This window comes from Gordionus sp. m RMFG-2023, chromosome 1 (genome assembly GCF_954871325.1).
Source record: "Gordionus sp. m RMFG-2023 chromosome 1, tfGorSpeb1-WG-v2, whole genome shotgun sequence".
NCBI classification, from domain to species: domain Eukaryota; kingdom Metazoa; phylum Nematomorpha; class Gordioida; order Chordodea; family Parachordodidae; genus Gordionus; species Gordionus sp. m RMFG-2023.
In genome coordinates this window covers 11,263,936-11,336,024 of record NC_088775.1, presented here as the reverse complement: position 1 = coordinate 11,336,024, position 72,089 = coordinate 11,263,936, and the positions used below count along the sequence as shown (strand labels likewise).

Below are 72,089 nucleotides of genomic sequence, written 5' to 3'. Positions count from 1 at the left end.
ATATTAGTTACAAATATTTTGGTTTTTTGATAAAACCCACTTTTTAAAAATTCTAAATTCAAATGTATTACCTTTTATTTTTAGATTATTTACTAAATTGATTTAAATAATTAATTAAAAGTTAAGAATAAAGTTTTAAAAAAATACTCTAATAGTTATGAAAACTTTAACAATGATTCAATATATATCAATAATAATCATATAAAATAACCAAAGAAATTTAAAAATTATAATTTGTTCCTTTAAATGATGATCAATTTTTCAAAATGTTTTAGATGTAAAAACTATGTGCAAGGGTATTTCCTATCATGCGAAATTAAAATATTTCCTTTATTATCAGAAAGTTATGAAGTATTTGAATTTCGAAACTAGAAGATATTTAAATATTAACACTTTTTAAATCTATTGGGTTCTAAAATTGTAATAAAATTTCTCCTTGATAACATTATTTTGGATTCACATAAAACAACACATTCCTCTTAATTTTATTTATCATATAAAATAATTTTTTTCCCTTTTTCTGATGATTTTCATTTGTTTTCTAAAAAGTTTCCATCTCCATCTATTAGTAAGTTATGGAGACAAAGTATGAAATTTGAAAAAAAATAAAAAATACATTTTATTACAATTTCACAACTACATTTCAATATGTCTTAAAATAATACGAGCAATAGTTTGTGAAAAATTTATTTTACTATTTACTACTGCTCAACACTGACTATATATATTAAGTATTGGATTACTTTTTATTTTGACTACATTTTTTATTACGAAAATTAATTAGATGGGAAGCGAAGAAAGAATAACAAAAAAATGTGATTATATTAATAAGTTAAAAGCTATAATATATCATTATTCCAAATTCATTTATTTTAAATGGAAGACTCCAAATGTGTGGACCTATTGGTCTCTTGTTATGAAGAACAGCATTAATGAATGTTTTAAAAAAAAGGAAAGAAAAACCTTGAGGACCTTCCTAGCAAACTTTGGTTGAGAAAAATCAACCTTTTTGAGAGGTAAGCCGGCTTATTATACCAAAAGGAAATAATCATATGTGAAAAGTATTTCACAGGCAATATCTAAGTACAAATTATCAAGTGCGAGTGAAAAATTTTAAAAACCCTGTAAATCTTTCAAAAGAAAAACTGTGATTTTTTTATATTTAAAATAAAATGATTAAATTATTCTTTTTTTTCGAACCTTTAAATTTACCTATTCTTTTTTTAAAAAAGAAACATTTAATATTTTTTACTTTAGTTTTAATCGCCTTTAGAACATTTAGAACTTTAGCGGAAATTATGGCAGATGAATTTAAGGGCTGTGGCTAGTTCAAGTTAGAAAGGAATAAATATTTAATTTTTTATAGAGAAAACTTTCCAATTATATAAAATTTGAAAGCAATAATTTTTTATGAATATTTCTTTCTTTCTATTGCAAAACTCGTTTAGAACAAATAGAAATAAATATTTACTCGGTTGAGTGTCTAGACAAAATGGAAATTATATATTTGTAAAAGTATAGTATATATATATATATATAATATTCATAATTTTTTTTAAATATAATATAAATTAATATTCATCTTCCATCTATTAATTATCATTATTAACATTTAATCAATTACAAGACCCAAAATATGATCAAAGATGATAGGATTTAGGGCCTAGTATTTAAAAATAATGTTAAACGCCTTTAAATAAAATGTATAGTTAACATTTGACATTAACGCGAGAAATTTAACAATTCTTGAAATATCAAAATTTGAAACGATAATTTTTTCATGAATAATTCGTGCTAAACCTTTTAAAACGAAAAATAAAGTATTTTAAATATTTATTATTGGTAATAAGTAGTGTTGTAAACGAACGCGTTCAAAATGAACGCGTTCGTGAACGAAGTTCGTTTTTTTGAAAAAAGGTGATGAACGGCGTTCCTTTTTTTTGACGAACTTTGAACGTGAACGCGTTCCTTTTCTTTGATGAACGCGTTCAATTTTACGTTCGTTCAATTTTAAAAACACTTTTTATTTTTATTTATTTGAAAAATTAATATTAATCCGCATTTTTTAACAAAAAAGTCTTATATTTTTATTTATTTGAAAAATTAATATTTAATCCAATTTTTTAACAAAAAAGTCTTATATTTTTTAATCAGCTGTTTTTACTTTTTCCTCTTTCATATTGCAATTAACGTACCATAGTGCTACTGCTAGAGAAGATTTATTAATTTGAATATTTTATATTTCAATTTAATAGATTAGCATTTGCATGGATATAAATATTTCATCATCAGATTCTGAAAATCAAAATTCAATATTAGATGAATTAGAATTACCATGGCCCAAATATCAAAAATATTTCACTGTTTTAAAATCAATTCCGAGATATCCTTTTTTTTGACGAGGAAGAAGAGGGCAGATTGAAGGATGATAACATAGCTCAATTTTTTGAAACAATGGATAAAACATTAAATGTTTTTAATAAATTCCCCCTTTTAAAAAAATTGTTTATCAAGTATAACACCGCAATCCCTTCATCTGCCCCTGTTGAGCGAGTTTTTAGTATAGCTAACGCTGTATTAACTGCCAAGCGTTCATGCCTATCAGATGAAAATTTTGAAAAGCAATTATTATTAAAAATTAATAATAAAATTTTTTTATAAATTTATTTTTTTATCGCTTTATTATATTGTATTTATAATTATATTATCAAAATAAAACTATTATTTTTTATCATGGCTAATATATTGTGTTGAAAAATATAAGGCATTTATTTATATTAAATTAAATTTTTAAAAAAATTTATCATAAAATTTTGTTGAATTTGAACGTGAACGCGTTCGATTTTTGTCAATGAACGTTGAACACGAACGCGTTCGATTTTTTTAAAAATGTTTACAGCACTAGTAATAAGTAATTTATAATTCCAATTAAAAGACCTGTAAAAAAGCGTAAAGGTTAAAGGAATAGTATTTAAAATTAATACTTTAAATAAAAAATCAGGTTAATAAATAATATCAAAATATTTAACACTATCTATACTTATTTTAGATATTAAATATTTTATTAAAAATTAATCGTAAAAAATATTATTTATAAATATAAATAACACATATAGAAATATTAATATTAAAACCTATGATAAAAAATAAAATTTAATAGGAAAACCTCTAAAAAAATTCAAAAATATGACAATTTAAGATAATTTTATTATTTATTAATATTAATGCACTTCTTTTTAAAAGTTATAAAATATAGATGGCGTTAAATATCTTCATGGTAATTTTCCACAGATATTATTTAGCATTTATTGGTTTATATAAATTTTAAAATTATTTTATTCTATACCACCTAGACATGTTTGTAAATTGTTAGTTTTATATAATATTTTGAATCCAATTCTATAATGTAATTTCAGACTTCAATAATTTATTTAATTCAAAATTCTATATTTGATGAATGTATTTTAGAACTGCCATTTAATTTAAATAGTTCCCATAGTTTTTATTTTTACTGCCCATTTCTATCAATAAATGAATTCGTTTTAAATAATTCATCTGCCATCTGAGCAAAATCTCAAGGCTTTCTTATAACTAAAATATGAGTTAATCTGTTTTAAAAATCAAGCCATTTAATAACACTATGAACTTAAAAAGAAATAGAATATTTATTCGTTCTTATTAAATAAAAAAAATATCATTGTCTTTTGCTCCTCATTAATTATGAAATAAAGATAGTTTTAATTAAAAATTCTAAAAGAAATAATTCTTGACTAAATGTTTTTAAATAGTTTACATTGAAATGAATTTAATTTCTTAAAATATTTCTACTTTATATCATTCAGACAGGCACTTTTATACAATCCTAAGAAAATGACCAAATTCCCTCTTAACTCACTTCTACCTCTCTCCATTTTCTATGTCCTCCTTGCTCCCACTTCTATCCCCATACCTAAACAAAAATAAGGAAACCCAAATTTAAATTTCTTATAATTTTGAAATTTTAACAATGACTTCGATATCAATATTCATTCTTTATAAATTTTTGCATATTTTCAATTTGCAATATTAAACAATTCTTAATATATTAATAATATAGAATTTAAAAAGACATATTATTAGTAAACAGAACAAAGTGTTGGAACATTGTTTGATTGATTCTTCAAAATCCTTTTAATCTTCTTTTTATATCTTATTTCAAAAAGAAAAAATTAAAATGGATAACAACCGGTTCTTAAGGGTAAATTTAAATCCAAAATATGAGGGGAGTATTTATCGAGGTATATTCATCTTGTTTTAGGAGTTCCACTGCTTGAATTTTAGTGAACAGCTCTAGTGCTCATTTTCCGATTACCGACAGAAATAACACTGGACAATACTTTATTTGTAAAATTTAATTATAAATTTTTGAATGAATTAAAATTATTTTGTGAAGAATAAATTAATTAATCTATAATTTAAATTCATTCATCAAATATTTATAAATGATTTGATTTAAATCCTAAAAATAGATCGAATAAATAGATTTTAATATTTTTTTTATCGTAAAATTATTATTAAAAATTTTTAAACTAACAATGTAATATATAGTATAACAAATTAATAATAGTTTTAAAAATAGTTTACTTTTGAAATTCCAGAAAGTGAGGGTAAAAATAAGAAATATTTTAATATATTTATCCATTTTTAAAAATTTAAATATATATTTTTTTAAAATTATTATATTAACAATTGAGATAAATTTCAATTTGAAAGTAAAATATTTTAAATTAAAAAAGAAAATATAATTTTAATACTCTTTAATTATTCATATTTATTTTATAATATTATTTAAAATTATTGTTTACTAGTAATGATAAAATTTCTTAGAAATTTATTAATTAAAAAATATTTGTATAAAAAATATCAAAGTTTGTTTTATATTATTTTTTTGAAATATTTTTTATATTTAATATAGTTTTTATATGTTATGCTTTATTTAAGGGACAACACTATTAAATTGTTTACATGATTATTATATTTTTTTCTTTATAGTTTTGTAAATATTTTTTTAACATTTTATTTCTAAACAAGGAAAATGATAATGAAATGAAAATGATAAAATTTAGTCATTAATCTATTAGAATAATTTTCAATATAAACATAAATTCTAATATAAAAGTGCATTATAGTCCAAATCCCATTCCATAATGTTCTTGAAATACTATTTATATATGAATATAAATAAAAAAAATTTACAAAAAATATATTCTTTAATAGAATATTATAATATTTAAAATTGCTTTTCATTCATATTAGAAAAAAATAAAATAATAATACATATAATTAAAAAAACAAATTCATGTATTGAAAATAATCATCTTGTGCGATGAAGACCAAATCTCGAAAACCGCACCAAAGCTATATAATTGGATATTGTTAAATGAACTGAACTGAAACTTTTTTAAAAAAAATTAGATGAGCAAACTGAACTTTTAAAAACATGAACTTTATAAATCGGTTTACTGCAAATATAAATTAATGTAATTTAAAAATTTACATAATTTATTTTAATTATCTTATCTCTCTTTCGTCTTTGGTATATTTTCTCTAGCTAGGCATTACCCATTACTGGTTAATGGTGCATATATACACCACCTCCTATATATCATTTTTAAACATAGTAGTTTTTATTTTAAAAGAACGTGAAATATCTTAACTTTATTTTATTGTAGGAAAATTATTATCATAAAGTTCGTTAGGGTTATACGATTTCTTTAAAAAATAACACTCTGCAAAAAATATAGTTATATTTTGAGGTTCAAAGTATAAAGAAAATAAAAATCTTAATTTTCTTAGTACTTTTTAATTTTTGAACTATATAAAAAAAACATGTTTATTAGTAGCGCGTGTTTTTAATTGAGAGATAGATAGTAGGGTGAGATTATGTAAAAAACAAAAAATAATTTTACCTATAATTTGTTTTTTGTAATTTTAAGATTTTAAAAGTAAAACCATTAGGCTACAAAAAAATATATAACAATTTTGCATAACAACTAATAAAGAATGGAATAGAAAAAGAATAGAAAATAAATTCTTATTTTTAATTTTATGATAAAAATGTTTTATAAAAAATAATTTGGACCCCAATGCCTCGATTCGTATTTAAAATATGCAGATTGATAACAAATCAAAGGACATTTTAATAATTATCTGATACTCTTTAAGAAATATTATCGGAAAATGTTTTTAAATAATTCTGGTTTCTCGATAAATTCCTAGTAATTATATAGAATTATAATTGCTAAAGCACCTAATTGGCGAACTCTAATACGGTTTTAGTAAGTTTTTAGGCCAAATAAAATGAATTAAATCATTGTTTAGCTACTAACTTAAAAAATTGAAACGACATTTTTTAAGAAGATATAAGCTATGACTAGCAATGTTTTCTAAGATCATCTTTCCTTTTCTTGATTCCAAATTAAAAAATTATATCCTAAAGGATTTAATCTTGAACCCCGTATAGATATTATTATAATAAAACATTTATTTTCTAAACCCCCCCCCCCTCTCTTATTAACACAAAACCAAGAACCTGTATTTTGAGTAAAAATGAGTAAATCTTAATAAATTTTGATTGGTTCATGTTAATAAATGTAAGGATATTTTATAAGAACTATTAACCTAGCTTCAGATTTAAGGCCAAATTTGAAGACTTAGCATGAATGATTGATAATTTCATCAATAATCTTTATATATATTTTCTTTATTAATATACTTGACATGAATAGTTTTAAACGAAATGAATCAATATATTGAACTTCTATGAAAATTTATTATAGGTTTTTGATGAACCACCCAAACCTTAACATTTAAAAAATTTAATTTATTAATCTGAACTAAACTTAAATCTTTATGAAAAAAAATTCTTGGAACCTGAACCGACTGAATATATTAAAATGTTAGACACTCTGCACGAAGCTGTTGTAATTAGCCTTGTAAATAGCAATGGCTAATTTATTCCTCAAGAAGAGGCCTTCACAAGATTCATCAGTAAGTTTAAGTTTGAGTTTAAAAGGAGAAAGCTCGATTCTCAAAATTTGTTCAAGTAGTATTAATTATCTGAATAAACGTGCATTCTTGCCAATTTCCGAATGTTTCGCAATTTTTAATTGCTCCTTTTTCTATATTTCTTTTTTTTCTATCAGATCTGTTTTTTTTAGATATTTTTGCACAAATTCGGCAAGTTATTATATCCATAGTGTGAAATATCTTAACTTTATATTAATATAGAAATTTTATTATTGTAAAGTTCGTTTATGGTTATACGATTTTTTGAAGAAAAAAAAACTCTGCAATAACTATAGTTATATTTTGAGGTTTAAAATATAAAAATAATTTAATTTTCTTAATACATTTTTGAAGTAAAAAAGGTGTTTATTAGTAGAAGTGTTTTTAATTGAGAGGTACAGGGGGAAAGAGGTGTGAACCTTATGTACCAAAAAAATAATAATTTTTATTAAAATTTGTTTTTTTGTAATTTTAAGAGTTTAATGTAATACCATTTCGTTTAAAATATATTTTTTACAAAAAAAAAATTTATAACAATTTTTCATAACAACTAATAAAGAATGGAATAGAAAAAGAATAGAAAATGAAATTAATTTCTTTTTTTTAATTTCAATTTAATGTAACAGTGTCATAAAAGTTTTTAAAAAAAATAATTTGGGCCCCAATACTCTTAAATAGATCTTTTTTAAAAAATCAACCCTTAATTAGGGTTTTTGTAAATTTTATTTAAAAAAATGTTTTTTATTTTATTTTGAGTTTTATAGTTTAAAAAATTTTTTCAAATCTGCACAATTCTATCTAACCTGATATATTTTTTTTTATTCATAAATCTTAGATAGCTTTAACTTATTTTTTAAGGGTTTTGATATATTGATACCTCTATAAAGTAAAGGCATTATTTTGATCTTAACCGATTATATCAAAATTTATTATTATATTCTCTCATTCCTGACATGTCAGAATTACTTAAATTCTGTAATCACTTTGAAGATTTTACAGTGCCTGCCCACACTATGTAATAATGGATGTCAACGTCAAGGGAATGTATTCAAAAACGTTAAAAGTCAAAAACTTTAATTGATATAATATAAGTGATTAGATTTCAGAAACTTAAATAAAAGACGAAAATACAGGTACAATGACTTTTTACGGAGTTAAATTATACATATATCACATTATTAAATGCTTATTTAGTTTTATTGAAAAATGAGTCTAATCTATTCCATTTATATTGGAATATGATATGATTAATAAATACGAATCCCAAGATTAAATCAAAAATATTTATATCTAGACATGTGCGCCGCCGGTCAAATGCGCCGCCGCCACTGATTTTTGACCACGCCGACGCCGCCGCCAAAAAATGTTGGCGCTCAACACGCCGCCGCCGATATTAAAACTCGGCGACATGGCGGCATGATACATATTTTTTATTATTATAAATAATATTTATGAATTGTAATTAAAGGAAAAATATTAAATATTTTTTGAATAATTAAAAAATGCGATTTTATTTTTTAAAATTAATAAATATTATTTGCTATAAATTTGATTTGTAACAATCCAGACATTCAAATAGAAAAGGTATTGATATTATTCTAGATTTTATTCTTTTAATTTTTGATGCTTCATATATCTTTAATAAAACCATAATGTAATTTACAACTCATTATATAAAATTTATTTTTTATCATAAAAGGAAATTTTAATTAATGATTTTTATTTTGTTGCCATTATAACATATATAAAAATAACAGGACTAAAACAATTATAATGGATGCAGCATTGCACTGTAACAAAATATAGTATATCCTTCCTAGCAAAGCCTTCTTTTGCATGGAAACATTTTGGATCCTTAATATTAAAAACTGACACAAATAATAAGAGAACCAGTGTTGCTACAGATAAAGTCTTTTATAATATATGCTTGCAAATAGAACTTGATAAAAATGGTGAGGATGGAAATAATTATTCATTTTCAGAGTAAATTTTTTGATTATTTTAAAAATATTTGTGAATTTTTTAATTAGTTATCCAATCAAATCTTTTTCAAAAAATATCAACATAACTTATTCAAACCCATTGTAAAAGATACAACTGACCCTATAAAAGATAAAAAAATGGATTCTGGTAAAAAAAAACTGTTGAATTTTTACCCATCCAAAAAGGAGTTACTATAAATTTATCCTTATTATTTCGTAGTAAAATTAAAAATCATTTAATTGTAAAAAAATATGATAGTCCTCCTCTTCCCATAGAATCCCTTAAACAAAATATGCTTACTAAATTTGATCATAGATTTCCAATAACCGATCTTCAGGTAGTATTTTAAAATACATAAATTATTTTTTATATTATTTCTCTTTGTTTTATTTTTTTACTTAGATGTTAGGAGCACATTTGGATCCTCGTTTTCAATTTATAATAGTAAATGAAAATTTAAAGGAAAAAAATATTACTCCGGTGCTATTTTTATGTCAAGTTAATAAACTACCAAATAAAATTTATTGTATAATTTAGAAACAAAAAATAATCAGAAAATATAAATGGGCAAGAAGTCAAATACATAAAATTAGCAAGGAATATTTTATTCACTCTCTACGGCCTTACACTGACGAATTAAACGAATGTGAAACGACGGAAGTTGCTTCAAAACTCGATTATCTTAAGTCATTAGCTACGAAACATCCATCTATTCATAACAATAACCTGGAACAACAAGACTATTTAACTAGTTTAGAAAAAGAGTTTTGTTCATTATTTTCGCCTTATGATTTAGAGATAAAAGATGTCTTAGATTTTTGGAAGATAGGAGCATTGGATTTTCCTAAACTTTCAATATTAGCTAGAAAGATCTTGTGCGTTCCAGCTACTAGCACACCCAGTGAGTGTGTATTTTCCATAGCTGGACACACTCTGAACTCTAAAAGATCATTGTTATGTCCTATAAATCTAAATAAAATAATATTTATACATGATAATTATAACTTAATAAAATTATTAAATTATAGTTATAACCATAATAAAGCATAAATTTTATTTTAAAAGTGTTTCCAATGAATTTATAATTTTAATTAAAAAAATTTAAGCTAGAAAAATATTTGACGCCGCCACCGATTATTGTGGCGGCGTTTAAATCGATTCGCCGCCGACAGCCGATCATTTTAAAAAAGAAACGCCGCCGCCGAAAATGCTGTCGGCGCACATTATATCTAATAAATAGTATATTCTTCTGATGTTTCTTCAATCTAATATTAATATTTAAAAAGATTATTTATGTATATGTATAATAATTTATATATAAAAATTGTATTCATTACACGGCAATTTGCAGCAATGACATTATATTTTTTTCATGGTAGTCTACATATACATTAATATTATATAAAAAAAATTGTTCGCAAATAACTGTTAAAATCAGAGATTTTCAGGTCCGGTATGTTAGTCACTAAAAGAACATATTAAGATTGAATCTGGCCTAGCACTTTCTTAAATTTAATATATGAAATATTAACTTTCGGATTGTCGAAATTTATTTAACTTGATGTTGAAACGAGTTTCAATAGAATAGACTAATTTAAACTTAACCTTTCAATATATACTTTATTATAATAAAATTTTAAAATGTACGTTCACATATTTCTTGACCATAAAAAATGACAGTAATAAAAAGCTATTCTTGAATCTTAATTAAATATTTGCATACAAATCGAACGATAAATTTTTTTAGTTTATGGTTTAATTGATTTGGGAGTCATGAAGATTTAAGCATAATTAGCCAATTTATGCCTCAATTGATTATGGAGTTAAGAAGGTTGATATTCTAAATGGGAAACAGTTTAAATTTATATGGCCATCAAATGTTCAATTATCTAATATTATCAGAATATCATTCATTCATTCGGATTTCTCTATAAAATTTTAGTATAGTTTAGTTAAGAAATATAGATTTATATATATTTTAAAAAAAGATATATAGCTTATTTAAAAAAATAAAATAGTTACTTTTTCCAACACAGAGCCCTTTATTGTCTTCTCGCTCTCTTATATGTAAAGGAACACTACGTGTTTGAAAAATACATTATATGACTAAAAACGAGACTTATAAATTTATTTTAAAAAGATATTTAATATAAAGCACAAATATAAAACAAGAATTAAATTGATTAATTTAATGAAAACGCGAAGAATGGAATGTATAATAATTCCTAATAAAATTGACTATTTAGCTCATTTACAATAGATATACGAGAATAAAGTGATTAGGCATTTTGTTTCTATTAAATTTTATGATGAATGAATAGTTCTTAAAATGTTGAATGATACCTTTAAAAAGGTTCTATAATTATATGGAAAATCCATGACAGATCAACATGAGTTTTACCCCCGACCCTTTCATATTCTTCTACAGGCGCGTACGCAGCGGGGGGGAGGGCAGGGGGACAAATCCCCCCCAAAGCCAAAAAATGCAGATGCCGGATTATATTTTTCAAAAATATTATTATTAATATTTATTCCTATCTCATATATATATTATTACATTTATTTATCACATTCATCTACTAAGTTATTTTATCAATTAATTTCGATTTCAAGTTTCAAATTTTAGTGGCGTAATATTTATCTAAATTTTTAGTCAAATAATAATTATCTCTGAAACTCCTTGTCCAACATGGAGAAAGAAATTGCAAGCTTGTCCAACGAGATAAAGTCTCCGCCATTAAGCAATTACAGCTTTTATGGAGTTAGAAGAGTCGATTAATGCTATTATTGAAATATCACAATAGTTTGAAAGAAATATTTCCTCAGAAACAAGAAAATGATAGGATTCAATACTTATTCCAAATTTTTTTTCTCATGAGAATGTATTATTTAATTATAAAACTATTTTATTTAATACTTTTCAAAAACATGACATTGACTTGATTAAGAAGATGTGAATAGCGGAGAGCATTTTTTTAAAATTCATGGAAATTAGGGCTAATGTTGATGAAGAATTTCATATTTTATATGTTATTGTTAGTCAAAAGCAGAGCTATACGTGTTTAATATTTGTCCTCCTCGACTTACAGCAAGCAAGCTCGTCGTCAAAACATTAATATAGGATCAGTAGAAGAGTATAATAAAACAAATGTCCCCTCTCTTAGATATATTTATAACCCAAATAAATGAATGGTTTTTAATTCATCATGCAGCACTTACAAATCCGCAGATATTACTTCCACAAAAGCCTCCAACCTTTTTCAAATGGCGATAGAAAAAAAAATAAATATTTTATAGATTTTTATCATGAAGATGTTAAAATATCTTATGATGCCTAATAACGATTAAAAGATTAACTATGGTTGATTCAGTCCCAAAAAATGCTATGGATGCTTTGCCTTATTTCAAACAATTTTAGATTATATTCCCAATGTATTAAAATGGTTATATATATATTAGCAACTCTTCCCATTAGTAAACTAATGAGAGAACATTCTCTTTTTTAAGAAGAATAACAGAGCCCAGCAGAGGTAACATTTGCAGAGCACAGCCCAGATTTTTTTAAAAAAATTTTTTCGGCTTGGTTTTTTTTTTTAAAAAATTTCAGGCCTGGCTCGGCTTTTTTGAAAATAAAATTTTCAGGCCCGGCCCGAATTTTTTAATTTTTGATTTTTATAGCTAATAATGGCGATTTCAAATATTTGGTTTTAAAATATTCAGCTAGGCCCGGATATTTTTTTAAAAAAGATTTTCAGGCCCAGCCAGGGTGTTTTTTAAAAAAATTTCGGGCCCGGCCCGGGTATGTTTAAAAAATTTAAATACGGTCCGGCTCGGGGGCCGGGCCTGAAAGTCTCTGAAAAACATACCTATGAAATACAACTTCTGAAAGTAGATTGAATGGTTTGGATCTTTTAAATATTCATAGGCACTTAACGCCAAGCAAGGATAGATAATTGAAAAATTAGCTCAAAACATGCAAAATACAATTATTCCTAAACTTTTTGTGTATTAATTTATATTTCCAACATTTAAATTTTTTATACTTTATATATTTTAAAGGCTCAAAAAATTCAAATTTCAATTTTAGGTCATTTAAGTGATTCATATCATGGTTATATTCACTTTATATTTTATAATTCACATTTATTTTATATTTTTTCAATGCCGGTTTATATATATATTTTTTGTAATTCACTTTAATTTAAAATTGTTTATTAGAAAAGTTATTAGTCATAATAATTTATACTTAGTAATTAACAATAATATTTCTTAAAAAATTTTATTATTCTTCTTCTTTCTTCTTCTCCTCCAGACCAAATTCCTGCGTACGTGCCTGCCTATTTTTTTAAAATCTTTACTAGAGTTTGCATCTATTATAACAATAAATTTTTTAGTCCCCAACCAGCTCTCTTCTTCTCCTTCTTCTTCTTATTATTATTACTATTATTATTCCTTCTTCTTGTCAAATCTTCAAATTTATATAATATTAAATATTGTTAAAAAATTTTAAATATCAAAAACAGAAAATTGGAAATGATCATAAATTTAAATCGACATTTATTTTTCTTCTCTCAATTTTTATTTATGTATAGCTATAGGATTAGTTAATTAATATGCATGTTTTTCAAGTTGGCCCGAGCACGGGTTTAGGAGATATAGCATTGTGATAATTGTCAAGTGTAAAAATTCTTAATAAATATTTGATAAATAATTAATTTGTAACAATAAAATTTGCACTTCTATTTAAAAAAATTAAATGCTTCAACCTTAACACATTTCCTTCAATATCCAATGTTGACCTTGAACTAGTGATCTGCATCAGACCTTATTTTTCAAGCCCGGCCCGAAATTTTTTTTAAAAAGTTTTGCCGGTCCGGCCTGAACTTGAAATTTTTTTTAAAAACATTTACCAGCCCGCCCAGACCGAATTTATTTAAATATAGAAATTAATTTTTATAATTACTCAAAATAAATGATATATGTTTTATGACGTCTAGTTTCTATAAATAAAATCTAATATTTTTATTTTACATTAAAAATTCAACATAAAATTGATAAATTTAGACATATTAAAAAAAAAATTTCCAAAGCCCGACCTGGCCCGGCCAGAATTTTTTAAAAAAATATTAGGCCCGGTCCAGCCCGCACCCGATTTCTTTTCAAAAAATAGGCGGGCCGGGTTTGGGCCGGGCCTACTTTTGCAGATCTCTACCTTGAACATCTAAATGATTTATTACGAATGGTAAAGACATCAATTAAGATTAAGGAAAAAGGTAGTGCTGTAAACATTTCTTAAAAAATTGAACAAAAATTGAACGCGTTTACGTTCGTTCAAAATTTTATGATAAATTTTTTTTAAAATTTAATTTAATATATTAGTAAATATCTTATATTTTTTAACACAATATATTGGCTTGTTAAAAAATAATATAGTTTTATTTTGATAATATAATTATAAATACAATATGAATAAAAAGAAATTTTTTTTCTTATTAATTTTTAATAATTGTTTTTCAAAATTTTCATCTATTAGACAGGACCTTTGGAAGTTAATACGGTATTAAACGCGCTCTACAGGGGTAGATGAGGGGATTGCGGTATTATACTTAATAAAGACTTTTAACGCGGGGAATTTATTAAAAACATTTATTGATTTGACCATTGCTTCAAAAAGTTTAGGTAAGTTATCTTCCTCCAATCCATCTTCTACTTCCTCGAAGGATATCTGAAAATTAACAGTTCTTCTTGCATCATTTTTAGGGTTTTCAAAGTATTTTTTCAATAAGGCTATAAGTTTATATTTTATAGGTTCGTTCTTTGAAAGTTATATCCATGGCCATTGAAGCTTAAATTCTGGATGTATAATTGCAGAAAGAACGTATTGATATTCATATATATGTTCAAATCTTTAAAAAAAATAAAATATATGTAAATTTGATAGTGATAGGTTTAATACCTTTTATTAATCCTATTTAATACTAAGTCTATGAATGGCTGACTATTTTAGGCCTCTAATTTTTTTAAACATTTTTTCTTCAAATTTAATGATTTTACTTAGTTATATTATATAAAATAATTAATAAATGTCGTTTTAAATTGTAACTTGTAGATTTTGAAACTGATATAATACTTTACATTTTACATTTGGTAAGTATTAAATTAGTTCCTTAAATATAGGATGTTACTTTAAAATATTTATCATATTTGGGCCATGGTAATGTTAATTCATTTGATTTTAAATTTTCAGAATCAGATGATGATGATGAATTAATGATGTCCATTCTTATGCTAATCTATTAAATTAAAATATAAATAATAATATTCAAATAAACTATAATAATGGCATGTTAAAAAAATTGAAATGTGAAAAGGATAAACAGCTAATTAAAAAATTTAAGAATTTTTTTCTTAAAAAATTTGGATTGATATTAAATCTTTCAAATAAATAAAAATAAAGTGTTTTTAAAATTGAACCAAGGTGAAATTCAAACGCGTTTCAAAAAAAAGGGGCGAGTTTACGTTCAAAGTTCATCAAATTAAGAGGAACGCCGTTCATCATTTTTTTCAAAAAAACGAACTTTGTTCATGAAAGCTTTCAAGATTAAGGATTCGTTTACAATACTAGAAAAAGGATACCTTATATTTTAAAAATTGAAAATCCAAGAAAAAATTAAGAAGGATGTTTTTGAAAATTTCTTCAGAATATAATACTAATATCAAAGATTAAATGTTAAATAAATATGCAATTGGGAAATAAATTTAAAAAAATAAGATATTGTCGGTTTTACTAAATTCTTCGGCTCTAAAAACAAGAAACATTTTCTGCGACTGAATTGATGGCAAGGATAGCAAAAAATTGGATAGATAAAAGGATGTTTTATCTGTCCAAATATTATAAAGCTTGAGAGTGTTTTTCAAGATTATATTTTAGATATTAGCGGTAAATTTTATAATTCCGCTAACAATCTTATAATGCCTGATAAAAACCATTTTTTAAAGGAGAGAAGTACCAATTGAAAAGACTCATTTCATGCAATCTTAAGGAATTATATTCTAATTTTAAAGAACTCACATTCATATGAAAGTACGCTTTAATAAATTCGCAGATTTTGGACCAATTTTTTTAATATTTATTTTATGCTTTTAAATGTTTTATTATTTTTATTTCAAAATTTAACAAAAATGTTCATTTTTTCCTGATGGTGCAGTAGCTCAATATAAGAACTTTAAAAAGTTTATAATCTAAACCATCATAAACTTGATTTTTGAATAAATATGAAATGATATTTCTTCATAATAGCCCATGGCAAATAACTCAAAGTTACCAGCACGAGCTACCCTTCAGAATATGAGAATCATTTCAACACCTTAGATTTATTTAAATTTTGTAAGGCATATATCACTGGAACGAATTCGCATATGGTTGATGAATATGAAAAAATATCTTGTTCCAAAGGCCTATCCAATGTTGCTAAAGTTTATAAGCGCTATTTTGCTACTTTCAATTTTATATAATAAATACACATAAAAAGTCTTAAAATATATTTATAATTAATATTAAAATCATAATCTTTTTATATTATTTAATTTTGAAATTTATTTAAAATCTGCATTATAAATCTAGTTTTCAAAATAATTAAAATTTAAAATGTCGAAGATAGAGATTCACCTTGAAGATAATTTTGATACAGATCATATCGACAAAGTAATTTCCCTGGAAAATGATAATAATATGGAATTTTTATTTATTATTTGTAAAGAAAATATTATAAAATAATATTAATTTTTATCATAGAAGATTAAAGAATAAAATTATTTAGAAATTTTAATAACGCAATATAATATTTACTTTTTATATAAATTTGGATTTTATTTGACTTTATTAACAATAAATAAATGATAATTCATGGCAAAAAAAATAATAAAACAAATAAAAATTTGTTACATTAATTAAAAATTGTATTTATTGCTAAGTTTGATAGTTTATATGCTTAAAAAATATATGGATGATAAATATTTTTGTAAAAACACAATTTTTAATAAAAAATTTATTAATTTTTAATTGCATAATTGTGAAAAATCGGATAATTGCAAAATTTTTAAATATATTTAGGTCAGCTTTCACAACGGTCTTGACAGTATTAACTTTTACTTATTTTTCTTTCAAAAAGGAGAAGAAAATTTCCCTGCCTCCTCCTGCTACTTATGTCTATAGGAGTAATACTATTTGGGTAAAAAGTTTAAAAAATAGTTTAAGGGATTGTTAGATAAATTTAAACGGATATCTTGACTGAAGTTATGATCAATTTAAGATTTTTTTCTATAATACAAACCATCTTAATAGAAAACTTGAGATGCCATTCTTTAGTAACAAAATATAATTATATTATTATGAAACATCATTCTTGAAATCAACAGCAACATTTATGAAATTAACTTAAATTATCATTCCTATGTAACAAAGTATCTAATAATATTATTATTATTAAAAACGATTAATGAAATTATTTAAAGATTTCATTCGTAATTATAACAATAAAAACTAATAAACTAACTTAATACATCATTTTACGAAGAAAATATTGTAACAAGTTATTTATTAAATTAATATTACTAAATATAAATAACTTGATCAAATGCTAACTTTCATACATTTATTTTAAATTAAAATGCTTCGATCAGTAAATTATAATAATCAGTTGTCAAAGTTCTATTTCAAGAAAGCAAAAGTTGCTTTTCCCTATAAATATAAGGTTTATTATTTATTATATATGTATATATATTTAAACTATAGAGACCATCTAAAACATTAAATTTACCTTCTGAGATAGCCACGGAATATTTTGATAGCATATATGGTTCATATTTTGGTAAACAATGGCCATCTATTAGGCTTGCTCTCTTTTCTATTCCAAAATATTCATTATTGTATAATAATTATTCTCACAATCAAACTACAATTTTAAATTTGAAGGAAGAAAGTGATGGTTCCTTAAAAAGTATTTGGGATATTTTAGATTTGCCAAATGAATTTTCTGTTAAATTGACTAATCAAAGTGACAAAGATATAGGTATTTAATAATTAATTACTATCTTAAACATTAAATAGAGGAATTAGATATTCAAGATGATAATAAAAATCAAGTTAAGAAATTTAATACCATACAACATAAAAAAATAAAATTGGATGATCATAGTGTAGATACATATGGCTTTAATTCATTAGATGAAGAAAAATTATCAAGATTGGTAGATTTTTCACACATACCTGCACAAGAGTTGGTTGATTTAGAAAAAGAAAGATATGATTACAATGCAGAAATAGATAATAATAGGAGCCTTCTTTCAACAGATATTGAAGAACTGGAAATTTTTCCTGAAAAATCAATTTATATTCCCAAAAATATTCAATTTTATTTTTATGATAAAAATGAGAATATACAAAATAATATATATAAACCTTTTCCACCCTCACCGATGACTAATAAAGGCCTCATAGGTTTAGTTTTTAAAGTATTTTTTTTAATTTATAGTTATTTTTATATTAATTACTTATAATATAATAACAAATTTGATAAAAATAGAATCAATATATAATAGCATTTTAAATTTAAAATAATCTTTTTATAATGCTAACTAGTTTATCTATTTACTACTTATTGCATGCCATATGTTTAATTTTGAAATCTAAAAGATATATTATCCACCTTTACACCTTATTTATAGTAAATGTGATTTGTACAAGTGGTGCAGTATTTAATGATATCAAAACCACAACTGATTCTTCATATCAATGATAATTTTTGAAATAAAAATAGGGATAATTATTTACATATTATTTCAACCTTTTTTATCAAATTTCACAACTATTTTTATAATCACATTACATTTTATCACCATATCACAACATATGTTTCTTAAATTTTATCATAGAGTTTTTATTATTTGCTTCATATTTATCAAATTTTCATTTTATAAATAATGCAAGTACCACTTAAACAATTCGTGTTTATGCCCATAAATAGATATAATTTTTAAATATAGAGCAAAACAATCAAAATTCTATGATTAAATTTAAAAAACATATATTGTGTACAATGATAAAATATTTGGGATATGATTATAAAAATAATTGCGAAATTCGATAAAAGGTTATATAATATTTCTTAAATATTCTATAAAATATTTAATTACTTTAAATAATGTTAACACAATGAAGAATCAGCTGTTAATTTGTTAGTCTTACAGTGAAACGATACACATGTTTAAATATACTATAAAAGGGGGTAAACAAAATAAGATTTTATTTTTAATAGAATAAAGATTGAAATTAAATATGGACAAGCAATTAATTAAGAAGATTAATAGTTGATTAATCATTATAAAAAGAAATGTGTTACATATATCTAATTTGTGATGAAAAATGAATTTTTTTTTTATTTTCTTTGAGAATGCTCAAGTAAGATATTTGATTAAATTTCATTTAAAATTCTAAATCATTTTTTGTAAAAAGTCTTTTTAATATTTGAAAATATTTTAGAATTTCTTAAATGTAATCTATTTTGTATATCCATTTATTTCGATAAAAATATGATAACACTATAAACTTTTATAATAATTTCGATTAAATAATTAATACATAAAAAATATAATTATAATTTATCAAACATTTGTTGTTTTTCCGGCATTGATAACATTTTGGTAACTATATCTAATTTTTCTTTATTCCAATATTTGTATATTCTTTTTGGTCTTTGAATTCTCGACGAAGATTGGGAGTTTTCATTTAAATTGGAAAAATTAGTATTACTATTGGATAATAAAGATTCTATATTAAGCATTTTTTTTTATTATTTAAGAAAAATTAAAAATAATTAATATGTAAGTATTTTAATTTTTTATTTTGAATTAAATTTTAACACATTTTTTTATAATGATTAATCAACTATATTAATCTTCTTAATTAATTGCTTGTCCATATTTAATTTCAATCTTTATTCTATTAAAAATAAAATCTTATTTTGTTTACCCCCTTTTATAGTATATTTAAACATGTGTATCGTTTCACTGTAATAATAGATTTGCAGCCAGTATAAAAATATGGTTGTTCAATTATAGTTTGACGTTTTAATGATAATTAAATCTATAGTAAAGCTAGACTATGTGTCACACCAAATCCTTTCCATTTTATTACCATGTGTAATTTGTCATGCGGGTGTTAGAATTAATACAACCATAAATGTGTTAAAATGTTATACAGTGAAACGATACACATGTTTAAATATACTATAAAAGGGGGTAAACAAAATAAGATTTTATTTTTAATAGAATAAAGATTGAAATTAAATATGGACAAGCAATTAATTAAGAAGATTAATATAGTTGATTAATCATTATAAAAAAAATGTGTTAAAATTTAATTCAAAATAAAAAATTAAAATACTTACATATTAATTATTTTTAATTTTTCTTAAATAATAAAAAAAAATGCTTAATATAGAATCTTTATTATCCAATAGTAATACTAATTTTTCCAATTTAAATGAAAACTCCCAATCTTCGTCGAGAATTCAAAGACCAAAAAGAATATACAAATATTGGAATAAAGAAAAATTAGATATAGTTACCAAAATGTTATCAATGCCGGAAAAACAACAAATGTTTGATAAATTATAATTATATTTTTTATGTATTAATTATTTAATCGAAATTATTATAAAAGTTTATAGTGTTATCATATTTTTATCGAAATAAATGGATATACAAAATAGATTACATTTAAGAAATTCTAAAATATTTTCAAATATTAAAAAGACTTTTTACAAAAAATGATTTAGAATTTTAAATGAAATTTAATCAAATATCTTACTTGAGCATTCTCAAAGAAAATAAAAAAAAAATTCATTTTTCATCACAAATTAGATATATGTAACACATTTCTTTTTATAATGATTAATCAACTATTAATCTTCTTAATTAATTGCTTGTCCATATTTAATTTCAATCTTTATTCTATTAAAAATAAAATCTTATTTTGTTTACCCCCTTTTATAGTATATTTAAACATGTGTATCGTTTCACTGTATATAACACATGCTTGAACTTAACATACTAATTATAATTTTAGTGTAACATTTATAAAATTTTAATTTTATAATCTAAAACTTTTCTTTTACAGTGAAAGAGGGTATTTTGTAAAACTCATGTTATAAAGAAATAAAATTATCCCATTATATTCTTCATTTTGTGATACTTTTAGAAAATTCTATATTTAAGGTTAAATTTTTTAAAAGCCAAATTTTTACTTTACATATTATGTAATTCATAATTTATTATTATATATTTGGTGGATGATATATTTTTAATTAAAGTATAAAAGATATTGTAATAGATTTCATGTTAGCAAATCAATTTACCATTTACCCTTCACTACAAAGGTGGAAAAACTCCTTACAAAAGTTGGGTCTATTTTACCCCAAATTTTGATTAGCTATATTTCAGAACATATTAAAATTTGAGATTTTAAATTTTTAATGTATATTAAAAAAAAATATTGATAATAAATACAAAATTTTATTAATATTTACTTCCAAAAAGTAATGCAAATTTTCCTAAAGCTGCTGAAATAAAATTTTTTGGGAGGACCTTCCTTATAGTATTATCACCAAAAAAATTTAAAAAATGAAAATTTTATTAAATCAATGTTGAATAATGATAATTACATAAATTTTATAAAAAAAATATTAATCATCAAATATCATGTAAATTTTTTTGTAACACTCATGACAAAATATGTGCATATGATCTTTACAAATTAATTTTGAACAATTTAAACAAATAAATGTTGTTTTTTATCCTTCACCCTTGGACACTCATAACATCTTCCCTTTTTATTTGATGGAATATGTTTTTCATCATTCATATAGATAACATCCCCATTGTTGTTACATAATAATTTACATATACGAGGTTCTCATATCTGCTGATCATATATGGAGTTATGAGTTCCATTGCTAAAATTTTATAAATTTGGATCTTTTTTATTCAATAAATTATTAACTTTATAAACTATCAGTGGGGTCAATGACCACCTATTAGAAAGAAAGAAAAACTTTTTCTTTCTGGATATAGAATATATTGAGCAAAGTTGATCAACATCAATTCCAGTTTTTGTTAAATGATAAAACATTATAATTTCTGGTTTTTTCAACTTACCAGTTGATGCATCAATTTTGTTATCATAATATAGCGTAGAAAACAACACTACATTCTACTTTTTTGGTATGTATGAAAGTTCAGTTTTATTTTCTCTAAATGCAAATAAACTTAAGTTTATATCGCTTTTTTTATCAAGAAAGCAGGTACCTGCTTTTTATTTACTTTTTATAGTTCCCACTAAGGTTAAGGAATATGAATTTAATATATGATTGGCTAATTCATAGCTTGTAAACTAATTGTCAGTTGTAATATTTCTATTAGTCCTTAAAATTGGTTGAATAAGTCTTTCAACTGCATCAAATGGCTTGTTTGACAATTTGTAAGGTCTTTCTGACTGATTGCCAGTCAAAGTCCTAGAATCCACTAGAGCATAGATTTTAAGACCATATTTCGATGGTTTATTTGATATTGCCTGAATAGACATTTGCCTCTATGTAGGAAGGATTTCATCAATATTAACATATTGTCTAATAGCATAAGAATTATTGCAATTATCAATAAACTTTCTCTAATATGTGTGGCATTATCATTTGCTTTCCTTGTATTCATATCATCGAATCTTAGAATTTTCAATATAAATTGTAAACTATTTATATTCATGGTATATATAAATTTATTTACACCAAATCCATCCTTATTCCATAAATCTCTTATATTTTGATGATTGGATTTATAAACACCAGCTATCATTAGCAAACCAATCAGGGCATTAAATTCACTTTCATCCATTTTAGCATGAATAGTCATCTTTTTTGAAGGGCTTCAATCTTTTGATTTGTTAATAATAGCCGAATTAAATAATTTAAAGCTTTCTAATGGTGATTTTGCTTTTTTGCATGTGATTTAATTCCTGGCAAACAAGAAATTATATATGGGATCTCGTTCTTTTTTAGGAAGGCATTTATTCCATTTGGTTTTGCCATCTTTACCTTAATATTTTTATATAACTTATTAAAGGCTAGCTACTGTAACAATATTTATAGTTATCTTCACACTCATCACTATCTATATTGTTGTCATATAAATAATCATCATTTCACCTATATAAAATATTATAAATAATAGAAAATTCTTCCAGAACTTGATGATATTATTTTCCATATGCTCGTTTTATAGTATTTTGCTCCACAAGAAAAAAATATAGTATAAAATTTTAAAATTTTGGGTTATAATATAACAATGAAATTAAAAATAAATTTTTTTTTTCAATTTTATATATTAGTTTGTAATATACAATTAATTAATAATAAAAAATTTGGGGGAAAAAAATTACGTGGAGACAAAGGTGGGACCTATACTATCCCAAGCTCAAAAAATTGCAAATATTTAAAAAAAATATTGAATCAATTATCTTGAAATTTGATAGATATATTCTTTATAACAAAATATTAAACTACTATAAGGACCAGAGTTGTTAAACGCTATTTTTAAAAGTAGCGCGCTACCGCTATAGCTATTTTTCAAAAAAGTAGCGCGCTACCGCTTTCGCTATTTGTCAAAAAAAGTAGCGCGCTATTAGCTACTTTTTTTCAAAAGTAGCTTTATCTACTTTTAAGCTACTTTTTATAAAAAAAAATTTAGGAACAAATGAAACAAATTTTTTTTATTTTTTTTTTGCTTATAATGTAAATGTATAATAAAATAAAAATCAACATTTATAAATATAAAAATATAGTTAGTTTAGATTATAAAAAAATAAGCAATATAAATAAATATTTATTTTAATTTGTTGCATTTTAATAATAATATCATTTCAATATTATCATCCCCAAGTCTAGAGCGACGATCAGTAAGTATAAGCTTTGCTTTACTAAATAATCTCTCGACACTAGCACTTGAGGGCAAGGGGGTATTTAATTTTATATATAAATTTTTAATATATGAAAAATTATCAAAAATATTCATTTCAATATTTTTTGATTGAAAAAAAAGATCAATTGGATTTTCTATTAAATCATCTTTAATTTCAAAAAAATTATTTGAGGATGTCTTCGTGGTAGATACTCGGCAATCTATGTTTGTTGGAGTAAGATTATTCAGCTTCGCCATTAGCCTATCGCGTTGATGTTTGGCATCATCGGAATTTATATATGGCCAGTTTAGTTTAAACTTTGGATGAACCATTGCCGCTAAGACATTGTCATCATTATATAAGTTTGGAAATCTAAAAGTTACAAAAATAGAGTATTTTAAATATATCTTAATCATAAAATTTTATAATTTTTTTAGCTTTAAACATTAATTTAGAATAAATCTTCAGTCAAAACAAAACAATATAAATTTTATTTACCTTCTCTCAATGCCTTTTAACAGAGAGTCTACTAGGGGCTGGCATAAGATTAGATTATTCAATCTCTTTAATTTGGTATTTAGGATACTTAAAGTGGGAACATAATACCCCATCTCCATATTATCCTCACCTTCCAAAATTTCAAGGGAAACAGCAACATATTGCATAACCTAAAAAATTAAAATGATATGGAAATGAATCATTATTAATTAGAATTACTTCTGTATACTCTTTTATAAAAGTATGCTCTTCATCGTTAATATATTCAATTTCAACAAGATCACAGAGATAATTAATCTCTAATCTTCTTTCCTCCAGAAAAAAAGCGATTAGTTTTATTGCTTGGTATACAGAATTCCATCTTGTACGATTAGGGGTTAATAAATACCTCCCTAATTTTTTTTTAAACATGTCAGAACTTTTAGGAGATTTGTTCTGCTTATTCCATAAAGTTTGACATTTATAAAATGTCGATCTTGACACCCTTTTAAAATCTTCATCATTTAAAGCTCCTTTAGCATCTACTGTTGCTATCAAATTTAAATTATGACAGGAGCATCTATGATGGCTGGGTAACATTGTGGAGTTAGTTGAAGATCCTATAGAATATTGATTAGATTAACATGTATTATAAAATAATTTAAACCTTCTTCTAAGATCTCATTAATATCATTGGCATCAACACCTATTTCCTCCTCTTCCAATACATGTTGACTATCATTCTGTATCTCATCTTCAGCATTATCCTCACCAAATATTCTATATTCATATTAAATAGGACAAATTAAATTATTCATCCAATTTTTATAGAAATAAATGTCTAGTAATATTTATCAAAAATGGAGTGGAAAAATCATTTCTTAGTATTCTAAATTTTGAACCTCAGCAATTATAATGTAACTAAGCAAAAAATATTTTATCAAATGAATTCCCTGTACTGTGTATTATATTTTATATTTAATTATTTTAGCAAGTTCTTATTAAAGGAAATATTTAAGCTACAATTGATATATAATATTAGATAATTTTAAAAAATTATAATAAGGTAGAATTTAACTTTATTAGTTACTTTTATTTATTTATGATATAAATAAAATTACATTACAGTATTTATTTACGGAATTTAATTAAAAATGCATTAAAGAAAATTGCTATGTAATTAACAATTAAATAATATAATGTTGTACATTATTTTCATATTTTTATATATAATTAATAATTTTGCAAGAAATATATAAAAAAAATATGAAAAAAGATTTAAATGATATTTATATTTATATACTATATATGATATTACAAATGCAAGAATTAATAAGTCATATTAGAAAATAAAACTAATTAAAAAATACATAAATATCACAAACAAGTAATGATAAATACTAATTAAAGATAATGAATAAAATAAAATTAGTATATTTTTTTAGAGATGCCATTTATCCATATACTCCTAATATAAGCTATATTTAAAACAACACAGAAAATAACCTGCAAATTCTAATAAATCATTTGATTTAATTTTTTTTCTTATTTGCACATTTTTTACTCCCATTAAATATACTACTCTCCCTTCCCTGTTTAAGCTATTAATGGGCAAAAATTAATATTATTAATCCCTGGTTATTATGATTAATTCATCAATAAATAATTTATTAATTATTTATTATGATTAATTCATCAATAAATAATTTATTAATTATTGCAAATATTCATTCTTATATGTGTATGCTATGTTCTTCACAAATAAATAATAAACTTTGTATTTTATAAACTATTCTAATTTAATTGGTAATGATAATTTAAAAGTATCTTGTATTTAAGTTACTCTAATTTAGTAAAAGATACAATAATCTTTTATCTTGTATCTTTTTGATTATTTGAAAAAGATACTATCTGTATCTAAGATTCATTTTTTTAAAAAGAATCTGTATCTGTATCTAGATTCTTTTTCTGGAGGACCTGCCGAACTCTGTCAATAACCATATCTTATTAAATGTTAGATTAGCTCAATGACACTGTACAATAAAAATTAATGCAATAATCCACCTCTCTTTTATATTTTATTAGTTAATTTCACTAATTTTATTTATAATTTGATATAAATTATGATAATCATAATATTACTAAAATATGTGTGTATTTAGTTAATAAAAATTCTATAAATAATGTGAAATATTAAATACTAAATATTTTATAGATTAAATAATAACCCTTCCATTCTGATAAAAATCATAACTTAAAATAAATATTATAAATAAATTTGTAATATAACCTAAATGCCTTCAGGTAATTAGACCCATTATCAGTAACCATCTTGCAAACTTTATTATGAATCCTAAAAGACTTGTGGATGTTAATAATTTTATTTGCAAGTACGTCATATGTCTGGCATCCTATAATCCTTTTAAGGGCTAAGGCTACAGATCTTCTTTTTAAAGTTATAGGATCTAACCAATGGCCTGTGATTCCCAAATAAGCTCTGAAAATATTTAATCAGATCAATTTATAAATATAAATAAGTTTTTACCTTCTGTTATGTGTCCAACTATCTGCCGTGGTACATACATAAGATATATCTGATAACTCTACTATTAGGGCATCTTTCATCACTTTGAAGTTGTCGGCTATTTTATTCATAAGTGTCTGGCGACATAAAACTGTTGTGCCAGGGGATAAAGTTTTAATCATTATAGTAAATGATGGATTATCAACCAAAGACACTGGCTGAACTGTGTCAATAATAAAATCAAAAATAACTTTATCAGCCAATTTTTGTGAAATATTGGCATGTTTATTATCAGTTAATTTGGTTTGGATAGTATTTGTCTTTTTTAATGAAGATTCTCCTAGACCAAAATTTTTTATATGTTTCTCTATTTCCTTATAGCAATTGGCGTGAACAGTCTAATAAAATAAATAATATTATAATGTAAAACTAACAATTTACCTTTAGGTGTTTCTTCAGGTTATAGCTACTCGATTGATTTGATGATATATTTTTTTTACATTTTAAGCACAGGAATTTGAATCCAGATTTTGTTTTAATATTTATTTTAAAAAATTTTTCAAATTTAGGGAATGGAAAAACGTTATTAGAGCTATTAAGTACATTATCTTCCATTGAATCTTCCATGTCTGAATCACTTTCAAGGATTTGGATATCCATGGACGATGCCATTTTAGATTATTAACACAGATTGAAAATATAAATTAAAAATTGAAAATATATTTAAATTTCAAAATTAAATAATAAATTATAATTAATTATGATATTATATTTAAATTTTCATGTTTATACTTACATTCATTATATTTTTTAAAAGTAGCGAAGTAGCGCGCTAAAAAATTAAATAATTTTAAAAAAAGTAGCGGCTATTAGCTATAGCTACCAAAAAAGATAGCGCGCTACTTTAACAACTCTGATAAGGACTAGGTCAAAATATCTTCAGGTTTTTTTTATTACCAAGATTATAAAAGCCGGGGTATTATTTACCCCACCTTTGTAGTGAAGGGTTAATTAGTTATAACAATATATGCAATCACCTTACAATATTTATCGTAGCTATTAAATCTTATATCTGGATCAGAGATCTGCAAGGTATGGCCTATTAAGATGCATGATCAGAATTTTTGTCAAAAATTTTGAGCAAACAATCTTTAAACTTAAACTAGTAATGTATAATTTTTTAGAATATTATATCATGGATGCCTCCTCCATAATACCCGTTTTAGCTTTAGAAATCAGGCCTAAAAATGATATCCTAGACATGTGTGCTGCTCCTGGAGGAAAAGCTTTAGCTGCCATCCAAACGTTGAATTTTGGTTTTATAATGCTTTATGTTCTTATTCTTATAAGTAGAACTGTTGATACACAAAATTATAATTAAATTTTTCACCAATTCTATATTTACCCAAAATCAATCCATTAACTAGTATTGGGTACTGGATTAATTTTTGAGTCAATATCAAATTGATAAGAACGAATAGGCACAGTATTCACTTATAAAAACTTACCCCTCATTCATAGTTACCGCTAATTTTTGGTGAATTATGCATGCTGTATTTTTGTATTCTTCGCCACAAATTCCATCTAGCTGAATGAGAGGTTATTATTATAAATAAAAATGTTATAAATAAATTACCTTTAAGGTTTAAATATTATCTCTCATTTGTTAATTAAGTTTAATATATATTATTTCTCAAAGTAAATTCTAAAAAGGGATGATTAGTTGTCCCCTTGTAACTCAGTAGTTTTATCATAAAAGAGTTGAATCACACCCCCGATTGGGTCATTCCATGTCAAATCAATCACTTCCGACCCCTTTCGATTTTGATGAAAAATCGTAGGCTGGTTATATATGTTCCCATTAGATTAGAAACAAAATTTTAGCGGATTAGCAACTATATTAGCGGAGATATTCGGGGTTAAAGGTCTAAAAAACGTCTTTTTTTGCTTTTTACTGATGTTAAATAACTAGTTTTTAATTTTAAACTAAATATGATCAAATATTGAATATAATATCAATAGCTAAGTTAATAATTTATGATTATGGCAAAAACATCAAAATTAATTTTTGATAAAATATGGGTCATCTTATGGTCAGTTGAAAACTTGAAAATAATATTTCGAAATGTATATGATCTCCGATTTTTAATTTTTTTAAGAAATATTATTCGTTTACTATTTTTTTAATAATTTCTTCAACAATTAGCATGGCTGGATATTTATTTTAAAATTTATTGCGATTTTTATACTTTAAAAAAAATAGATGGCGCTATATATAATAGTTTTAATATGTTAAAATTCATTTTTTTATTGATTAAAAATATTTTAATGTATATATATCATACTAAATCGATTACAATGTCCATTATATATATTTATTTGTAATTCAGATCATAAATTTTTAAAATCTTCACAAATTTAGCCTAATTAAGATAGTTTATAAATTAATTAAATCTTACTTCATCTAAAGGAACACAAAGCCTGGCTAGCTTATGAGATTTCTTCAGAAGATAATATATATGTTCGACCGGTGGGAGTAGAAGGATTGACCAGTGAAAGAATATGAGATTTAGGTAACACTAAAATATCTTTCAGGGGAAATTTAAATGAGGCTGAAGGTCCACAAGGGTGTAAAAATCGGATTTTTACTTCTTCATTTGTATCATATTTATCGATTATATATCCTAACCACCATTTATCATCATATACACATGTTACATATCCATTAATATTTTTAAATATAATTTTTTCATTTAAAAACGAAACTTGTTTTATATTATATTTTTTAGAATTTGAATATATTTTGGTTTTTAGTCTATTTTGATCAATGGGAATAACCCAGTGAATTTTTAAGGTCCCATGTATGGGCAGCGCAGAATTAAATCTTTTGCGAAGGGCTATTTCCCCTTCGATATATTCTTGATTGGATATATATTCAAATTGAATTCCATTAATATTTTCTTTAGCATAATTATATAATTCTAATGGGGTTAGGATTTGATTTTTATTTGGTTTTTGAAGACTAGCTCTGGCAACTAATCTTTTGAAAGTTCCCCCGATACCGTCACATGCATTTTTGCCGTGAGCAGTGGCAAAGAAATGCCATTCGGCAGGAATATTAAAATCGTATTTATGAAGACATATGTTCAGAAAATTTTTGCGATTCTTGTATTGAGACGCGGCTCCATCTGAAAAATATATTATTTTTTCTGGTTTAGAATTAAATTTGGCTGTTAAGAAATTAATAAATTTTTTTTGGTAAAGGTGGACTGCACTAGTATTATGGTTTAATGATTCGGATATAATAACAAAATTTATATTTTTTAAATCTTCTCCAGATTTATAATATGCTACAAATGGATGTTTAGTGGCCTGCACGTTGTTCCAATGAAATCCCTGAACTTCATCTTGTAAAATGAAGGAATAATTTTCAGAATAATCTAGAATTGTTAAAAATTCCCCATCTTTTAAATTTTCTTTGGAATTCTTCAAAAATAAACTTTGTTGTTTAGCTATAAACGAGTGACGCAGTAAAATTTGAACTTTTTCTAATAAATAATCGATGAAATCATCAACGGACTTTATAATAGTTTCAAGATTTGTTCTATCCACCGTGATCCATTGTTTAAGTGACATATTCTATACGATTTCTCTGAAACAATTGGTATAATTGTCCCTTAAGAGATTCTATACCAGGGCATTGATCACAATTTGTTAAATAACATTTTGGCTGAGATGGATTACAAATAATTTGCGCCAATAGATAGTTGTAAGAATTTATACAGTAATCTTCTCCTGCTGTAATTTCAGCTATTACATTTGTCATTAATTTCACATTCTGATGAATAGCGCAGACACAAACAGTGTGTGTGCCACTAGCTCCAACTAAATACAGTTTTTTGGTCTAAGTTCGGCAAATTTAGAGAATCCTATTGATATATTTGGGTATTCTTCCTTAAACATCTTGAATATTTCTTTAAGATTATTTAATATAAGTCTTTTTTGAACTGGTTCTTTCTCGCCTTTAACAGATACACAATCTTTTATTCCTGGCATGAGTCGGCTTATTTCATCAGAACTATAAAAATCCTTGACGAGTTTAAATGTTTTTTCGTTTAGTGTCTTTCCTGCCTTATGTTTTGGAAATGAAAGAATTCCACTTTCTTTTACCATCATTTTAGATTTTCTTGCCATGTATGATGTTACGTTGAATTCCTTTTGAATTTTATTTACACTCCATCTTTGAGGCAAAATTGTAAGAATTTGATATTGTTGATTTTTTGATAATTTATCAAAGTTATCCTTTAATATAATAAGAATTTCCTCTTTCATTGGACTATCAATCTCGGAATCAGATATTTCTAAAACCTTAATCTTTATTGCTTTTTCAATCTTTTGAATTTTATTTTTAGGATATTTTTTCTCCATTAAACGTTTTCTTTTAATTGGTGATTCTCCAATATTGTGTAATGTTTCATTAATCGATTCAAAGGCATCCTGATTATGGGTTATTGGGGATATAAATTCTTCGGGAATGTGTGGACCAATTTTACTTAACTGGTATCGGCACGAATTACATATTTTTTGTTGAAGATATAAATGATTATTTATATTAAGCATCCATGGAAGAACTGATCTTAAATTTTTTTTAAAATTTTTATGATTCACTTTATTGTGGATTGCAACATTTTATCTTATCTTTTAAGGGTTTCATTTAAAAAAATTTATTTATTTTTAAACGACAAGTAAAAATATTTATATATAAAAGATATGAATCGGTGTTTGTGAAAAAATATTAAAGAAATCAATTTGTATTTTTAGCAACTGTGATTTATCGATTAAATTCGCTAATTAATTTTGCTAATCAGTTTATTTTTAATAATTTTAAGAAAAGATAAAAACAGCTGACTTACTTTTATTAATTTTTTCAGTGTTAAACATATGCTCAAAATTCAAAGACTTTGATCAAAAATTTTATAGAGAATGCTCAAATTCATTTGATACCCAAAATTTTATAACTAGTTAATTTTTTGTTAATTATATCGCTTAAAATTTTTTTAAAAATCTTTGAAATTTTCTGGTTAATGACAATTTTATAACATTCTTGGTCTTGATGGGTATGACTTAGTCTGGAGGGGGGGATGGGGGGTAGGCCGGGTAATTATATGATTTTCGATTTTTCCCTTAATAATTTTCCTGCACTCCTTTAATACTGCTTTTTTGTTCGCATGTTAGTCGGATTTTTTAATTATTTTTAATTTACATTGAAATATTAAAAAAATTATTAAAATTTTTTATCCTGCGAATATCTCAGGGGAATAAGGTTTACAAAGTTATATAATCGAATTTTATGATATATTCTACATTAAAATATTTTTAATCAATAAAAAAATAAATTTTAACATATTAAAACTATTATATATAGCGCCATCTATTTTTTTTAAAGTATAAAAATCGCATAATTTTTTAAAATAAATATCCAGCCATGCTAATTGTTGAAGAAATTATTAAAAAAATAGTAAACGGATAATATTTCTTAAAAAAATTAAAAATCAGAGATCATATACATTTCGAAATATTAATTTCAAGTTTTCAACTGACCATAAGATGACCCATATTTTATAAAAGATTAATTTTGATGTTTTCGCCATAATCATAAATTATTAACTTAGCTATTGATATTAGATTCAATATTTGATCATATTTAGTTTTAAATTAAAAACTAATTATTTGACATCAGTAAAAAGCAAAAAAAGACGTTTTTTGGACCTTTAACCCCGATTATCTCGGCTAATATAGTTGCTAATGCGCTAAAATTTTGTTTATAATCTAATGGGAACATATATAACCAGTCTACAACTTTTTATCGAAATTGAAAGGGGTCGGCCGAAAATCTTGATTTTTTTGCTCATTTGACATGGAATAACCCGATTATAGTATTTGTATAGTTATGAGTAATACAAGAGAAAAGAGAAGAAAAGAAGGCTATTTTTTCTAAATACAAAATAATAATTATTTAATTAGTTAGGGTTTCCATTTAGCTAGTGAAATTTTTTTTTAAAATACTAATATTTAATTATTTACTAATTTTCCTATTATGAGAAATATCTAGTTAAATTTTATATAAGTTATAATTATTTATAATTAATATTTAAACAACCTTAATATACCTTATTACTTTATAACTGACTAAAATTGGAACTAATAATATCCGTGAAGTATCTTAATACCTATACTTAAAAAAAATTTGTTTTCTCTCAATCAGTTCTCATTTAAATAAAAGTAATATCATTTCTTAAAATAAGTTCCTTCAAGAGATATTAATTATATAGAAGCTGAATAACATTTCTTAAAATACTAGGAGTTAAATAATATGAGCTTTCTTAATATAACTTAATATATCATATTAAATACTGACTAATATATATAAATTGAATATTATTTATTAAGTGCTAACAGTTAAAAATATTGGAAGGCTTTAAAATATCTATAAAAATAATATTGTATATAAACTATTTCATTAACAAAATTTTTTTTATTTAGTTTACCTTATCGACAGATGTTCATATATAAGTCTTAGAATTTTTTTTTAAGTTTTCATAATTAGCAGAAGCTCCCTTAATGAATTCCAGGAAATATATATCTCTGCTAATGATCTAGTTAACTTGCCGACCCAACTGTTTTTATAGGTTAAGAAGGGTTTGAGGTAGAGATATGCAACTCGGGCCTAATATTTTTTTAAAAATTTCGGGCTGGGTCGGGTCTGGCCTTGGAAATTTAATCAAATATATTTAGATTTATCAATTTTATACTGAATTTTTTATGTAAAATGAAAATATTTGATTTTATTTATAGAACTAGACGCCATATAACATATTTTTTATTTTGATATAAAAATTAATTTCTACATTTAAATAAAATCAAGCCGGGGTCGGTAAATTTTTTTAAAAAAAAATTTAGGGTTCGGGCTGGCTGGGAAAACTTTTTTTTAAAAAATTTCTAGCCGGGCTTAAAAAATTATGCCCGATGCAGATCACTAGTTTGAAGTTTGACTCCTCAGGGGATATTTTAAAAAGTGCATCATATATTATATTTTTAGAAGCTTGTCTCATGAAACGACCTACTAGTTCTATTTTTCTGTATTTTACCACTATAAATTGGGAGTGTGTCGCATCTGGACCAAAGAATATATAATTGTATTATGTGGGAAGAAGGTTTTGGTTATATATCTAAAGCATTTATTAACAAAGGTTTTTATCTTATTTTTATCATGTTTAGTATCACTCCAAGTTTCGATACCATAATACAAAGAAGTAAGTATTAGAACTTTGAATAGACGGACTTTAATGATTGATATTTGATTTGATGACCATATTTTATTAAAGACCTTTATTTTAATCTAGCATTATTTAATTTGGCTATTATATCCTGTTTAGTATTTCCCTTCCAGTTTAATATTACTCCTAAATATTTTAAATGTTGAACTTCTGCAATCAACTTCCCTTGAATCGTTATATTCACATGTGAAGGGGTGACTGATGAGGTCATCATCTTAGTTTTATTAATATTTGTTTCTAACCCAAAGAATCTAGCTTCATCGATAATATTATCAACTAATAATTGAAGGTGTAATGCTGATTCTCCCACCATACAAAAATTATCTGCAAATGCCAGAATATTAAGGTTCCCAGGGGACATCTGAACAGCACAAAATGTTTTGGCTTTCTTTATGATATAATTAGTATAAAGTTAAATAGAATGGGAGATAAAACACATCCCTGTTTCAAATCCAATTTTTATTGGGATTTTCGGGGATTTCTTCTCTGCATGAATTAGGTGGACCAAGTAGTTTTTATAAATAATTTTTATAATATTTATCAGATGTGTTGGTGTGCCTACCTCCTCCAAGACCTTCCACAAACTAGCATATATAATGGAAAATATATGAAGCACTCTTTAAAATATCCCCTGAGAAGTCAACCCTCAAAACCTTCCTAACCTAAAAAAACATTTGGTTCAGCAAGATAACTAGATCATTATCGGAGATAGGTATTTCCTGGGAATTCATTAAGCGAGCTTCTGCTAATTATGAAAACTTAAAAAAAAATTCTTAGAATTATCTATAAACATCTGTCGAATGACTGTTAATGTAAACTAAATATATAAAAAAAAAATTTATTAATGAAATAGTCTATATCCAATATTATTCCTTATAGATATTTTAAATAAGCCTTCCAATATTTTTAACTGTTAGTACCTAATAAATAATATTCAATTTATATATTAGTCAGATTTAATATAATATTTTAAGTTATATTAAGAAAGCTCTCCAATATTATTTAACTCCTAGTATTTTAAGAAATGATATTCAGTTCTATATAATTTATGTCTCATAAAGGAACATATTTTAAGAAATGATATTACTTTTATTTAAATGAGAACTGATTAAGAGAAACCCATTTTTTTTTAATATTAAGATATTTCATGAATATTATTAGTTCCAATTTTAGTCAAGATAAGGTATATTAAAGTTATTTAAATATAAATTATAAATTTATAACTTAAATAAGATTTAACTAGATATTTCTCATAATAGGAAAATTACTAAATAATTAAATACTAGTAAATTTTTAAAGAAAAATTTCAATAGCTTAATGGAAGCCCTAACTAATTAAATAATTACTATTTTGTATTTAGAAGAAATAGCCTTCTTTTCTTCTCTTTTCTTCCTATCTTTTCACTTATATTACTCATAACTCTACAAATACTATAATCGGATAGGGTGTAGTTCAACTCTTTTATGATAAAACTACTGAGTTACAAGGTTTGTTGGTATCCTTGAGAAAAAAAATCGGCATAATTATATGGAGGGCTGGCCTCCATGTTATTCACGTTCGCTCACTTTGGGCAGGTCAATGACCAACGTGCTTGATATGATATGATATATCGAGAGCATATGTTTTTTAATATACCATAGCAAAAGTTTACTTTAAAAATATATCATTTTAAAGAATAAATTTTGTAGTATTTGATGCAAGATATCTTATATCCGTTATTATTAATTTGTCAGAATTTTAATGTTTTTTTTATTGAAAAAAAAAGAAACAATAACTTGCATAGAAAAGTCAACATCACGATACAACAGACTATGCAAAGTTTTTGAAACATATTTACCTAAGGGACAAAAATTTCGTAGTAGGATAAAGACTATAAATGCGGACGCTATGCACGAAAAGTCTTTTAGAAACTCATTTGACAGGGTATTTTAATATATATATATGATGCGAAGCGCATCGCGTATACTATAAACTGGACAGTTATATTTTGCAAGGCATTTTTTCATATATATTTTTTAGCTTTTATGTTTATTTTAATTTTAAATCAAATATTCCTTTTATTACTACTATCAAATAAAATTATATTAAAATTAACATATCAAATATAAAATAAAATAAAACATTATTTTATAAAAACGGATGTGGGACTACAAGTTCCCAAAAAACATGAATAGTTATATTTTAAAATGTTATTTGTAGATTTTGTTTTAAAAAATAGTATTCTTTTGGTTCTGATATAAGGGCTCTTATCTTATCGCCTATATTTTTTAAGAATTTTAAAGATCCGCTTGGCATATGTCCAAGGTAAGAGATAACGATTGTTATAAAAATATAATTTGTGAATTTGGAATATTTCATTGTTTTTTCTCGGCTATATCAACCAAATTAGAATTTAAATTTTTTGGAAAAGAAGATACGCATGTGAAGTCCCAAATTAAGGATTTCTAAAGACCAAGGCACGGAATTTAAGCCATCATCTAATGATAAATTTTTAGGCTCCAGGATGTTTGGTATTCGGGCCCTGGTAAGATAACGGCTAATAGCTAAATTAATTGCTGCATGCCTTGCATGCCTACCTTGACTATATATACAATTTAGACTATGTCTCCCTTTGGAGTCAACTAATATTTTACATTTGATGCATGTATGTGGTTGAACAATGTTACATCCAAGTCGATGCCCTATGGCAACTCTTAATTGTTCATCTGATAAGAGGTTACCTAGGTTACGACTTGGTAATGCTTCCAACCGTTCATAATCAATTGTGAGAAACCCCAATTAAAATCTTCCAATTTAATATTTAAAATATTTTTTAATAAACTTTTAAAAAATTCTTGAACACGATTAATAATTTATTATTTAAAAAAGGAAGAAGATCTAAAAATATGTAAAATCTTTCGTAAATTTTAATTAGTTTTTAAGTCATTAACATTACCATTTAATTGAATATCATTGCCTTAAATAATATTCATTTTTCCTAAGGTTATGATTATGTTTTAAACATGTATAGTTAAATATTATATAATCCCTTCATACAAATTGTGCAATGTGTTATTTGACTCCTTAAAATAGTGACATATTTTTTTTAAGGTTCTGGTTGATGTTCCCTGCACAAGCGATAGAAAATCGGTTAAAAGTGACGACGACAACATTTTTCATAAAAACAGATTTAAGGAAAGAGCACTTCTACCTCAAATTCAAACGGATCTATTAGTGTTTACATAATTTTTTATATATACCATAATTTGATATTTTTTATTAGCATAGTAAGGGTTGGGCAGTATTTCAAATACTTGTTACAAAAATATGAATCAAATCCATTATTTTCATTATTCATATTCATATTCTTCTTTTCGAATCGAATAATTTTTCATATTGCAAATAATAAAAACATTATTCGATATGATTCGTTGAATATTCTATTTGAAAATTAAATTCTTTAAAAATATGTTTCAAAAATGAATAAATTTTTAAAAAAATTTGAATGAATCTTAGAAATTTATGATTTCATCTTGAAAGATTTCATTTTACATGAAAATTATAAAGAGTTTACTTATAAAAGATTTTTTGCTATTCATATTTGGAATTTTAGATAAAATTTGATCAAAAATCTTTCTTAATTTAAAAAAAAATAAACTTTTCCACATAGAAGAATATTTACATATTATTTTAAATATTTATGAGTAGGTTTTATTATTTAGCTTCGAATAATATCGAAAAAGTTGATAAATTTTGAATAATATGAAAAAATAAAATAATAGGAATAATTTTGAAATTATTCGATGAATAATATATTTTCCTTATTCATAATTGATTCGAAATTAGAATCGAATAATTTTGTTATTCGTAAAATACGAATAAAATTGAATCTCAAATAACAAATTTCGTTTTAGGTATAAATGGCGCAGCCAAGATTGATCCATGGGGGAAGGAGTGAAAATTTTTTGAGTTGGCTGAACAATTTGAAGTACTGATTCTAAAATATATCAATGTTTTGTACTTAACTCTGATTTGCTTTTAACCAGATAGTAGCCAGCATAATTGAAAAAAATTTGGCCAGCCTTACGATTAGAGAGCCACTGAAAGCATTATTCTAAAATTTTATTAAAGAGGTCTGCATTGGGCAGGTTTTTGGACCATAAGCCCGTCTACCCAATTTTTAAAATAATTTAACCCGCCCGCCCAGCCCGCCCATAGTTTTCAAAAAAATATACACGCCCGTTCTACCATTAGTCTAAAAATTTTTACCCGCCCACCCATTATTTATAAAAATTTAATTATGGCCATTCTTTCAATTTTTTAAGCATAAAAAAATTCAGCATTACACCTCTACAAAAAGTTTTTAGGAAATTACTATTAAGCATAAAAAAATATTCAATTTAAATTATGGATAATTTATTTGATCAAATAAAATATTTATGAAAATAATATAAATATAAAATTGATATTAAATTAATAATGCAAAAATAATAATGAATCGACATTTTCTGGATTCAAAGACGTTCTTCTTTGTTCTAAAAACCTTCCAGCAATGCTAAATCCTCGTTCAGAAGAAGCACTAGTTGCAGGAATTGCCAGTATTTTTCTTGCTATTCTTGTCGTTTCCACCAAAGTAGTTTTATATATACAAAAAAGTTTATTTATTTTAGGAAAAATGATTTTATGATACCAAAAAAGGACATTTTAATTATCCAATAGATCATAGAAACAATTTTTTATTAATATTTACTTAAATGAATTAAATTTTTTTTAACCCGCCCGCCCATCGTTTAAATTTAAACCGCTCACCCAACCGCCCAAAGTTTAAAATTTTTTTTAACCCGCTTGCCTGTCCGTTTTTAAAAAATTTTTTGCCTTCTAATGCAGACCTCTAATGTATAGTGCTTAATTGAAAATTATTTTAATCCGTTTGGTAGACAGCAGAAATAAAAAAATTGCCATTATCTTAGAATAAAAATATTTAAAAAAATATATCTGGAGTGCGCTAAAATTTAGTACCTGACTAGTACCTTTAATTCCTCAACCATATTTGAGAGCCACAACGAAACAGAGTTCTAAACAAATTCAAAACTATCACGTCGCGCTTTAAACATGAAATTAGTCAAGTTTTTGGAAAAATCTGAAACTTATACCAGACCATTTGGTAAGGGGAATGAATTATTGGTTAAAAATTATCAAAATTAGCATCATACCATAATGGAGAATATAAAAGTTATAACGATCTAGTTTACGTTAACATTTGATGCCTTTACTAATTCTTTAAATGATTTCGCCAGGAACAAAATTGTAATCAAGTACAAACTATGATATAACGCCTTAAGAGTGAAGTCATCCAATGATATTAAAGCATTATCTCTGATATTTATGTAAATTAATAGTGCGTGCGTATTTAATATATTTTAGTGCTTAAACCCCTTTGTTAGATAGTTTAAAAAAAACATTATTGGCAAAATAGAAATAGATTGTCATGATTGACATTATGTTAGGAGGAAAACATTGAATAATATATAAGGCATGATTACTACTTATAATTCATCAATCAGTATTTCCAATCAATAAATAAAAACCAGTTATAAGCGAAATTAAAATTACAGCACGCCTTAGGATAACCTCAAAATATCTCATTTTAAATTTCGAATCAAAAAACAGTTAGTTTTTCCCCTATTCAAAATAATTTTGAAACTTATGATTCTACGATCTTTTTAGATGTTACTTGTTTTTTACAGTTTATTTAATAGATTTAACAATATAAATTCTATTAAATTTATAATAGTTTTTTAAAAAAATCGGGGGTTTAACCCCAACCACCCTTTGTCTACGGCACGGTCTGTATTTAAAATACAAATACCTTTTTTTATAAAATATTTATTTGAATAATTTAAAAAATATTTAGTGTGATGAACCTGTTATGATGATTTAATGAAACATATTGACGATTAAATTCAAACCCATTCATATAAAATGATAATATTTGCAAAAATAATTAAAATATAGACAAAGCATTATTGAAATTTCTTTTATTATTTCTTTTGTTGTACACATGTAAAGATTATAATTATATATGCATGTGTTTTAATTAAATCGTCAATATATTTCATTAAATCATCACACTATATATATTAATTAGGAAGTTTTGTTGTTTATGAGGAAATAGTTATTTTCTCGATATTACATGTTTTTTAATATGTTGTTATTTTTTTTATCGCGATAATTATTTTTATCTTTATTACTTTGTTTAGTCATTTTTATTGTCGCAATTAAGATTTTGTTTTGGAAATAGTGAATATAAAAATTTTTTATGTGATGTGATATACTTTTAAATGAATTATATTATTAATCAAATTATATTTAATTGATATAAGAGGAAAAAACGAAATAAATTATTAGTATTTTTTTTCTTTCAAATTTATTTTGCTTGTTACTCTTTTTGTGAGTATTCTACTTTTATATTGTTTTTTTGTCTATAATGTTTTCCATTTAGTAAAATAAAGAATATAGGAAAATTAAAATTAAAATAAAGATTAGATATAAATATAACTAAAGGGAAGTTAAGAGAATATAAACCTAAGAAAAATCACCTATTCCTTCAAAATAAAATATTTAATATATAAATTTATATTTTAAATATTTAAAAATAAATCGTTTTTGTTTATTACTATTTTAAATAAATAAATAAATACAAATACTTTTAATTCAATTTTTTTTTATAATTTATTATAAATTGAATCACTCATGTAAAATCCACAATTTATTTATTTGAAATTAATCTTGTGATTCAAGTTAGAAAAATAAATTCAAGATCATATTTATCCTTTTTTATTTAAATGAGCGATATTCATACAGACAATAATAAAATTTTTTGAAGATGATTTAGAAATAGAAAATATTGATTTGATTCCTATTCCACAGATTAATTTATTTTTTTTATTAAGACATTATAATGTTTATAAAATATTTTAAGAGTCTCTACAATTCATTTAACCAAATTAGAGGAAAGTACGTCAAAGTATCTTCCTAAATAAATAATAAGATGAAAACGCAATGCAATCTAGGCATAAATATAGCAGCTTGCATCCTTCAATTTTATACTCCATCTTAAATAATATATAAATAATTATATCTTAATCTTATCATTTATTTCTCTCTAATTAAATGTAATTTTTATTAGTCAAATATGTGGTAAGAGAGATTTAAAATATGTACGAAATGAAATCCGTTAATGTAAATATAATATTCCAATTTATTGTCTGACTCATTTATATAATATTTATAAATAATGCATGTTGAAATACTTATTTTATTTCGTATTATAGACGTTCTTACTATATGATAGATAATAAATTTATATCAGAGCCAAACATAGTTAGGCTCTGTTTGGTTCAAAAAAACGATTTCCAAAAGTATTTGCATTTTTTTTGTAGTTTAAAAAATATATATTTAAACACATTAGTTTGAAAATCTGCACCGGCCTGAAGACAATTATACTCAATAGATGCATAATTACAAATTTAACCTATCGATTATCTTAACCCCAAGTCTCTTAGACTTCTAATTAATTAGAAACATCAATATGTGTTTATTTTTTTATCCGTTTTAAATGAACGATTTTTTTTAAAAAACAAGCGAAGGGATTAGAAATTTAAAGCCCGGCGGCAAATTGGTTTACAGCACCTGTACCTTATCTCCATCTCAAAATGACGCCATCATACGATCCGCCTATTACAGCTTATCCCGCCTTGAACCCGACATCAAAATTAGAGTTATCGACTGTTCAACCCTTTGTCAATTACTTCAAACCAACTTTTCCTTTTACAAGCCTAATAGTGCCTCACCGCAAAATTGTTTGGTGGATCATTTAAATCCAGACAACGATAATAGTAATATTAACTCCTCCAAGGAAAACAAGAAAAATTTGGGACATCTCATAATACCTTCATTGGATATGAATTGGGGTCCTCTATATTTTTGTAAAATCGAACGTATTAAATAACCCTATCTATAATTTTAATTATACGAAATGGGTTTAGATTATGTATAATAAAATATAGATACACGCTTTTGGCTCTAATTTTATCTGGTTTTAAATTATTCTGTTGTGCCTGAAATTTACTGGCAAAAAAAATATTAAATCCATCTTAAAATTTAAAATTTTGTTTGGTCGTATAACCATAAATTTATTGAATAATATACATAATATTAGCGAATTTGTTCTAAATAATATAAATTATAATTATATTTGTTATATTATTTTTGAATTTGTCACCCTTCGAAATGGTAATTATTTAAAAGTATAATTTATATTTGGTTACAAAAGTAAATATGTTGTATTCCATATCAAATCAACTGCAGATTCAACCCGACCCTCTTCGATTTTTTTTAAAATTTGCATGATGGTAGTATATACACTAACTAGCAATAATATAAAATTTCAATTCTCAACTCAGCTTACTTCATGAGATATGGCCATCTTTAGAAACGCGAAAAGTTCAAAATACACCATATTTAATTTTAAATATCTCAAAAAGTAATTAAGCTAAAGGTATAATTTAAACTTTATTAAATAACTCTAGAATAGCCCTTTAATATGATATAAAATTTATTATATTAAAAATAATTTTATTACCAAAAACCGGAAATGGTTATAAAATAAAAATTGCCCTTTTTTTCTTTCAAAATTTTTTAACAAATAGACATTATATACCTTAATATTTGTACAAAATCCTAGATTGGGAGCATTACTGGACCAATAGTTATTACGCATTAAATATAAATAGTATGGCTTAAATTCTATATTATACGAAATGATAGTTATTTTTTTAACAAAAGTGATAATATTTGTGAATAATAGTAATAAAACTGAAATACAAACCCCATCTTAAGATTTATATTCGCCCCCCCCCCCCAAAAAAAAAAAATTCCTTCTTAAATTCGAGATTTTTGACCTGGCAATTCTATGAGTGAATTATGTAGATTATTTTCTTTGCCGGATAAAAAATTATCTTTGTGATCGTCAGAAATATATTTTCATAAAGAATTTTTTTTACTTATAATTATCAAATAAAATAATTATAAAAATCAAATTCAATTCCAACAGCAGCAGCCGTCATTTTTATTGATTAATTTTATAAAGCCATTTTTCTAAGAAAATTAAATTATCGGTATTCATTATGCAATTTATTTAATTTAAAATAATTATATAAAATTAATAGTTATCTTTTATTCCTTACCAAAAAAATTTAAATGTCTAGAAAAATTATTTCTATTCCAGTAAAGTGCTGTAATCCCTTTAGAATAAAATCTCATTCAGTACGTTACGATCTTAGAAATGTTTTACAATGGATGATAGAAGTGAATTCTAGCTTATCAATTAATAAAAAATTTGTAGCTCTTGCCGGAAAAAATTAAAAAAATATTCAACATATCTGATCTCACCTTTTACTTCTACGATCCCGATCACATTACCTTCTATTTCTAACTTACCTTCTACCTCAACTATTAATGAAACATTTAGCGATTCTGAACCTGATCAACCATGCAATAATCCCGACTCTTATACAGATTTTAATACTTCAATTTCAACTTTAAATGAAACTTTGCCATTTTTAGGGGAGACACCTATTAAAAAGAAAAGGTTAAATGAAAAAAAATATCCTGTAAATAAATTTTTGAAAATTCAGGGAAAAATTAAAAAAGTTTTTAAAATAAATCTAGAGGATCAAGCAAAAAAAGATGAAGCCGAAATCATAAATCAACTGAAGGAAAAATTTGCTACAAGTTCTCGCAATGAAAAAATACAAATTTTAACAGTTTTACCAAAATCTTGGACTCTTGATAAAATTGAAAAGGAATTTTCAACCACAAATTTTATGACCCGGACAGCTAAACAATTAGTTGAAGAAAAGGGTGTTTTGTCAAACCTAAATATCATAAAACCAAGTAGAATAATTTCGGATGACATTGCAAATAAAGCAATAGAATTTTATTATTCTGACGAAAACAGCAGACTTATGCCAGGTACGAATAATTTTATATCAATGAAAGTTAATGGAAAAAGGAACCAAGTACAAAAGAGATTAGTTTTGTGTAATATAAAAGAATTATTTACCAATTTTAAAGAAATAAACAGTAATATAAAGATAGGTTTCAGCAAGTTTGCTCTCATGAGACCAAAAAACTGTATTTTAGCAGGCAGGTCTGGAACGCATGCAATGTGCATCTGTACATTTCATCAAAATTTTAAATTAATTATAATTGGGGGTAAATTAATCAGTTAACTGTAAACCAGCATAACTATCCATTTCCTCCCTTAAAAGATTATAAACATTACATTGCACAAAGTCTATGCAATCCAGCCCAACCTTGCTGTTACTTAAAGAAATGCCAAATGTGTCCCGGCACTTTGGAACTTAAAGAAAGATTACATTTATTGTTTGATAATAATGCCATAGATTATATAACATTTAAACAATGGTTGGCGGCAGACCGTACCACCCTCGAAACGTTAACTAAGTCCGCCAGCGAATTTGTGGAGTATTTGATTGAAAAATTAAATGTTTTAATTCCTCATGCATTTATTTCTTCGGAACAATCTTCATTTTTTAAGTCATTAAAATCGAATTTGAAGGATGGGGAATACCTAATAATATCCGATTTTGCAGAGAACTACGCTTTTGTAGTTCAAGATCACACTCAAGGCTTCCATTGGACTAATAATCAGGCAACACTTCATCCATTTATGATTTTTTACTGCGAAAGCGGTACCATTAAACATATAAGTTACGTAGTTATATCAGATTGTCTAAAACACAATACTTGTTCCTTATTTATTTCAAACAAATTCAATTCTTGAAAGCAAGATTTGATAAGATTTCAATAATTTATTATTTTTCTGATGGAGCCGTTACCCAGTATAAGAACAAAAAAAACTTTGTAAACCTCTACAACCATTATAATGATTTTTGGATCAAGGCAGAATGCCATTTTTTTGCAACTGCACATGGCAAAACTCCTTGCGATAGTTTAGGGGAATTACAAAGAGGTTGGCTGCTAGAGCAAGCCTGCAACGTCCTTATGAAAATCATATATTAACTCCTAATGATTTATATAATTATGCGAGAATTAATATCCCGGGTATTAATTATACATTTGTCAGCAACGTTGAATATTTAAGAATGGAAACCAATCTCGAAAATAGATTTTTAACGGCCAAACTAATTCCCGGGACACAAAAATATCATTCATTTATTCCAATGGAAGGAAAAATGAAAGTCAAACGTTATTCTAATTCATTAGATAATTTAATGTATGATATTATTTAATTTAATATGTTTATAACAATATTAATTTTCCATTTGATATTCATGTAATATAAATAATTAGCTAAATAAAGTTATAAATATTTTTACAATTATTTTCTCTCTAAAATAAAATCGCTAAACTTATATGTTAAATATGACATAATGTCTACTAGTGGGCTCACAGCCCGAAACATTTATAAAAAAAATATAATCGGCCCGATCATAAAGGAATTTTCTTTTTATTTGTTTCGTAAATTACTATATATTTGGTATAATTTAGGATTTAAGCCTTACTATTTATATTTAAAGCGTAATAACTATTGGCCCAGTAATGCTCCCAATCTAAAATTTTGTACAAATATTAAGAAGTATAATGTCTATTTGTAAAAAAAATTTGAAAGAAAAAAAAAGAGCAATTTTTATTTTATAGCTATTTCCGGTTTTCTATTTCCGGTTTTTGGTAATAGAATTTTTATTAATAAAATAATTTTTATATCATATTAAAGGGCTATTCTAGAGCTATTTAATAAAATTTAAATTATGCCTTCACCTTAATTACTTTTTGAGATATTTAAAATTAAATATACTGTATTTTGGAATTTTCGCGTTTCTAAAGATGGCCATATCTCATGAAGTAAGCCGATTTGAAAAGTAAAATTTTACATTTTTATTAGTTAGTGTATATACTACCAACATACAAATTTTTAAAAAAATCGAAGGGGGTCGGGTTGAGAATCGACTTTTTTTGGTTGATTTAATATGGAATACAACATATGCTTTAATATTTATTTGGCAAAAAAAATATTTATATTTTATAGTTTGGTTTTTTAAAATGTAAATAACTGACATAAGGGTAATTATTTACCTGAGGAGATTTAAAATATTTTCTATAAACTCAATATTTGTATGCATAAATAAATTCGATTTTGTTTAATAATTCGTGAACATTTAATAACCGATTTTTAAAAAAAAATTAAAATCATTTATGACGGAAGTAGAATCCAATTTCCGGTAATATTGTCAGGATTAGTCGAATCTGGCCTTAATCCATAATCATATTTACCACAAAATCCAGGTTTAATAGGTCTAACATCAATTCCTCGTCTAATTTTTACATTTAATAAAAGTATAAATTCATTCATTATTTATAGGGTGTGATAAATAATGAATTAATTCTTTCTCTTTTAAACTTAAAATTTTATCCTTATAATTAGTGAAATTTAGAGTTTTAAAATTAAAAACTAAACATTTTAACAAAAAAATTAATTTTTTAAATTTTAGACTTATGTATTTATTTTATTTTGAATCCATGGCATGTAAAATTTAATTTTAAACTTGAGTCAAACAATTAAAAAATAGTCTTCAATAAATGATTTAGATTATTTGTAAAAAAAACCAAATAATTCTTGAAAAATATAAAGGTTATATATGTCCAAAATTTTTTCTAAAAAATTCAAAAAGTTATAAAATTTTCTTGAATTATTTTTTGGACATGTTTTAATTTTATATTTAAAAAAAAGCATTTCTTCTTTTTGATATAGTTTTGAAATCAGCAGATCGATTTTTTGTATATTTTGGATACTGTCTAAAGAACAAAAAAAAAATTATTTTTTAATTCAAAACCAAAGTTTACTCTTCAATATTTCCAGCCATCCTCGATATTTAATTAAATTTATGGAGTATAATATAAAGTTTTTTTTACCTAGTCATTCGGCATCTTTGCTCCCCTAATCTTAGTTCCGCATTATCAATGTTGTTAACTCTCCTTGGACTCCATAATCTTTCAGCGACAGCCGATGCTCTAGGCCTAGTAAAAAAAATTGCACAACTTTACATTTGTTTTCTTATGTTTACTTTATTACATTAACTATCGGCAATCTGATAATAAACCTTAATGAAGAGCAGGCTCAATTATTTATATATTATTAAAAAAGATTTTCCGCTACGTTTGAAGTAAAATGTCGCGGCTTATTGCCCGATAACCCTATTTAAAATATGTATTTGTATATGATATAAATATAATGTTTTTTTTTAAAAAAAGTTGAATTTAAAATAATCGAAACCAAATAGTTTCCAAGATTGAAGACCCGTCAATATATTCTGACCACATACAAGCTTCTCCCCCAATAATCGGCGAAGTTAAAAAAGATTCCAAGTCTTTGAATAATTTTGATTTAAAAAAAAACTAATTTGAATATCGTTGTTTAAAAAAAGGAAATCAATTTATTTTAACTAATGCTGTAGTCGTTGCTTTTTTAAAAAAGTATTGCCGCGTTCAACCAATTTTTATATAAATAAAGATATTTTTAAATAATAAAAAATAAATAGCTACGTTATTACTTGCATAAATACCCATAGACATTTCCGGTTCATACGTGTAAAATCTTTTCCAATCTTCTTTACGATATTCTTCATCTAAATACCAAGGTGCTGATATTATTAACTTGTGACCCAATAATGCGTATTGCTGAATTTTGTGAGCTAGCGATACTTCGAATCCCCAATTCTTCCAAACTTGAAGTATTATATCTTTGGGCAACTATTTTTAATATATTAATTATTTAAAATATGAATCTGGGGGGGGGGGGGGGGGGTGCTCTGTTTTGACCTTAAATATTTTTTAAAGTATCTTTTTTTAAACTGATATTTTCAAAATGACGTCTTTTTATTCGGGTTCAGGAATTTTAAACTTTATTTAAGGAAATTTTGATAGCGGGAACTTAATTGAAAACCCATTTTCTAAACGAGGTCCGAACCATCGTCGGGTTGTATGGGTTGCCTAAATCAGTCTGAGGTCTCAAAATTTCCAACCAAGCAATTTTAAATTTTTGAACCCCAATTCGTAGTGTTGTTAATCGACTGAGTCGAGTCGACTTAGTCGAAAACTGAGTCTAAGTTTTGGGTCGAAAAAATCGACCCAAACTGACTTGAGTTATGAACTCGAGTCGTGAACTCAAGTCGACTCAAGTTGTGAACTCAGTCGTGAACTCAAGTCGACTCAGTTGTGAACTCAAGTCGTGAACTCAAATCTATATACTTGAGTCGACTAGAGGACGAATATTTTTATAAACTTGAGTCGTTGACTAGAGGACGAATATTTCAAATTAATTATTATTAATTAAGATATTTGTTTATTACTTTTTTTTATTTTAGACTTCCAACTTGAGTTGCAAATAACGTAAATGGGCTAAAATAAGCATTGCTAACATGTTTAAATAATATTTTAGTGGAGATGTACCATAGATAAGTGACATTTGTCATAATCGTTGTTTTTAAAGTTTTTCGAATTTTTTTGACGTAAATGGGCTAAAATAAGCATTGCTAACATGTTTAAATAAAATTTAAGTGAAGATGTACCCTAGATAAGTGACAATTGTCATAATCGTTGTTTTTAAAGTTTTTCGAATTTTTTTGACGTAAATGGGCTAAAATAAGCATTGCTAACATGTTTAAATAAAATTTAAGTGAAGATGTACCCTAGATAAGTGACAATTGTCATAATCGTTGTTTTTAAAGTTTTTCGAATTTTTTTGACGTAAATGGGCTAAAATAAGCATTGCTAACATGTTTAAATAAAATTTTAGAGAAGATGTACCCTAGATAAGTGACAATTGTCATAATCGTTGTTTTTAAAGTTTTTCGAATTTTTTTGACGTAAATGGGCTAAAATAAGCATTGCTAACATGTTTAAATAAAATTTAAGTGAAGATGTACCCTAGATAAGTGACAATTGTCATAATCGTTGTTTTTAAAGTTTTTCGAATTTTTTTGACGTAAATGGGCTAAAATAAGCATTGCTAACATGTTTAAATAAAATTTTAGTGAAGTTGTACCCTGGATAAGTGACAATTGTCATAATCGTTGTTTTTAAAGTTTTTCGAATTTTTTTGACGTAAATGGGCTAAAATAAGCATTGCTAACATGTTTAAATAAAAATTTATTGAAGATGTACTAAGAAAATCATAATATTTTTTTTATTTTTGTCAATTTTTCTTTAACTTTTATTTATTTTAGTTATTCCTTTTTAATTTATTTCTATTTTTTTATTAATATTTATGTCAAACTTTTTTTTAATGCGACAATTGTCATATGCGTTATTTTTTAAGATTTTTGAAATTTTTGGACACAAAAGGATTATAATATAATTTATTTTGTAAAGATATTATATTATAAATTCAATGAAGATGTTCCCTGGAAAAATGATAATTATAATAGGTAGGTATTTTTAAACATATAAGATTTTTTTGTGACGCTAATGGGCAAAAAGTTGTTTCTTTTAGCTAAATAGGCTAAAGTAAATATTGCAAACATTTAAATAAAACTTCAGTGAAGATGTTCCCTGAAAAAGTGACAATTGTCATAATCGTTATTTTTAAAGTTTTTACGCAAATGGGCATAAATATAGAATGCTAACATGTTAAATTAAAAATTATGAAGATGTACCCTAAATAAATTCTAATGACAATTGTCATAATCGTTATTTTTATTTTCAATATTTTTAATTTTTTTAGCCTAAATAGGCTAAAATAGGTATTGCAAACATTTAAATAAAACTTCAGTGAAGATGTACCCTAGAAAAGTGACAATTGTCTTTTGGCGCCAATTTTTATTATTTTTTGATAGCCCTTTAGAGAATATTTTTACTTACAATATGATATATAATTAGTTTTTGAGATATAAGCATTTTAAAAATTTTACAGATTTGAGCCCCTATATCTCAAGAACCAGGTGTTATAGCGAGCTAAAATAAACGGCTTTCTCATTTATTTACCCTTCTAAATAATTCCAGAAAAAAAATGAAATAAAGGCGTGGATAAAATTTATTTTAAACTATTTTATATAATTATTTTTACTTTTTGCAAAGTCCTGTATGATACATTTTTTATATTTTATATTTATTTTATAAACAGACAAAGTTAGATCATGTTTTTTTTCAAATAATATTTTATTTTTTGTTTATTTACATAAAAATATAAAAAATTCTTTGAATCTCCTACAAAAATAAGAATCAAATCATATATTTACATAATTCTTGTTTTCGAATCGAATAATTATATTATTCGTATTAGTACGAATTAAATAATTCCTTATTCGTATCGGTTCGAATAATGAAAACATTATTGGATTTGATTCATCGAATATTCGATGCCAAAAATTAAATTCTTCAAAAATATATTCAAAAATGATATTAAAAATTAATAAGTGATTTATAGATGTTGAAAAAAAAAGTAAAAACTTTTCAAGGAACATTTAAATACTTAAGAATCATGTCAAATACTTCTGGGTTTGAAAATTTCTGAATAATTTGAAATATTAACAAATAATTTGGAATATTTATTTACGAATAATTTCTAATATTTATAAATTATTTCAAATAATAAGAATAATTCGATCGAATAATAAATAGATAAAAAAAAATATTCCACAGATAATATATTTTCTTTATTCGATTCGAATAAAATAATTTTTTTATTCATAAAATACGAATCTTATGAAATAAAATCGTATAGTGAATAATTCGTTTTAGGTATAATTTTATTTTTTGTTAAATTTTACTCAATTTTCTACAAAAGAAAATGATGAAATTAAAGTTCGAATCAAATATACTAATACAGAATTTTATTTAAAAAAAATAGTTTCTCGTTTTAGAATCATAAAGACCCCAGTATTGTCGTAATTTTTAATAGGATCAGAACTATCCGGGATCATCGCGGGTTTTTAAGGGATCCCTTTATACAAAGAATTATTTTAAAGAAAATATAATCAAATATGTTCATTTGAAATGATATTTTTTTTGATTTTATACAATTTGTGAAACCTTAGATAAAAGCTGTTAAAAAGCTTATAATCTTATATTAAATAGATTTTTACCACATATCTTCAAATTATTATATAAATTACACAATATTTATTTATTTTGTAAACATAAAATAACTTTTTAACATAATACAATAAATTAGATACAATATAGATAATAAATGAAATATTTTATATTATATCTCTAACATCCCAGTTATTAAGGCACATACAATATTTAACGGTTGTCCCCGACATCCTATTCCGTTTCTTCGTTAAAAAATCAACGGCCTTGCTAAAGACTCTTTCACTAGGAACGCTTGTTGTTTGTTGTGCGAAGAAATCTTTAGCTATGAGCGACAACGTTGGGTAAAAATCACTATTTTTGGCCCACCAATCAAGTATATTGGTTGAAGCTGGTGCAACCGGTTCTTTGATGTAATCTATAAATTCATCTCTACTGAGATCTGGATATTCATAAGCCTCCCTAAAAATTATAAATTAATATATCAAACATTTATAATTACTTTCTCATTTCGTTATGCATGCAAACCGAATAGGGCTGTGTTTCCATATCATCTTTTGAGAAGTCATAAACATTCGCTTTTTGCGATGGCCAACCATAGCTTTTATATAATGATTTAAATTTTTCATTATAATCCTCCTTTGCTATAAATTTAGGCATATATTTTAATTTAGTTTTAGGATCTAATAGTGTAGATACAAAATTGCTAAATGAACTCATCAAATTTTTATAAGTTGCACATTTTATCAACATTTTACTAGCCGCATTTTTAAGATCGCTATCGGGATGATTTTTCGAAGTTTCGTCTAAAATCTGCTCTATCTTTGTCATAAATAAAACTGAGGTTCCAATAGTAGAAGTATCTGACGATATTTCAAGTGTTATTTTATAAAAAGGTTTTAAAAAATTTTCAATTTCGTTTAAAGATCTCGCCTCACTATCATTTATATCGAAAGGCGCCATATATTTTTTCCCAAGGTCTTTAATTGCATCTAAATTCTATATAAATTAAATATATTATTATGCAATGTTATATCTCTAAAATTTCAAAATTGTAAAACTATTATTTGAATATTATTGAATAAAATAATTATATTATGGTTTAAAAGGTAGGGAAGACTGGGATTTGTAAAAAAATGGTTCGACTAGACCTAGTTCCCTTTATATATAGTCAAAATTTTGTAAAATTAATTACCATTGACCATATATCTTTTAGTAGAATATAAAAGACATTATAAAAAAATTATATTATAATTTACTTTGTTCACTGTTGATAGCATTATATATTTTGAGTTCCATCTGGTTATCACATCCAACGGAATCCTCGTTCCACCAGATAGCTGCATGTATTTTTGTAACAGTTTGGGGGAAGAATGTAGTTTCTTTACAACATCAGTTATTTTAATTAGCTTTTTGTCTAGGTATGAAAATCCCTCTTTTACTATCAAATTTATAACATGTGCTAAACATCAGTGGCTGTATACGCCTGTTTTATATTTTTCCTGATAAATTGTATTCATTTTTTCAACAGCTTTTATTACGTTTAGTGCATTATCATGCGTGATTGAGATAATTTTGTCCTGAATCTCAAAATCATCCAGAGATTCTAATAAACATTGTGATATATCCTCACCACTATGAGGATATGGTAACTCAATTAAATCTAAAAGGAAACTTTCCATTTTTTATTTATATAATGGCATGTTATTGCGCAAAACGATGACGAATTAATTGAGGTCCACATATCAGTGGTGATGGCTATCTTGCTATCAATATTTTTTAACTTAGTGATAAGATTTAATTTGAAACTTTTATATAGCTTTTCAATATATTTACAGGCCGTTTGACGAGACCAAATTTTTTCATTTTTAAATATATAAGAAAATATTCCTTTGAAAGAATCACTATTCAGTGAATGGAAAGATATATTATTCTTTATTATATATCTGAGAATTAATTTGTTTAGATGTAAGATCTCCTCGGGTAAAAGTTTCCTTATGCCCACTAGATTTTTTGGCATTTCTGTCTTCTCAATCCGTATCATATCAGTATGATGTCTTTTTACATGATTTTTTAAATTCGCTGTTAAAATAAATGAATTTTTACTTTTCTTTATAAAATTAAAACATAATAGTTTTTAACCCTCAGTCGCACAAGTGGGAAAAAAATTAGGGGAGACCGAACAACGATAATTACTTTTTAACCCTTGAGCACAAAGATTTTAAATTTGGTGTGAAGATGTATTTTTATATCTAATTTCCTACCTATGTTCATCTGTTAAAAAACTTACCTGGTTTTATATATTTTGTCAAAAAACTATTTTTACCCAAAAAATATAAAACACATGGATGAGAAATCATGTGGGGCAAAATTGAAGATTATGATATTCCAGGAGTCTTAAAAAATGTATACCGAGGACAGTGACACCAATATATTAAATGGATTCTCAGCTTGTGGCATATATCCTTTAAACCCAAATATATTTACAAATCAAGATTATATCTGCTATAATAATATTTCAAATGCTAGTTAAAATATTGAAATTGAAAATAATGAGGAAAATCATACAGTGAATAGAACTTATGACTCAAATAATGACAGTAATTTATCTGTATTAATGATCGAAAATGTCATAAATGATATTGATGAACCCAATAATACCTATTCCGAAATTGTTCAACATTTCATCCGATAAAATGTCTAAAAAAAAGAACTCAGAAATACTAACATCTACTCCTTTATTAAATAAAATTATTAATTCAGAAAAGAAAAAAGAAATCAAATTGTTTATGTGTTATTTGCAATAAAAACTATAAAAATAGTCGCGAGGGCGATGAATGGTTAAAATGTACAATGTGCCTTGAATGTACGCATTCTAAATGTGCTAATTATGATAAATACTTTACATGTAATATTATAGATATAGAGTTACACTTTTTTTATCTTGTAGATGAAGGATAGGATGGCTACAGGTAAATATGCACAATACCTATCGTTTTACCCCGGTCTCCCCTATCTAGCTCACATTGCCTAAAATTTTATATATAATATGAAAAAAATTCCAAAATTTAGGGGCTATTTATATTTTTCAGGGGACTAGAACCCATACTTATGCTACTGTTAAAGTGACTGAGGTCTGCAATGTTCCACCACTTATGCAACAAAGGATTTTGGGGAAAAAACGACGAAAATTTTTGTAAATTTATAGAGTACTATAAAATTTAAAATATTACTTGATGCGGTGTGTATACTGAATATTTTAGAACATATTGTGCATCTTCTTTTTGTTTTTTTTTGGTGATAATTTAAAAATCGTTTTTATATTAATGCAACTATTATTTTGAGATGTGCTTGAGGTAGTATTAGTAGATATATCTGACATTTGGCTTATATTTAACTCTTCTTCAGCCATAAAATCCTGGCTTAAGTCCGTCTACATGTATTTTAAATATACAAATAAACGGAAAAAATATATAATTTTACCTCCGAATCACGGTCTATCTCTATATCATCAGGCACGTCTTCATCACTTTGGTTATTTTCAGAATTTATCGTGTTAAATAAAAAATTCATATAAGAAGAATCCATATTTAAAAAATTTAAATTATTTAATAAAATTATATTTGTATATTTAAATAAAATAAAAATTATAATAAGAAGAAAATAAATAACCAATCCCTCCTTCCTCCGTCTCTCTCTCCCATTATTGTTATTATTCTTATTCTTAAACTTATTTTTTTTGTAATATTATATTTCTTATTGTTATTTATTAGTTTTTTTAAAAAAAACACAAATCAATCTTAAAATTTACCCGCCAAAAAAATGAAATAGGTTTACCGTCAACTCATCCAAAAATTTTATACAGACTTATCTAGCCCACAATAGGAGTATCCAGGATTTTTCAAAGTTAGCGGTGGGTTGTAGGGTAATAATTATTATATAGCAGCTTAAGTCAATTTTTAGCAGGCTAAAAAAAATCGGCTAAACCTAGTTTTTAGCCTAAAGCTATCACTTTGACCTTGGGATAATCCTTTGCTAACTGCTAGTGCCGGCTAGTTTCAGAAAAATGGGATCCCTAAAAACAGTTTCTGACGGAACTCACTACCTACCAGATGTCAATTAAATAACAACTTTTTTGTATCTTTTTTAATTATTTATCAAACTGCAAAAAATTTTCATTGGGTTGTGTCCTAAATTATCAAAAATTAAATTCACAAACTTTCGAAACTATTGAAAATATATAAATAAGATAAGTCTATATTTTTAAACATAAAAATAAAAACATTTACAAAACATACTTGACAATTTTCTAAATTTTAATACTTAAACATACAATTTTAAAATTTTTCGAATTTTTTTTAAAAATTTTGGATTATAGCCTTTAAATGAGGGAGAGAAAGAGACAATGGGAAAAAAGAAAAGAAAATGAAATGCCTTTTTTATACTTTATTTTTTATAAATATAAATAAAAAAAACATTAAATAAATGTATCCCACCCAAATTTATAAATAGGGGTTTTATTATAAAACAATTATTTTATTCATTTTTTTTATTTTATATAACATTATTAATTCCTGATTTTTTATTTCAAAATATAATAAACAAGTGAAAATAAAAATAAAAGGAAAAAACAAGAAAGTTAAACTTAAAATTAAAAATTACAAAATTTTTTTTTTATATATAATGCAAAATAAAAAAAATAAGATGCAGAATTATATTATCTCAAATAATTCTTGCTGCTCCTTGCACCCAGGTCTCAGTTGGGAGAGCATTTAGTGCATTAGCACTAACTGTAACCTCTCTAAGGACAAGATTAGACAAAGATATACTTGATGATATTTTATTTATAAAGCTTAATCGTACATTGTTAAATAATGTGATATTTTAAATCATTATTTATATAACCTATTTCATTATAAAGTTATTGTTTACATTGAAATTTTAATAAATAAAAATTCTTATATATGACTGATTTAGATAATAACAATATAAATAGATTTTTTGTATGAATAGTATAATCAGAGGGGGGCTTATTTTACTAGATATATCCAAGTAGTAGTTTCTAAGATCTAAAATTGATTTTAAAGATTAAAGAAAAAATATTTTTAAATTTGTTGTTCCCAAAAATATCATGTTTATATTAATGCATCTTTTTAGTTCAACTCCATTCCGGTTGCCTCAAAAAATTTAACATATATGATACTATTATCATCTGCCCAGAGGTTTAAGTGTTTCCCAACAAGTAGTGTTGTTAATCGGCTTAACCGAGTCGGCTCGAACAGAGCTCACCCAAATTTTGGGTCGTTTTTTTCGACTCTAACTCAAAGTTTTGGTCGTTTTTTGATAAAATGAGATGCTAATATATTTCTTGTAATTTTAATTTATAAAAAAATTCTTAAATATGTTATTGTCATAGACTGGGTCAGAAAATCAACTATCACATAAACTCATCTATGTTTTATTCATATTATATTAAGTTTTAGGATATTAAAATATTTCCTCTTTGAAGTTTCTAGTTAGGATAAAATTTACTTGGCACATCTTACAATGATATTTATACCTTGTTTTTTTTTCGAGAATAAATTTTATGCGATATTTCATGAAGGAAATTACATATCATTGTACAGAGAAATAACTTTGTATATATTATCTGCACCAATATCTTTTATATCAATCTCTATCGATGACATTTTAAATTATATTGGAAAACTAGATTGTGTAGATTTCTAATTATTAATTTAAAGGATTAAGATTTTAGAATTAATTATAAATATATCTTAATAATTTTTATATGCATTTAATATTTAAAATCTCTCGTTTTAAGCCTATTTAGCAAGAAAAATATTGACTAATCCTGAAATTACAATAATAGATATCTATACCTTTATATAATCTATGAGAAAAATTGCTCTCATAATATTCTTTTTAATAAAATAGTGAATAATTAACGCCTGAAAAAAAGTATAGCGCTTTATAACATGGTTCAAAGTTAATCCCAGTATCAATTTTAATGTGTAAAACATTTAAGAAATGATTTAAATTGGACAACTTTTATTAATAAAATTTATGTTAATAATATTAAATTATAATTTTATAAACAAAAAATGAATAAAATAAAAAAATTTAGATTTATACCCCTAAAAATAATAAAAAAAAATTTGGAAAGTTAAAAAAAATGATTATTAATCATATCCCTATCCCTAACCAGGGTTGCCAGGTCAAAATTTTCAAATTGTGGGAGAAATTAGGTATTTTGTGGGAGAAATATATAAATTGTGGGAGAAATTGCTAAAAAAATTTTTTTGCGAGGCCGAAAGGCCCGGCCTGCGGCCGGGGTTTAGAATTGACTTAGTTATCCACTTATTATTTTTTATAAATATAAAATCTAATCTAAAATAAAATAGGTAATTATTTTTCAAAATAAAATAGCCAACTATTTAAAATAAAATAGCTAACTTTTTCCAAAATAAAATAGCCAACTATTTTTCAAAATAAAATAGCCAACTATTTTTCAAAATAAAAGAGCCAACTATTTTTCAAAATAAAATAGCCAACTATTTTTCAAAATAAAATTTCCAACTCTTTTTCAAAATAAAATAGGTAACTCTTTAGAATAAAATAGCCAACTATTTTTCAAAATAAAATATCCAACTATTTTCCAAAATAAAATACGCAACTATTTTTCAAAATAGGTAATTACTGTACGACACAAAATTTCTTAGAGTACTATCTTTATTATTAAAATAACATATTTATTTATTATAATATATTAATTTTGTTTAAAAATAATAACCAACGATCTTTTTTAATTACAAAAGAATGTAAACAAGATAAAATTTTATAAAAAAATTGTAATTTTACAATGTAAAAAAATAAATGTATAAATAAGATTTTATAAAAAAACAAACAATTTTAAATTTACAATGTAAAAAATATTTATAATCAGTGCGGGGAAGTTGTTCTACAGTATTAGTTAATACAATGGGGGAAGGGAATATGATATTTTGAGGTATCAAAAATCTTCAAAGCATAAATCAGTACAGGGTATTCTATCAACATCTATTGCAAAACAAAAATATTCTTCAAAAATTAGAAATAATATAGATGCAACTACAGTTGCGGAAATGGTAAATACCTATCATGCAGTACAACATTCAGAGAGTTACTCAACATCTCAATGTTGGTAGAATCTTTCCCCATAATATTTAACGACTAATATAAATGAAAAGTATACTTTGTAGAACACAAAATGAGCAAGGCTATCAACAATGTTTTAGGATATAAATCCAGAAGGTCAATTCTTGACGATTTGAAAGATGTGCAAACATATGCAATTCTAACAGATGCATCTAATAAGGAGATATCAAAACATTTCCCTTGATCCTCCCCTATTTCAACAAAATTAATGTCTTCAATAAAACTATTAAAAAAATTTTCTCCAGATATGAAATATCCAAAGACATAGCTAACCATATATAATGGTAAATATGGCAGATTTGGCATTACCAATGAATTGCATGGCAGCTTTCTGATCTGATAATTCCTCAGTGAATTTGACAAAAACCATAGTGTATTTACAGAATTGAGTCAGCATAATGTTGGTTGACAGGTTCCTCCTAATACGCGCCATCGTAGAATTTTAAAATTTTACAAACCTTTAAAAAATAAATAGATTATAAAAGCTGTCCTATATGAAAAAAAATTTCAAAAATAAATGGCAGAAGTATATTTAGGAATTTTACATATAGGAAATCTACTATATGCTGTTAATATGCAGTTGCAATCAGAAGAATATAATTTAATAAAGGCTCACTAAAGCTGCAGAAATACCAAAGTAATCCACTTCTAAAAGTTCTATTCTTCTATGAAAATGTTGAGTGGAGCACTGCAATTATAGAATCTAGAAATTTAAAATATATTTATAATAATTATACATACTATTCTAACTTCAAATTTTGAAAATGTCGAATGGATTGGATTGGATGGAGAATTTAAAATTAGTGGAAAAATAAAATATAAGAACTAGACATATTTTTCGAATAAATATTTAAAATTTATTTTAAAAATATAAAAATAATCAAATACTGTTTCTCAAAATTATTATTTATATATTAAAAACATTAAAATGCTAAAAAAAAAATTGTGGGAGAAATTAAAAAATTGTGGGAGTTTTGTGGGAGTGAGATGTATGTGGGTAAACTAAAAAATTGTGGGAGACTCCCACTGATGGGGGGAGGCATGGCAACCCTGTCCCTAACCCTAACAATGAAGAAAAGAAAAAATCTCAACAAATTTGCCGTCTAGCTGGCACCACTAAAAGTAAAATAAAATATCTTTTATAATTTTAGAATTTAAATAGTCACTTCACTTCCATATGGAATTTTTAAACTAAAAACAATAAATTTTTTAAATAAGTATTTGCGATTCCGGATGCATTTTTTCAATTAAAATATGAATTTTTTTAAATATAATTTAATAATTTAGGCGAGCCATATTTTTCATAAATGTAGTGTTAAGTCGAATTTTTTTAAGTCGTACTGTAATTCTGAGCGTTTTCCGTACCTTTGCATGTTGGCTAAAGATTTTTTGTCGCAGCAAAGTACATCCGTTGAGAGCGAGCGTGTCTTCTCAAGAGGGATGGACACCGTAACAAAGAAAAGAAATCGCATGGCCTCCGAAACACTTAAACAGTGTTTATGTTTAAATTCATGGGATATGAATATCATGAATAATAAATTTTATACATAATTTTTATATCTATATATATTGTTAAATTAAATTTTTTGTACATTAATAAATATATATAATTTAAATAAAAATATTTAAACTATAAATGTATCAAATATTTAAGATGTTTTGAGCATAGTATTCTTGTTTCAGGCTGTTGTTTTTTATGAATACTGGAGAATATTAGTGTTTTAATATTATTTGACTTTAAATTGATAACTAAAATAGTTTTTGATATTAAGATTTAGAATTTTGAACACTTGAGAAAAATTACAAATTAAAATTGATACTGGGATTAACTTTGAACCATGTTATAAAGCGCTATACTTTTTTTCAGGCGTTAATTATTCACTATTTTATTAAGAAGAATATTATGAGAGCAATTTTCCTCATAGATTATATAAAGGTATAGATATCTTATCGTTATTTCAGGATTAGTCAATATTTTTCTTGCTAAATAGGCTTAAAACGAGAGATTTTAAATAATAAATGTATATAAAAATTATTAAGATATTTTTATAATTAATTCTAAAATCTTAATCCTTTAAATTAATATTTAGAAATCTACACAATCTAGTTTCCAATATAATTTAAAATGTCATCGATAGAGATTGATATAAAAGATATTGGTGCAGATAATATATACAAAGTTATTTCTCTGTACAATGGTATGTAATTTCCTTCATGAGATATCGCATAAAATTTATTCTCGAAAAAAAAAACAAGGTATAAATATCATTGTATGATGTGCCAAGTAACTTTTATCCTAACTAGTAACTTCAAAGATTTAAGAATTTTATTATAAATTAAAATTACAAGAAATATATTAGCATCTCATTTTATCACTTAAAAATTATTATGTACCTTACTACTCGTATATATAATAACCATTTTTTGTCCCTTATCTATGATACATCCTCACTGATCTTTTAATTTAACATGTTTAGGATATATTTTTAGCTATTTCCTTTAAAATAATTGAAAAAAATTCAAAAATAACGATTATGACAATTGTCACCTATATATGATACATCCTCACTGAATTTTTAATTTAACATGTTTAGAATATATATTTTTAGCTATTTCCTTTAAAAAAATTTGAAAAAGTTCAAAAATAGCGATTATGACAATTGTCACCTATATATGATACTTCCTCACTGAATTTTTAATTTAACATGTTTAGGATATATTTTTAGCTATTTCCTTTAAAATAATTGAAAAAAATTCAAAAATAACGATTATGACAATTGTCACCTATATATGATACATCCTCACTGAATTTTTAATTTAACATGTTTAGAATATATATTTTTAGCTATTTCCTTTAAAAAAATTTGAAAAAGTTCAAAAATAGCGATTATGACAATTGTCACCATGATACTTCCTCACTGAATTTTTAATTTAACATGTTTAGAATATATATTTTTAGCTATTTCCTTTAAAAAAATTGAAAAAATTCAAAAATAACAATTATGACAATTGTCACCTATCTATGATACATCCTCACTGAATTTTTAATTTAACATGTTTAGGATATATTTTTAGCTATTTCCTTTAAAATAATTGAAAAAAATTCAAAAATAACGATTATGACAATTGTCACCTATATATGATACATCCTCACTGAATTTTTAATTTAACATGTTTAGAATATATATTTTTAGCTATTTCCTTTAAAAAAATTTGAAAAAGTTCAAAAATAGCGATTATGACAATTGTCACCTATATATGATACTTCCTCTCTGAATTTTTAATTTAACATGTTTAGGATATATTTTTAGCTATTTCCTTTAAAATAATTGAAAAAAATTCAAAAATAACGATTATGACAATTGTCACCTATATATGATACATCCTCACTGAATTTTTAATTTAACATGTTTAGAATATATATTTTTAGCTATTTCCTTTAAAAAAATTTGAAAAAGTTCAAAAATAGCGATTATGACAATTGTCACCATGATACTTCCTCACTGAATTTTTAATTTAACATGTTTAGAATATATATTTTTAGCTATTTCCTTTAAAAAAATTGAAAAAAGTTCAAAAATAACGATTATGGCAATTGTCACCTACCTATGATACATCCTCACTGAATTTTTAATTTAACATGTTTAGAATATATATTTTTAGCTATTTCCTTTAAAAAAATTTCAAAAATAGCGATTATGACAATTGTCACCTATCTATGATACATCCTCACTGAATTTTTAATTTAACATGTTTAGAATACATATTTTTAGCTATTTCCTTTAAAAAAATTGAAAAAAGTTCAAAAATAACGATTATGACAATTGTCACCTATCTATGATACATCCTCATTGAATTTTTAATTTAACATTTTGAATATATAATTTTAGCTATTTCCTTTAAAAAAATTGAAAAAGTTCAAAAATAGCGATTATGACAATTGTCACCTATCTATGATACATCCTCACTGAATTTTTAATTTAACATGTTTAGAATATATATTTTTAGCTATTTCCTTTAAAAAGGCTCAAAAATGGCGATTATGACAATTGTCACTTATCTATGGTACATCTTCACTGAAATTTTGATTTAACATGTCTACAATATATATTTTTATCTATTTCATTTAAAAAAGTTCAAAAATAACCATCATAACAAATGGCTCTTTTCTATGGTGCATTTTCACTTAAAAATTTTAAAAAATAACTATGATGAATAGTTAATCCAGAGTATTATAATTTAAAGAAGCTTTAAGTAACTTTCCCGCCTATAATATTAATATATACTAAATGTTATTTGACTTTTGGTCAAAAAAAATGATCTAGATATTGGGTTAAGGGTGAAAAAAAGTAACCCTAACTTTTAGTCGACTTTAAAAAAAAAGATCCATATTTTGGGTCGGATTGAATAAAACGACCCGATGTTTGAGTCTGAGTCAGAAAAACGACCCAAACTTTGAGTTGGAGTCGAAAAATACAACCCAAACTTCAAGTTTGAGTCGAAAAATACGACCCAAACTTCAAGTTTGAGTCGAAAAATATGACCCAAACTTCAAGTTTGAGTCGAAAAATACGACCCAAACTTCAAGTTTGAGTCGTAAAAAACGACCCATATTTTGGGTCGAAGTCGAAAAAATCGACCCAAATTTTTAGTCGGAGTCGTAAAAAACGACCCATATTTTGGGTCGAAGTCGAAAAAGACGACCCAAATATTTAGTCGGAGTCGTAAAAAACGACCTATATTTTGGGTCGAGGTCGTTTTTTTCGGCTTGGACTTGGGTCGGAGTCGAAAAAAACGACCCATATTTTGGGTCGAAGTCGAAAAAAACGACCCAAACATTGAGTCGGAGTCGAATAAAACGACCCGAGCTTTGGGTCGGGGTCGCGACTCGCGGCGTTTTAACAACACTACCAACAAGATCATATTAACCTAATTTAAAAATAATGGATATGAGTAATGTGATAATTTCAAAATATATATATTAAAATAATTTCAAAAGGGAGTTGAGAATTAGATATGTCACTTATCTATGGTACATATTCACTGAAATTTTAATTTAACATGTTTACAATTTATTATTTTACCCAGCAAGTTCAAAAAAATTGAATAAAAAATTAAAAATGATAATTGTCACTTATCTATGGTAGATCTCCATTGAAATTTTAATTTAACATGTTTATAATATATATTTTACCCATTTGCTTTAAAAAATTTCACAAAATTTTAAAAATAACGAACGATATACCTATTCGAAATATTCGTCCTCTAGTCGACTTAAGTTTACTACTCAAATGGAAAACTCATGTTCTCGACTCAAATCGACTTGAGTGCATGACTCGAGTTGACTGGAGTTCACGACTTGAGTCGGCTTGAGTTCACGACCTGAGTCGACTTGAGTTCACGACTTGAGTCGACTTGAGTTCACGACTTGAGTCGACTTGAGTTCACGACTTGAGTCGACTTGAGTTCACGACTTGAGTTCACGACTTGAGTTCACGACTTGAGTCGACTTGAGTTCACGACTTGAGTCGACTTGAGTTCACGACTCGAGTTCACGACTAATGACTTCAGACTCTGAGTCGGAGTCGGGTGAACTCGACTTTTTAACAACACTACCAATTCGGATCCACAACCCTTCTTATTTTTAGCTAATATTTTCAAAATGTCTAAAACAAGTATTTCTAAAAATATCAACTCCCTTTCTCTTGACGCCACCGAGCCTATGTACTATTAGTGTAAATGTTTTGGTAAAATTTAAACGATTCAATATAAAATGATTATTCGCGAGTATAACTTAGATTTTAAAAAAATCTATATCAAGCATATAATTTCAAAGGCTGTGGCCTGGTGCGTCTTATTTCTAAATAGGCTGTTTGAAAAAATATTAATAGCATTTAATATTTAGTAAAGTTCTGTTTGTTCATTTTTGAAAAAAATCGTTAACAATTTGGTATAATATATATTAATTAATGAAAACCTTTTTTTAAAAAAACAAATATAATTTCAAAGGCGGTGTCCTGGTTCGTCTTATTTCTAAACAGGCTGTTTAGTGGTCTAGCTTCATTTAAATAGAGATTTACAGTATCTTTGCGATTCTTTTTCTAAAGTAATATATCTATTTAATGTAAACATTTTATTAAAACACCAAAATAGGACCTCCTAATTCAAAATAAAATAAGTTTCGGAATTAAGTCAAACCAGGACATGGCCTAACTATTAAAATATAAACTAATTTTGTGAGAGCTTTGCTTAGTCAACATTTTATATTCATAAATAAAAATATTTTGTTAAAAAGTGTTTATTATGATTGAGCAATTTTTTATTTGTATTCATTAATTGGCTTAAATGTCTAAACCCAATTTTATTTTCGTAAACAACTATTTTAAGATATAACGTTCTAAGTCTACCTTGGGGAGTTATAAATTATTTACATAAGATAAAATAGTCTAAAATGAAATGATGCGGGGGAAAACTAACTAACTTATGATATTTCCGCTCTTGCAACATAATTTTAGTCAAATCATGCCTTATTTTAAGTGGGGTGCTTTTGATCGGATTTTCAAAAATTTATTCAGCCGAACAAAAAAAATCTTAAAGGATGGAGAGATGCAGTGGCGTAGCTACGGGGGTGGTTTTCGGGTTTGGTCCCCTCCCAGAGCTAAATCTTTTTTCAGATTATACGTTCAAAAGACTTAAAAGTGACTTTATATTAAATAAATGCCATTAATATTTATATTTTTCTAGTTTTGATGTTTGTGAAAAGATATTATATTACTATTGAAATTATTCTGGATAGTATTATTATAAAGTCATTGAATAATCTACTAAATTATAATAACATATTATTGATACATTTAAAAAATGTATATATTATAGAAGATATGGTTATAATTTGTATGATTAACCCGGCCGAGGGCCGGGAAAAAGGGCCGAACCCCCCAGGCTTTTATATGTATGGACCCCATCTAAGAAAAATTCCTAGCTACGCCACTGGAGAGATGTAAATTGAAGGGTTCAGGAATTTTAAACTCTAACGGAAATTTTGATAGCAGAAACTTAACCGAGACCTATTTTCCTAAAGGGGTCTGAACCTACCCTGGGTTATAACGGTTGTTCATAAATCGGTCGCTGCTTGGTCTGTGTCTTAATATGTCCAAACCAAACAATTTTAAATTCCTCTATTTGCAAGTTCACATCTTTGCCCCTTTAATTGAATTTTAAAAGTATCTTTTTTACAAAAATAAAATAGACGATATAAAAAATATTTAAAAATTTTATACAATTATTTTATCTTCGACCGGGTCCTCCCAAACAATGATGTTTTTGTGATATTTATTGATGATATTTACCGTACGATTGATATAAATATCGAAAGCGATTTTGTAAGGGTCAGAATAAGTATTGGACGTTAGGTTATTAATGTAAGGGTTTGAAAGCCTATTTAATAATTAGTTAAAAATATAAAACTGACATCCTCTTAAAAAAATTTATATTTTTTACAATATGATTATCGATGTGAATTGAAATTCAAAATAAAGTTTTACCAACAAGCGGGATATGCCTCATCCATTCCAGCATGGAAATACGGGTCAGGAAATATGCGAAATATTTCTTTAAACAAACGTTCTATAAAGTTGTAAGTAATAGGAGATAAGGGGTCTAAATTCTCTCTAGAACGATGATGAGGCAAACGAGGTGTATTAGGATTTCTCCCATCTCCATAACATGAGGTCATAATTTCTTAACATAAATTTTTTATTTATTTTTACAATTGGCTAACCAGCGATAACTCCAAATTTTCTTTTATAGTCGCCTCAAATTAAAGGAGATTTAGTTCGTTATCAAACTCTTACAAAACATTATGTTAAGTATTTAAAAAATTACCAAATTCAAGGTGTTGGGATATATTATCCCGCAACTTTTTAAAAATCGCGCAATTTGAGGCCAACTTCAAGGATCGGATTTAAATATTTTCAAAAAAAAATATTTTAAATTATAAAAGATCCATTATTTTCAAATTTTTTCAAAAAAAAGCTTTATTTCCAATTCGTAATATATCTTTTACCAAAATATAATTGTTAATAACCTGGATGAGATTTCCCCCATGAAAATGTATGGCCAGGAGTGTCAAACTCCGGTATAACCCTTATTCCTCGAAATCGAGCGTATTCTATGATATCTGCAACATCATTTTGTTTATAGATGTGTTCTGGGGTATATGCACCCTATTTTCAATATATAAGAAATATTGTATACATAATTATAAATTTTTATCGCAGAGTGGTGTGCCCTGCCTGCCTAAACTATTTTCTATTTGAGTTAGTTGACCAATGAGCACAATCAAACTTTGTTTTAGTAAGCTTAAATAATATATATCTCTGCTTAGGGTCAGGTTAATAAACTCCTTAAAAAATTTATTGATTACTATATAAAGATTATAATCAATTAAAATTTTTATTATTATGAACAAAAGTAGAAATATTTAATTTCGTTTAACTTTTTTTGATAATTCTGGAAAAGTGATTGATTCATAAGGAAAAGCTTGATCGTCAACTATGTGCCAATGAAATACGTTCATTTTGTTATAACTCATACCGTCCTAAAATTTATACATATTTATGAGAATGCAATAGCGAAATCTAGAGTTTGTAAAATTCTTAATTAATCCCCAAATTTATTTCAAATACAACATATATATATCCCAGCATTTTAAAGCTCTTCATTATAGAGTTTTTTTAAAAAAAGTTATTTGTTCACTGCGATAAAAATAATCCATCTAAGCCTGACAATAACAAATGAATTGACGTCATTATTTTTGGATAGAAAAATAAAAGAGGAATGGAAAAAGTAAATTACAAAAATTGATAGTTATTATATGATTGAGAAACATGAGCGGTAATAAATTATACAAATTAATCCATCCAACACTTATTTGGCTTGGCATACCTTGAATAAATGTAACTTTTGCAGAACAGAATTTTCATTATTAAAAAAAATATTCTAATATTTAATAGTTAAATTTTTCATCCTTATCAACTATTTTTTAAATATAATACTTAATTAAACCCAAAGTGAATGTGTAAATAATTAAAGAATGAAACATTTAATTTGGTTAATAGCAATATGAATTATAACAAAAATTAAAATTTAATTTTGTATAGTAAATTAATAAAATTTAATCAAAAATATATTCATTTTTATAAAATTGGTTTGGCTATTATATTCATAAAATTTTCAAGCCTGTTTTGAATTTAATAACAAAGATATTACCTGAGCCATGCATCCATAATGTAATGTAAAAATTACATCAAGTATTGCACTATTGATAGAAAAAAGGCAAAAGCAATAAATTTTATACAAAATATCAAATCTCAATAGCCCACCAATAGAGCGTTCACTTTTGAAACGGGGATTTCGGGTCCGATATTGGTAGATGAGCAAAAATTATCATTATGCTATATAATTTAAGTAGTTTAAATGATACGAAAGCATTAAGTTTTGATTATGGAGATTATATATTAGAGATTACTAATATTTTCTTCAGGATGGGTACTGATATAAAATTTCGAGCAGTGTCTACCAATAGTCCTCTATGTTTAAACCGCGGGTTATCGTATATTGTTTGCTTGTTTATTACGTACTGTGAAGTTTGTTAGGTAAGTGAAAAATATGCAATATTATTAATCGATAATGAATATGATATTGTTGTCGTCAGAATTTTGAACCCAAATTCGAGTTCAGAAATTTTAAATTGTATGATCGCTCATTTTTAAATTACAGACAGAGAGACCGATTAACAGGCAACCCACCAAACCCAGGGTAATATGGACCTGGGGTGAGTTTAGACCACTTTTCGAAGGTTTTGATGATTCCTTTTATCAAAATTTCCCCTAAATAGTTTAAAATTCCTGAACCCGATACGGGTTTACAACCTTGGTTGTCGTAATACGAGTTTAATAAAACTGACAAATATTCAAGGTGATTACGTATCAAATCAGTTAAAAAATATTGGTAATAAACATCATCAGTACATTACAAACGAGAATGCATTATCATATATATGCAAAATTAATACTGTGAATGCATTTTCGCGAATATATTAAGAGATTGTGTTACCGTGAAAACGTTATTGTGAATGCATTATCGCGTATATACTATTCGTGAAAATATGCATTTACATAACTGAAATTGGGATATTGATTTAGTGCACAAGCTGACATGCATTCGCCAAAATATCTATTATCAAGTTGGATAGTTCAGAGTTTGACTCCCAATATGACTATGACCTTTGACAATCTCCTTCCCTAACAACCCACTTCATCTTAGAATAGTTACTATATATCAAAGCCCACAAAAAAATATTAATAATCATTATTAGAGTTAATTGGGCCTTTAATTTTTAATATCAAATCCTCAAAATAAATCGGACCATTTGGCTCGATTTAACTAACCCTTCATTCAGATACCACACGAACTTGGGGCAAATAATACAAAAATAAAGTTAATTTTGTATACTTCGCCGCGAATTTGCGCAAACTGAATGCCGGGTAGCTAACATAACTAATTATAAGGTTGTAAAAAATCAAAAATTCAGATAGAAAAAGCATAAACATAACCTGTTTTTTTTAAATTTAATTTAACAAATAAAATTTACACTCATGATGTGTAATATCCAATTATCTAATTTTTAAACTATCTTAAATTTATCATAATATTGTGACTTATATAGATATATATATAATATAAATTATTGATATTCACTTATCAACTTATTTCATTACCGTATTGTTGTTGGTTATCATAATATTGTTACTTATATACATATATAATATAATTAAAATTATTCATATTCACTTATCCTTATTTCATTACCGTATTGTTGTTGGTGTACGTTATCATTTGACTAAATGTTTCTAGACCTTTTATTATATATTTTTTAAACGAAATCATTAAAATAAGTGTTTTAGTTCCCACTAGAATCCTACAGAGTCGGTATTTTTAAAAAAAAATTGGAAAAGTTTTTAAAAAGAAAATGGTAAATATTTTTCTTAAATTCGGAACGCGGGCTGCAAAAAACTGGGCCTAACACCGGGTTTCGGTTGGATCAGGGCCTAAAATTTTCGATTTTGTCAGGCTCTAGTTCCCACCACACTGAATATACGCAAATTAAATTAAATATCTCATATTTCAAAGATACAACCAAGCAACATCCTTCGCTATAATATAATACTACTTTGACCCCAAAAAAGAGGTAATCATATTTATAAATATATATTAATATTTTACCCCTCAAAGCACCCCAAATCGTTTGAGAAATGATGCGGGCTTCGTACACATCATAAATGCTAATGTCGGAAAGGGTTTCTTCCCTGTCACGATATATTTGATTTTGTATAGTGTTGAGATCGGGGCTTTGCATATCGTTGCGTTTCGGGTCATAGAAATATTTTTTAAAATATAATTCGTCTAAAAAGATAAGGGAAAACGATATTATATATATATTAAAAATATGTATTATATATGTTTTTATATTAATGAAGGACTATTATTATCTGTCAAAAAAAATTGACGTTTTAAATTAAATGCAAGTAAATTTATTACACAAAGAAACTTACAAGCTTCATCCATGTTTGGTGGAGGATAGGATTCACAGATTTTAGATCGAATGATTAGATTTAGTTTAGCGATTTGTGGTAATTCTGGATCAATGTGATAATTTTCGTCCGAAAACATTATATTCGCGTATCTGGGCCATTATTAAAATTAAATATATATATATGTAAGCGGCAATGTGTTTTTTCCGGCAATTTATTATTTTTTCAACTTTAAATAATTTTTTTAGCACTTTATAAAATTTAAAAATCTGATTTACCGGAAATATATTCCAGCATGTTTAGAATAGCTATCTTGTGAATAATTTTGCTATTCATAATTTATAAAATCTAGAGAAAAACTAATACAAATTATATTAAGTTCAAATGTTCATCGCAAAATTGTCTGAAATTCATAGGGTAGGTTTTCCAAACATGCTGGAATACATTTCAGATAAATTTTAAATTTAAAAAAAATGCGCTCAAAAAATGATTTAAAGTTGAAAAAATAACACATCGCCGGAAAAAACACAATGCCGCTAACATATTCATAAAACTGATTCCTCAATTATTCTTATTTTAGTTTATCTATAACTAAAACGAATTATTTGTTATCCGATATTCGACTAGTATTACGAATAAGAATAAAAATTTCGAATTGATTACGGATAAGGAAAATATAATATCTGTCAAATAATTTTTTTTTATTATCAAATATAATTCATATTGTTCTAAATTATTAAATGTTTCAGGTTTAATTTGTAAATATATATAGTCAAAATTATGCATAAAAATTCAAAATTATTCATAAATATTTGAAATTACTCTTAATTATTTAACATGTTCCTTGGAGACCTTTTTATTAATTTATGTCTTTTCCACATTTATAAATCACTTTTTTAAAAATAATTTTGAAGAATATAATTTTCGAATGGAGTGTTCAACGAATCAAATCAAATAAGTTGTTATTAAATCCAATTATTCAGATTCGAAAATACGAATAATGCAAATATTAGATGGTATTCATTTCTAGTATAAGTTTATCTGAAAAATAAAATATATTTATATACCTTTCGAAAGCTTTTTCGAGGATATCACATTGCAAATCAGAAGTTATGACCAACGTTTCAGGATTTAACGATAGAGAAATGGGTTCAAATTTTATATTTTTTGGCATAGGCCACGGCGTACCGGAAGGATATATAGATTTCTAGGGTAAATAGTAGAAGTGTAATAAATCGTTAGTATTGTTATAAACATTATTTTAAAAATAAATTATTGTATTTTTTAATATGATATAACATTCCGATGTATAATGGTTAGAAACATTACATATACGGATCATTAATAATTATATACGCAATGTAGCTGTACCAGTAATACTGTGAATAAAGTAATACGTTTAAATATAGATGGTTTTATAAAGATAACTAATTTATAGAAGAGTCTTAAATATAAATACTAATTAAAATATAAACGAGATTATAAGATTTTGATATATAAATCATAAGTTCCAAAATGGTAAATGGGATTCTAGCATTATATTTACAGGCTATTAAAATGTTCAAAAATATGACTTAGCAGAAACTCGGGTCGGGTTTAGAGGGACAAATTTTGACAGATCTAATCACGAATCATAGAAATTGACCAAAATCGGAGCATGATAAAAACCGACCGAGATTAGGGCAAGTGGTATAAATCGACCTAGACATAAGTACTAGTAGAGAAAATCAACCCAAATTTGAATAGACTGGGCAAACCCGATTGCTTGTATCAGACTCAAAATTCTGGGCTTGGTGGATTTT

General features: G+C 25.2%; 3 protein-coding genes and 1 long non-coding RNA gene across 5 annotated transcripts; 1 reads left to right on the top strand and 3 right to left on the bottom strand.

The window, feature by feature from the left end:
- Window positions 1-17,678: 17,678 nt before the first annotated feature.
- On the top strand, window positions 17,679-42,368 carry LOC135931183 (5-methylcytosine rRNA methyltransferase NSUN4-like). 2 transcript variants are annotated; one of them, XM_065468114.1, is made up of 7 exons: window positions 17,679-17,783; window positions 17,825-18,101; window positions 18,140-18,529; window positions 28,226-28,357; window positions 36,144-36,301; window positions 37,469-37,593; window positions 42,002-42,368. In XM_065468114.1, exons 1-7 carry the CDS (start codon window positions 17,700-17,702, stop codon window positions 42,366-42,368), a joined length of 1,533 nt encoding a protein of 510 aa, XP_065324186.1. In that variant the 5' UTR covers window positions 17,679-17,699. The 2 variants fall into 2 exon arrangements, with proteins under 2 accessions (XP_065324186.1, XP_065324185.1); XM_065468113.1 differs by having other exon boundaries at window positions 28,208-28,357.
- LOC135931184 (uncharacterized) lies at window positions 24,076-24,897 on the bottom strand. Its single transcript, XR_010572963.1, has 3 exons — window positions 24,758-24,897; window positions 24,539-24,708; window positions 24,076-24,412 (listed from the first exon to the last, which is right to left on the bottom strand). It is a non-coding gene; the product is annotated as an uncharacterized LOC135931184 (long non-coding RNA).
- LOC135922284 (E3 SUMO-protein ligase ZBED1-like) lies at window positions 24,916-27,713 on the bottom strand. Its single transcript, XM_065456689.1, has 6 exons — window positions 27,483-27,713; window positions 27,063-27,439; window positions 26,808-27,014; window positions 25,185-25,297; window positions 25,022-25,137; window positions 24,916-24,930 (listed from the first exon to the last, which is right to left on the bottom strand). The coding sequence occupies exons 1-6, from the start codon at window positions 27,711-27,713 to the stop codon at window positions 24,916-24,918; spliced, it is 1,059 nt and encodes a 352-aa protein (XP_065312761.1).
- Window positions 42,369-46,658: 4,290 nt separating the features above from the next.
- LOC135922280 (beta-hexosaminidase subunit beta-like) lies at window positions 46,659-71,461 on the bottom strand. The gene is made up of 13 exons (XM_065456687.1): window positions 71,355-71,461; window positions 70,309-70,439; window positions 69,980-70,159; window positions 69,566-69,612; window positions 68,223-68,333; window positions 67,191-67,292; window positions 66,780-66,918; window positions 66,238-66,433; window positions 66,043-66,130; window positions 48,028-48,214; window positions 47,739-47,832; window positions 47,378-47,482; window positions 46,659-46,779 (listed from the first exon to the last, which is right to left on the bottom strand). Exons 1-13 carry the CDS (start codon window positions 71,459-71,461, stop codon window positions 46,659-46,661), a joined length of 1,608 nt encoding a protein of 535 aa, XP_065312759.1.
- Between the last annotated feature and the right edge of the window lie 628 nt (window positions 71,462-72,089).

Excerpts from the sequence above, each read along its gene's own strand:
- LOC135922280 (XM_065456687.1), bottom strand. The coding sequence starts at position 71,461 with ATGCCAAAAAATATAAAATTTGAACCCATTTCTCTATCGTTAAATCCT. Across the intron at positions 47,833-48,027 it reads TGAACCGGAAATGTCTATGG|ACTTGGAATCTTTTTTAACT; the intron begins GTATTTATGCAA and ends AATTATTCAAAG. Across the intron at positions 46,780-47,377 it reads CAAAGATGCCGAATGACTAG|ACGAGGAATTGATGTTAGAC; the intron begins GTAAAAAAAACT and ends TGTAAAAATTAG.
- LOC135931183 (XM_065468113.1), top strand. The coding sequence starts at position 17,700 with ATGCTTCGATCAGTAAATTATAATAATCAGTTGTCAAAGTTCTATTTC. Across the intron at positions 17,784-17,824 it reads CTTTTCCCTATAAATATAAG|AGACCATCTAAAACATTAAA; the intron begins GTTTATTATTTA and ends TTTAAACTATAG. Across the intron at positions 18,102-18,139 it reads TCAAAGTGACAAAGATATAG|AGGAATTAGATATTCAAGAT; the intron begins GTATTTAATAAT and ends AACATTAAATAG.
- LOC135922284 (XM_065456689.1), bottom strand. The coding sequence starts at position 27,713 with ATGGCATCGTCCATGGATATCCAAATCCTTGAAAGTGATTCAGACATG. Across the intron at positions 27,015-27,062 it reads AGTTGGACACATAACAGAAG|AGCTTATTTGGGAATCACAG; the intron begins GTAAAAACTTAT and ends AAATATTTTCAG. Across the intron at positions 25,298-26,807 it reads AATTACCTGAAGGCATTTAG|AATATTTGGTGAGGATAATG; the intron begins GTTATATTACAA and ends ATATGAATATAG.